This window comes from Monodelphis domestica, chromosome 4, assembly GCF_027887165.1.
Source record: "Monodelphis domestica isolate mMonDom1 chromosome 4, mMonDom1.pri, whole genome shotgun sequence".
Taxonomy (NCBI): Eukaryota; Metazoa; Chordata; class Mammalia; order Didelphimorphia; family Didelphidae; genus Monodelphis; species Monodelphis domestica.
Window position 1 is genome coordinate 261,946,278 of NC_077230.1, and position 72,089 is coordinate 262,018,366.

Consider the following 72,089-nt stretch of genomic DNA (forward strand, 5'->3'; position numbering starts at 1 on the left):
TAGCACATGGATTGAGTCCATAAAAAAAGAAAAGTTTTAATACTAGGGAAAACAGATGGTTACAAGCTACTTCTTTGGATTCATGTAGGCATACGTGAGACAACCAGAAGAAAACCTAATTTTCTATAAATTGCAATGTTTAGGGCAAGAAAGTAAATGTTCATAAGGGCAAAGATATTGTTTCATCATTGCTATCCAGCTAATACTTGGGACATAAGAAAAACTAGATTTGAGAAGCAAATGGTCAGTTAGGAAGAAAGTATAAAATGATGGAGTTTGAATTTCTAGCCTATCTCTAAAAATATATAAATGACAGGAGCCTAAATAGGGATAGAGTGCACTGAAAGGGGCTAAGAATCCATTTTCCTGGTGGTTTTCAAATGTAATCAAAAGGAATTTAAACTGTGAAGCAAGGGGAGAGAAAAATAAACTGTCTATGTATATAGTTAGCTACTATGAAGTATTTATGGTATAGGAAGAATAGCAAGTGAATATCTAGAAATTCACAAAAATAAAAATCCAAGAAAAAGTAGCTCAATATAAGCCATCGTGCCTTAAAATGTCCATACACATGAATAAATTATAGGCAAGATGACTAAAGGTCCTAAAGCAAGGAGATAAAATTGACCTCAGAATACCTCACTGCAACTTGGCAGTGTGAAATCTATGGCTGTAATATGATTCTGAGTTTTATATATTATTCAAAAAAAACATAAGTCAGAGTAAGAGAGGGATGGAAGTAGGGGTGATTATATATTAAGATATATTCATGTGTAGAAATTTAAGAACCAAAAGAATAAATAATTTCAGCTAATATTAATAGAGACACAAATAGAAATATTTCAAAACTTATTCTGAATTGACTACAGGACTCTAGTACAGAAAGAAGAAATATATGAGAAGCTCTGGAAAAGAGTTTACAAGAAGGGGCAGAAAAGTAGCAAAATAGATAGAGCATCATGTGTGGAGTGGGAAAGAGCAGTGCTTAAATCTGGCTTCAGACATTTACTAGCTTTGTGACCCTGGGTAAATCACTTAACTCCAATTGCCTAGCCCTTGCCACTTTTCTGTCATAGAATTTATACTAGGACAGAAGATAAAGGTTTAAAAAACAATTTGCACAAATGGCACAAGTGTGTGATATGATAGTGATGTAATATCTCAATTATACAGACATTTCCTAGAGGTTACTCCGTGCCAGAAGGAAATCAGCTAATTACTTCTTGGCCTGTCTTAATAAATTTATCCTTCAAAGAATAGTGAATCAAAAGGGGGAAATATTATTTCAGGTAATTCTCATCTAGAGAAAAAGAAGTGTTGAGTCAAACAAGATAAAATCTTGATAGAATATGATCACTATTACTTCCTCTTTGACTGTTATAGAGGCAGAGAAAAGATAGAAAAGTATGATATTTGCACAATTAGAAAAAGATAGATTTCAAGCCCCATAGAGAAAGAGAGGTAGGAACACCTAGGCTAAAATTTTATGTAGGAAATTAGTTTAGGAGGGAAATGAAATGCTCAAGAACAAGATTATCAAGAAATAAAAAGAAGAGAGTGTAGTAGGTGGCACCAAGATGGTGGAATAGAAGCAGGGAAACTCAAAACCACCATGAGAATTTTTTCCAATCAATCTTAAAATAACACCATGAAATGAATACAGGAGTGAAAGAGCCAGCAAAGAAACAGAGTGAAGCAATTTTCATGAAGAGAAAAAATTGAAAGGTAGGTGGAGAACATCTGGGGCACTAGGGTGAGAAGGTAGCACAACCAGCAGAAGGCTAGAGCAAGGAGTAAGGATCAAGTCAACAGCAAGCCTTCCCTACCCCCATCTACTCTTGCAGGTTCTGAACCTGAACCTTTAAAGTCAGATTTAAACAATTTGAAAAATATTAATTGCTCATGTGTAGGTCAAATTAATATAATAAAAATAACAATTCTCCTTAAATTAATTTAGAGCCAAACTGATCAAAGTAATGATTTTTATATAATTAGAAAAAATAATAACAAAATTCATCCAGGAGGAAAAAATGTCAAGAATATGAAGAAATCTAATGAAAAAAAAAAGGAAGGAGGCATAGCAATAACAGATCTCAAACTGTAATATAAAGCAGCAAATCATCAATGAGGTGATTAGATTCACAATTTAGAGGGGTAAATGACTTTAGCAACCTAGTCTTTGATAATCACAATGATCTCAGCCTTTGAAATAAGAACTCATTATTTAACAAAAACTGATGGGATAATTGGAAAATAATATGGCAGAAGCTAGGTATAGACCAATATCACACACCCTATACAGAAATAATGTCAGAATGTATTTATGACTTAGATATAAGGTGATACCATAACTAAATTAAAGGAACACAGAATAGGTTATGTGGCAGATCTTTGGAGAAGGGGAAACCTTGACCAAAGAAGAGGTAGAGAGTATTATAAGATGAAAAATGAATAGACTGATTATATTAAATTAAAAATCTTTTGTGAAAATACAAATAACCTGACCAAGATTAGAATGGAAACAACAAACTAAAGGAAATCATTTATAACAAATATTTCTGATGACAGTCTAATTTTTCAAATTTATAAAGAATTAAGTCAAATTTATAAGAATATTAGCCATTCCCCAATTTACAAAAGATCAAAGAGAATGAAGAAGTAATTTTCAGATAAAGAAATCAAAATCATAAACAATAATATGAAAAAAAAATTTCTAAATCACTCTTGATTAGATAGATGGAAATTAAAACAATGCTAAGGTACCACCTCATTCCTTATAGCAAAATTGTATTCCATTACAAAAAGGTGCCACATTTTTTTCAGTCATTCCCCAATTGATGGACATGCCCTCAATTTCCCCAATGGGGAATGGCTGAAAAAAAATGTGGCACCTGTTAGTAATGGAATACAATTGTGCTATAAGATAAGCAAGATAATTTCACAAAAAGCTGGAAAGATATGTGAGAACTGATGAAGAGTGAAATGAGCAGACCTGGGAGAACATTATACCCAATAACAGCAATATTAGACAATGATTATCTGTGAAAACTTGGTTACTCTCAGCAATGTAATGAACTGGGGCAATCTTGAACAATTTTTGGCAGGGAATGCTATATTCAACTCCAGAGAAAACTGTTGGAGTTGTCTTTATTATATTTTAGTTTTTATTTGGGAGTTTTGGTTATTATGACTTCATTCTTACACCAATGGCCATATGGAAGCATGTTTTGAATGACAATAAAAGAAAAAAGGAAAAAAAATATTCCAAAAAAAGTATGTGACTTCAAAGTGAGATCATGAATCAACTTTGACTTTTAAAATTCTAGCTACTGTGAAAGGGGATTCTTTGTTGTCTTTTGTCAGTTTATACTTATAATAGGGAATTTTTCATTCCCTTTGTCTATTTTGAGTTATACTTGGTTAAACAATAACTTAAGTACACCTACTTAGTACCTCACTAGATTGTGAGTCCAGGATTAACTTTCCATTGTCCACTTTTGGATTGAACCAACAAAAGTTTGAACTAAATGGAGGAGTTTGCAAGTCACTATAATGGGTAACAACTCCAGAAATTTGTGAATCCTATGATCAGAGTTGAGGCCTTTGATAAGAGTTCATCCCTCCAGAAGGTGAGAATTTGTTCCCACAAGCACTGCCTCTTGGGCAGTGATAGTACCATAAAAGTCATGAATCCTTCAGCTTAAGTCAGTCTTGTGGAGATAGTCTCCTGATTGGAGAGAATCTTCGAGGGAACTTCACTGGAGACTGTGGCTGGGATCGTGGGCTTAGAACTTGCTTGAACTTGAAATCTGACTCCTGAACTACTTCATGGGATGAGTAAAAGGCTAGCTCCTTTCCTGGTTTCTGGATAGACTAGCTTCCATCTTGGAGGTGGCCACATGGTTACTCACTACTGGCCTTTCTGGTTGAAAGCTAATTAATCTCTGCGTGGATTAAGATAGGATAGATAACCTCTCTAACCACCTCACATTTCTCTTCTTTATTGTTTTTTCTCTATTTATATATTTTTATAAATAAATTTCTAACTCAAGATATAATAAATATTTTGGCCACATAATTTCATAAAATTATTGTCCAACCATTAAATTTAACCTTTAGACTACTTATACAGAAGCTAGAAGCAAAGCAGGTAAAGAATGACTCTTTGCTCTCTTGCTTCAAATCTCATCATTCAACTGCTATTACTTTCCTCAATATTAACAATGATGTATTAATTGCCACATCTGATGACCTTTGGTTAATCATTATTCTTCTTGACTTCTCTATGGCTTTGGAGACTGTTGATCACATGATCCACTTAGAAATTTTTCCTTACCTGAATTTTTGTGAAACTTGTATCTCTTGGTTCTCTTCCTACTTATCTGATTGTTTGTTCTTAGTTTTTATTGATCATGATCCTTTTCTTTCATCCTTTATGCATGTATATCCTGGAGCTATGTTTCCTTCTCTAAGAGAGGAAAGACAGGTAGTAGCTTTTTCAAAAGTCTGGTGCAAGACTTTTTGCAGAAGAGGGCCTGACCCATGCACAGAACTAAAAGAGAGATTCCAGAGTGTGAGGAAGATATAAAAGGAAACTCACAGAAACAGTTAAGGACGAGTGTTCCTGTCTCTTCAAGGAGTTTGAAGAGACTACTTCCTGCCCTTGGTCTGACCAAAAGAAAGTTACTTGACTTTTTTTGGAAGCCATTGGTTCCTGTTTTCTGTGATCCAGCCACCCAGTCACCAAGTCATTGAGTGAGACATTCTGTCCATCTTGTCTTCACTGTAGTCATCAATTGAGTTTCTGAGATCTGGTGCCATAAATGATTTTGTACCAACTGAGAAGAGCCCTACCAGAGCCCAGTGACCTGTCTGCGTGAGTGAGGCCGTAGCCATTTTGGCTCAGGCCCAAGAAGGTGAATTCCTCAATTACCTCACCCTATCTGCTACTGATGAACTATAACTTTTCAAATATTGATTTTGAGGACCAGTTAGATCAGGAAGTTAGATAAGGGGATTTTTTTTTAAGTCAGAGAGTATCATTGAGGTAATATCAAGATCAAGAAGAGGACCCCATTAGGGGTCTGTAGATTTTGGGGAGGCAATTTAGAGGGAAAAGATTAGGGTCTCCTTTTCCTGATCCTCCATCCCTTCATGAGTTAAAGAAGGTAAATAAACCAAATTACTGTTTTTATATCATCAAGAAGTAGTCAGATTGCATTTCAAACTATCACACTGCAGTCTAGGCCTACCATTTGGGCCTACAGCCTATTACCGGCTAAAACTGAGTTCAGCACTAATCCAAACATTTTATCACAAACAATTAACCTATTTCAGTTGGCAGAGCCACCATAGGCATGGATCTAGCAAATTTGCACTTTTTTTGGGCCAAAAAGCCAACTTTTAGCTCTCAGACAAATCTAGGCCTATGGGATACTCTGAAGCCTATCTAGGAGTAGATTACTGGAACTCTTAGGTGGTCATTTTTCAAACTACAAAATAGAATGTTGATGAAATCTACCTAGTAACAAGCAGCCATCACCCAGTCACTCAAGCCTGAGGCTTTTTTTAAAGAGACAGTACATAATTTCCAACTTTTGAAAAAAAATTAAAATCTAAAGTTAATACTTTATAAAGAGGAAAAATGGCAATAATACAGAATATATGCACATTCATCATACTGTTTAATAAACAGTTTCTGGTTGAAATACCAGAAAACTGTCATTTTCTTCTAACTATACTTGGGAATGCAAAGCTAATGAATCTCTCCATAAGGAAAACACTATTCTAATCACCAGTAATAGTATTCCTAGGCAGCTCTGTTTACCAAGCCTATTGTTTAGTTCTTAATGTAATACAAATGATAAAGTCAAGTGGAGGTCTAACCTAAAAGGAAAACAAATTGATAACTCTTGTAATGACCTTAAAGGAAGCAGTAGATCAAATACAGAATTGTTTGAAACAACGAAGAAGGGAAACTGAGGCAAATAAAACTTAAATAACATAGATATACATAAATAACAAGATAAATAACAAAGCAAACCAAGAGTAACTCCCAGGCACCAACAAAGTTAGACAAAGAGAACAAAGGACTACATAATGCTGCAGCCTTGCAATTTCCACTCAGGGATGTTAATATTTACAACCTGATGCAGGAATAGTCCATGTGAGAACTCACAAGCCATTCACCACCTGAGATCTTGAGTCAATCAAGAAGAAAACTCCAAAAATTTTTGATGAGCCTCATCTTGCAATCCGAGAGTTCAAAAGGGCAGTGAAGTTATTTGACCCAGATTTTTTGGATGTTGACATTTTGCTTGAAGAATTATTTACCAAAAGAGAAAAGACCCAATTCATTGATGACATGATCCAGAATCTGGATTTAACATCTTTGCTCTCTAGTGTAGAGTGAATTGAATTAAATTCTGCAGAAAATTTCAGGTTTTGTGGGCAAGCCAGATAGCCCCTAATAGAGGCCATGAAAATCCATGCCAAGAGACCAGATATATGGTCCAAATTTAAAAAAAAAACTAAAGCAAGAATTTGGGGGAAATCCAGCAACATTTCTTGATAGAATCATAGAAGCTGGAGAACATCTCCTTGGTATCGAAACATTATCAGAAGAAGATATAGACCAAATGAGGAGGCAATTCATGAAGAACAGCTTTAATGCTGTGAAAAATTATTTTAAGTTACATTGCCCAAGCTGGGAAAGCATGGGTCTAGAAGAGCTTCAAAGAATGGCTTCCTATATATATGATGCAGACAGGGAAAAAAGGACAGAAGAGAAAAATGATTTAGTGGAGGAACTTAGGAACAAATTAAAAGTGGCAAATAGAAAACTAAAGGACAAGGAAATAAATGCAGTTAAAAACTATGACAACATTGAGATCATACTGTCAACTAGAAAAAACACAGAACTATTAAATAGTCAAAATCACTCTTTAATCAAGGGAAAAGGGGTTAGTGCTGCTACTACGACTACAGAGCTGATTTGCAAGACTGCACCGGAGTCAAGACGCTCTGGTCACCAGCCCCTGGGAGTGCCACCGACTCAGGATGGACTCCAAGGAACAAAAGAACTTGGGGAACCTATATACCACTCTAGGTGACCTGGGGGCTTTAGGATTAGAGGGACAGTTGATTGACCTTACAATGGTGAGAAAGGAGAATGAGAAGTTCCAGACAGGAATAATAGTGAGGGGCTGGGGCCCCACAATGGACACAAAAGGGAAAGACTCAGCCTAGGGCTGGGTCACCTTGGTCATGGACTTTAGCCTAGGGGGAAGAAACCATTGGGACAAAAGGGATGTTCAATATTGGATGGGATTAGCTGTTCCCACCCAAACTACCAGGAAGTTCACTGTCTGGTGAAGAGGGACCTTCCCTCAGGGGGAAACCTCTCCTGAGACAAGGTCAAAACCTGGGGTTTCTACACTCAAACTAAATAAACTGGGGATCTCTATATTTCCATGTTGACAATACAAACCTAGGCCAGAATATACACCACAGATATCCAACCTGACCTGGTGCTTTCTCTGTAACAAGCCTGGACATTTTCTTCAGGAATGTTGTTTTAGAACCCAGATTTTCAACCTATACAACAGGAACAGTGGATTTTCCAATAGTGGGTGGAGACAGAACAGATATGGGAACCAAAACACAAATCCAAGATATCCCCAATTCCATAGATGAGAACAGACACAATGTTGCAGTCATTGCTGTTAAGGATTGCATCAAGCCCCAGATTTTTACAGCATGCAGGAATTCATTAAGAATGGTATAAGACCCATGTATTCTCAAATGGCAGGAACTAGTTACCAAAAATCTGAACCCAAAGATGCAACAGCTTTATGAAGGTCTACCCAGAAAAGCAAAGAAACAGGGACCACAAGGCTAATGGAATTAGGAAAGGGGGAAACTGGTAGCAAAATAGAAATTGAAAATGACACTAATGACATTAATACAGACTGTATAGAGGAAAAAGATATAGTAACACCAACAATAGAAACAATAGCAATACCTAGAATAAAGGGGGAAAAAAACCAGAGAGAATAGTGAGCAAGAGAACAATGAATCCAAAGTAATAGCTGAAAGTGTGAACAATATTGCAAACCTAACTGAAGGAAACTGTGGGAAAGATACTAAATCCTGGGAAAACAAAAGCAAAGCAAACTCCTGGAAGTGCAATGAAGTGAAAACAAATGAGGAGATTAGCTTGGACACTCAGGAAATAAACATTGACTTCCCAGATCTAAATACATTAGTCCCAATGCTAGAGACATTCTCACCATCAAAGAGCACTGAACCTCACATATCACTTAAAGTGGGGGATCAGGTGTATGATCAGAAGATCATACGTGATACAGGGGCTAGTAGATCAGTGTTACAAACTTCCTGAGAACTGCCAGGTGATAGAGTCTATGGAAGTGATTGGAGCTACAAGAAGACCACAAAGAATATCAGAGTTACAGCCCAAAATGGTCTCTTTGGGTTTCTTGTCTATAGATCTTGTGTTCCTTCTCATGCTAGATTGCCCAGCAAATTTAATGAGCAGAGACCTTCTATGAAAATAGAGGACAACAATCCACTGCATACCTTCTGGAATTGTTTCTTTACATCTCCCAGAGGAATATTTGAAAGCTTTTCCAGTGCTTATCATAGATTCAGTAAAGGTTGAGGGAGAAAGAGTATATCTTCCCAATACCTGAAAAAATTCCTAAAGGTCTTTGGTCTAGTTTTTCTTCTGATATGGGGTTATTAAAGCCAGCAATCCCAGTCAGGGTGAGAACTAAAAGGGGAACACCGCCATGCATACCACAATATAAACTGAGCAAAGAAGCAGTGGAGGGAATAAGACTTATTGAGGATTAGTAAAGAAGACTGGGAATTTTTACCTGAGCTATGAGGACTCTTAGGGGGTAAAACATGACCATTTATGTTATCTGACCTTGTGTACTTCACTACAACTTAATGGTATGAAACCCATGGCTAGAATATGACTTGGAGTGGTATATCTTATTCAAAAGAAACTGCAATTATGTGTAAGAAGGTTTGGATTTATCTTGCTTTTCCCAAAAGTTAATGAGTAGATACTACAAAGAGGCAGATTTTTGTGGTGAGCAGGACTAATGAAGTTATCCAAAAAATGGAATGAAAAAGAAGAGGTGTCACTTCACTACAACTTAAAACAAAAAACTAGATACCTGTTTATTCAGAATGTTGGAGAGGAGGATCATATTCAAGTAGCAACTGGAATAGTTGACCTCTGAGGTTCCTTCCAATCAAAATTATATGAAATCTAAATTTATCTGAGAATATCTTCTTAATCAATAATGCAATTTTGCATCTCCATCTGCTATATTATTTTGAACAAAGTGTACACTTCCAATATCATATGTCAATAATAGTGCCCAATCCACCAATCTCCATGATTTTAATTATATCTCCACTCAGTAAGATCTCTAATTCACTTTGCTTATATTCCAAATGTTATATACATATACATATGTATGTATATATATATATGCATATGTGTGTGTGTGTGTGTGTGTGTGTGTGTGTGTAAATACCCACCACTGATGGATATTGTTGGCTCTTGTGGAGATTTTCTCCTGTGAGTTTTTGAGCATCTTTGCTACAATGCTACTTCATGATATTGAGCTTGAAATATGTGGGCAGTTTTCTTCTCCCTACTTCTTTGTTTTCAGTTTAAAGCCCTTCTAATCATGTTTGTAAGACTTCAAGTAAGGTCTTTCAGGACAGAAACTATATTGTGTTAAAGAGATTTATCGATTCTTCTTTTTTATCCCCACCAGAGTGTTTCTTGCATAGTATGCACCTAATAAATATTTGTTCAATTGAATTAGATTGAATTTAATCACTGACCCAAGCCAAGAAGAAGAGGAGCTTAAACAAAAATGGCAAACAAATTAAAGCATTATTTATTTGCTACAAATCCCCCATAGCATTTGCCTAGTGTGATGTTATCTAAAACAGAATTAGACTTTCTACCATAACAGCAAATAGTTTGTCATTGACCTTAGAAACAAAGCTTCATTCACTCATTCAAAGTATTGTACATGAAATAAATGAAAAGAAATATGCTTTTCAGAGCAGACAGCCGACAGCATCACATCATTTGCCAAAGGAATACATATGTTGGAAGCTCTTAAATGGATTAAAATTATGTGACATGAGATCAAGCTTGAGCATATAGTTAAATATTTTGCAAAGCATGCCCTCAAAAGAAATTTCACTTCAGAGAAGGATTCATGAGCAACTTTAAAAAATAGAAATTGAATGAGAATTCTTTTTGATAGTTGATTTTTCTTAAATAGCTAAAAAACACAACCCCTTTGAAGACTATTAAAATCCACGGAGTATCTAGATAGAGTTGAAAAGCAGATTCTTCCTTCAAATTGATTTTTATATTTTATTAAAGAAGTTACCTCTCACAACTATCTCCTAAGGTTAACAGTTTACCTGGAGGATTTATTTGTATGCAGATGAACATTTTTTCCTTAATTGGAAAGGTTACTAAGAATATAACTTGAAAATTTTATCCTTTTGTTTTACTTTCTCCAGCTCTGTGAAGACAACCATTAATGTATTGAATATTTTGTGCAAAGAAATGCTAAACCCCATTTTACATATAAAAGGATATGTAAAGCAAGGTCCCTGAAACCAAAGTGTGCACAGTCAAAGATGGGGATTTGGCATGCATATATGAAAAAAGACAACATATATCTTAGGGTCAATAAAAGTATTTAAGAGTTCAACAATGATTATTCTAGAAATTTAAGGATGAGTACACTGTTACAGTTCATAGTAAGTAGGATTAATAAAAATTTAATGAAATAATTAAGTGCAAACTATGATGATCTGGAAAGGTTACATGAAGTTAAAGACATTAAACAAGTCTTAAAGGATGGATGTGGCATAATTACAAATCCTACTTCGACTACTTTTTAATTGATCTTATTGGAATTCAGTTTCCTTTTCCTCAAAAACCAGGTCTTTTAGACTAAATGATCTATAAGGTTTAGTTCCAAATTCATGCTCTCATAAATATGAGAATACAATGAGAAAAGTTTATTTAAGGTAGCAGCAAATAAATTTGTCTAGATAGAACTTTAGGATATATGTAGGAGACAGACATTAGAAAAAATAGTTGAAGCTAAATGCATGTTGAAGGGAGGTATAACAATTAGAATCCTCTCTATTTCAACATTATAAAAACATAGGGTTTTCTTCCGGTCAAGATGGTGGCTTAGAGAAAGCTAAAGTTCAGATCTCCAGAAAACCCTTCCCGACCGATCTCAAACTATAAGCTCCTAAGGCGCCGAAATTCAAGACGATCAACAGCATAGACCCTGGGAACCCTCCTCCTGGATCTGGACCCGGATCAAAAGGTACGGCCCCCCTCAAAAGCCAGAACCCGAGATCAATCGGACCTAAGGGGTAGGAGCTCAGAGTCCAAGGCTCCGGGAAGCCGCAGCCCCGCCCAGCTCAGAGAGCAGGGTCGTCTGAACAACAACCCTCAGGGTCTTCTATCCGAGTCCCAGTGAAAGTCACTGCCCTCGGAGCTCCCACGGAAGAGAGCAGGCTTGTCTGAAACAAAAACAACCCTCAGGGCGGGCAAGACAGCCTCACAGGCTGGATCCTGCTATCCAAGTCTCAGTGAAAGTCACTGCCCTCGGAGCTCCGGGAAGCCGCAGCCCATCCTCCCGCAGGCCAACGAAACAGCCTCACGGCCAGCTATTCTGAAGGCAACTTCCGGAAAGCAACCCGACCCAGAGAGCCGGGGGAGAGTGTGGCCTCCTGGTCCGACCCTTCCACTCCAGTTCCAGTGAGGCATATTCAATTTAACCCAGGGAAACCTCATAGAACCGACAATCTGCCCAGGACTAAAGCCTCTGAACACCAGACAGAGATAAGAAAAGCTAATCCTCCACATTCAGAGATGGCAAACTCCACAGAAGCACAGAAGCCCCAAAATACCAAGAAAAATAAGAAGAAAGGGGCGACTTTGGACACATTCTATGGAGCCAAAATATAAAATACAGAGGAGATAGAAGAAGATATACAAGAAAATGCTCCAAAATCTTCCAAAGGAAATGGAAACTCTCCAAAAACCCATGAAGAATTTGAATCAGAAATGACCAAAAAGATGGAAGCCTTTTGGGAGGAAAAGTGGGAAATAATGCAAAAGAAATTCATGCATCTACAAAACCGGTGTGATGAAACTGAAAAGGAAAACCAGACTCTAAACGCCAGAATCAGGCAGCTGGAAGACAACGATCGTGTAAAAGACCAAGAATTAATAAAGCAAAGCCAAAACACCAAGAAATTAGAAGAGAACATAAAATATCTCACCGACAAGGTGACAGATCTGGAAAATAGAGGGAGAAGAGATAATTTAAGAATAATTGGACTCCCAGAAAAGCCAGAAATAAACACCAAACTCGACATGGTGATACAAGATATAATCAAAGAAAATTGCCCAGAGATTCTAGAACAAGGGGGCATACAGCCACTGACAGAGCTCACAGAACACCTTCTATACTAAACCCCCAAAAGACAACTCCAGGAATGTAATTGCCAAATTCCAAAGCTATCAAACAAAAGAAAAAATCCTACAGGAAGCCAGAAAAAGACAATTTAAATATAAAGGAATGCCAATCAGAGTCACACAAGACCTTGCAAGTTCTACTCTGAATGATCGTAAGGCATGGAATATGATCTTCAGAAAGGCAAGAGAGCTTGGTCTCCAACCAAGAATCAACTACCCAGCAAAACTGACTATATACTTACAAGGGAAAGTATGGGCATTCAACAAAATAGAAGATTTCCAACTTTTTGCAAAGAAAAGACCAGAGCTCTGTGGAAAGTTTGATACTGAAAATCAAAGAGCAAGGAATACCTGAAAAGGTAAATATTAAGGAAAGGGGAAAAATGTTATCTTCTTCTTTTACTCAAACTCTCTTCTATAAGGACTACATTTATATCAATCTATGTATACTAATATGTGGGGGAAATGTAATGTACAAATAGGGGGTAAAGAAAGACAAAATAGAATAATCTTTCTCACACAAAGATTCACATGGGAAGGGGAGGGGAAGAAAACTCCTATAAGAAGGAGAGGAAGAGAGGGTTTTTTTTTTTTTTACTTAAACCTTAATCTCAGGGAAATCAACTCTGAGAGAGAAAAACATCCAGATCCATTGGGATCTTGAATTCTATCTTACCCAACAAGGGTAAGGATAAGGGAAAACCAAGGGGGGGAGGGGGAGAGGGAGAACAAAAAGGGAGGGAAAGAGAGGGGGGAGGGGGAGGGAACAAAAAGGGAGAGACTAAAAAGGGAAACATCAAAGGAGGGGATAAGGGGGACTGATTCAAAGTAAATCACTGGACTAAAAGGTAGAGCTGAAGAAGAAAAGGTTAGAATTAGGGAAGGATATCAAAATGCCAGGGAGTCCACAAATGACAATCATAACTTTGAACATGAATGGGATGAACTCACCCATAAAACATAGACGAATAGCAGAATGGATTAGAATCCAAAACCCTACCATATGTTGTCTTCAAGAAACACACATGAGGTGGGTTCACGCCCACAAGGTCAGAATTAAAGGATGGAGTAAGACCTTCTGGGCCTCAACTGATAGAAAGAAGGCAGGAGTGGTAATCATGATATCTGATAAAGCCAATGCAAAAATAGACCTGATCAAAAGAGACAGGGAAGGCAATTATATTTTGTTAAAAGGGACTCTAGACAATGAGGAAACATCATTAATCAACATGTATGCACCAAATAATATAGCACCCAAATTTCTAATGGAGAAACTAGGCGAATTGAAGGAAGAAATAGACAATAAAACCTTACTAGTGGGAGACTTAAACCAACCATTATCAAATTTAGATAAATCAAATCAAAAAATAAATAAGAAAGAGGTAAAAGAAATGAATGAAATCTTAGAACAATTAGAATTAATAGACATATGGAGAAAAATAAATAGGGATAAAAAGGAATACACCTTTTTCTCAGCACCACATGGCACATTCACAAAGATTGACCATACATTAGGTCACAGAAACATGGCACACAAATGCAGAAAAGCAGAAATAATGAATGCAGCCTTCTCAGATCACAAGGCAATAAAAATAATGATTAGTAATGGTACATGGAAAACCAAATCTAAAACCAATTGAAATTAAACAATATGATACTCCAAAACCGTTTAGTTAAAGAAGAAATCATAGAAACAATTAATAATTTCATCGAGGAAAATGACAATGGCGAAACATCCTTTCAAACCTTTTGGGATGCAGCCAAAGCGGTAATCAGAGGTAAATTCAAATCCCTGAATGCTTATATTAACAAACAAGGGAGAGCAGAGATCAATCAATTGGAAATGCAAATGAAAAAACTCAAAACGATCAAACTAAAACCCCCCAGCAGAAAACCAAAGTAGAAATCCTAAAAATTAAGGGAGAAATTAATAAAATCGAAAGTGATAGAACTATTTATTTAATAAATAAGACAAGAAGCTGGTACTTTGAAAAAACAAACAAAATAGACAAAGTACTGGTCAATCTAATTAAAAAAAGGAAGGAAGAAAAGCAAATTAACAGCATTAAAGATGAAAAGGGGGGCAGCACCTCCGATGAAGAGGAAATTAAGGCAATCATTAGAAATTACTTTGCCCAATTATATGGCAATAAATACACCAATTTAGGAGAAATGAATGAATATATACAAAAATACAAACTGCCTAGACTAACAGAAGAGGAAATAGAATTCTTAAATAATCCCATATCAGAAATTGAAATCCAACAAGCCGTCAAAGAACTTCCTAAGAAAAAATCCCCAGGGCCTGATGGATTCACCAGTGAATTCTATCAAACATTCAGAGAACAGTTAATCCCAATACTATACAAACTATTTGACATAATAAGCAAAGAGGGAGTTCTACCAAACTCCTTTTACGACACAAACATGGTACTGATTCCAAAACCAGGCAGGTCAAAAACAGAGAAAGAAAACTATAGGCCAATCTCCCTAATGAATATAGATGCAAAAATCTTAAATAGGATACTAGCAAAAAGACTCCAGCAAGTCATCACAAGGATCATTCACCATGATCAAGTAGGATTCATACCTGGGATTCAGGGCTGGTTCAACATTAGGAAAACCATCCACATAATTGACCACATCAACAAGCAAACAAGCAAGAACCACATGATTATCTCAATAGATGCAGAAAAAGCATTTGATAAAATACAACACCCATTCCTATTGAAAACACTAGAAAGCATAGTAATAGAAGGGTCATTCCTAAAAATAAAAAACAGTATATATCTAAAACCATCAGCTAATATCTTCTGCAATGGGGATAAACTAGATGCATTCCCAATAAGATCAGGAGTGAAACAAGGATGCCCATTATCACCTCTACTATTTGACATTGTACTAGAAACACTAGTAGTAGCAATTAGAGAAGATAAAGGAATTGAAGGCATCAAAATAGGCAAGGAGGAGACCAAGTTATCACTCTTTGCAGATGACATGATGGTCTACTTAAAGAATCCTAGAGATTCAACCAAAAATCTAATTGAAATAATCAACAACTTTAGCAAAGTTGCAGGATACAAAATAAACCCACATAAATCATCAGCTTTTCTATATATCTCCAACACAGCTCAGCAGCAAGAACTAGAAAGAGAAATCCCATTCAAAATCACCTTAGACAAAATAAAATACCTAGGAATCTACCTCCCAAGACAAACACAGGAACTATATGAACACAACTACAAAACACTCGCCACACAACTAAAACTAGACTTGAGCAAATGGAAAAACATTAACTGCTCATGGATAGAATGAGCCAATATAATAAAAATGACCATCCTACCCAAAATTATTTATCTATTTAGTGCCATACCCATTGAACTACCAAAATACTTCTTCACTGATTTAGAAAAAACCATAACAAAGTTCATTTGGAAGAACAAAAGATCAAGGATATCCAGGGAAATAATGAAAAAAAACATATATGATGGGGGCCTTGCAGTCCCTGACCTTAAACTATATTACAAAGCAGCAGTCATCAAAACAATTTAGTACTGGCTAAGAGACAGAAAGGTGGATCAGAGGAATAGACTTGGGGCAAGGGACCTCAGCAAGACAGTATACGATAAACCCAAAGATCCCAGCTTTGGAGACAAAAAATCTACTATTCAATAAAAACTGCTGGGAAAATTGGAAGACAGTGTGGGAGAGACTAGGAATAGATCAACACCTCACACCCTACACCAAGATAAATTCAAAATGGGTGAGTGACTTAAACATAAAGAAGGAAACCATAAGTAAATTGGTTAAACACAGAATAGTATACATGTCAGACCTTTGGGAGGGGAAAGGCTTTAAAACCAAGCAAGACATAGAAAGAGTCACAAAATGTAAAATAAATAATTTTGACTACATCAAACTAAAAAGCTTTTGTACAAACAAAACCAATGTAACTAAAATCAGAAGGGAAAAAACAAATTGGGAAAAAATCTTCATAGAAACCTCTGACAAAGGTTTAATTACTCATATTTATAAAGAGCTAAATCAATTGTACAAAAAATCAAGCCATTCTCCAATTGATAAATGGGCAAGGGGCATGGATAGGCAGTTCTCAGATAAAGAAATCAAAACTATTAACAAGCACATGAAGAAGTGCTCTAAATCTCTTATAATCAGAGAGATGCAAATTAATACAACTCTGAGGTATCACCTCACACCTAGCAGATTGGCTAACATAACAGCAAAGGAAAGTAATGAATGCTGGAGGGGATGTGGCAAAGTCGGGACATTAATTCATTGCTCTTGGAGTTGTGAACTGATCCAACCATTCTGGAGGGCAATTTGGAACTATGCCCAAAGGGCGACAAAAGAATATCTACCCTTTGACCCAGCCATAGCACTGCTGGGTCTGTACTCCAAAGAGATAATGGACACAAAGACGTGTACAAAAATATTCATAGTTGCGCTCTTTGTGGTGGCCAAATACTGGAAAACGAGGGGATGCCCATCAATTGGGGAATGGCTGAGCAAATTATGGTATATGTTGGTGATGGAATACTATTGTGCTAAAAGGAATAATAAAATGGAGGAGTTCCAGGGAGACTGGAACAACCTCCAGGAAGTGATGCAGAGCGAGAGGAGCAGAACCAGGAGAACATTGTACACAGAGACTAATACACTGGTATAATCGAACGTAATGGACTTCTCCATTAGTGGCGGTGTAATGTCCCTGAACAATTTGCAGGGATCCAGGAGAAAAAAACACCATTCATAAGCAAAGGATAAACTATGGGAGTGGAAACACCGAGGAAAAGCAACTGCCTGAATACAGAGGTTGAGGGGACATGACAGAGGTGAGACTGTAAATGAACACTCTAATGCAAATATTATCAACAAAGCAATGGGTTCAAATCAAGAAAACATCTAATGCCCAGTGGATTTACGCGTCGGCTATGGGGGGTGGGGGGAGGAAAAGAAAATGATCTATGTTTTTAACGAATAATGCTTAGAAATGATCAAATAAAATATATTTTTAAAAAAACATAGGGTTTGACAAGTTAGGGGAAAAAAGATTCAAGAAACATGCAGCTTTTCTTTATCTCAAGGACACAAAAGGCTCTGGTCATCTTGAAAAGAGATCCCTTTTTTCATTTGACTAAGAAACTTGGAGGAAGCCCTGTATTTAACACTCTACCTTTGCTCCTATAAACGTGCTGATTGTGGTTTTTGTTGAGCTTGCAGAATCATAGCTTAAATCTGAGAATGGTACTAAAATGCCATCCAAACCAACTCATCATTGTATATGTGTAAAAAAATAAAATACATATAATTACAAAGAAATAATTATATTGAAATACAAGTAAGAGAAACAAAAAGTTCACCAACCCAGGTTAAAAAGCCCTGATTGATAATTTTTCCAAACTTTGAAAAAAGAAAAGTGTAGTCAGAGAATTGTTTTGAAAATTGCATCCTTAAATCTGAGCTGACCATGCAAATTTAGTTCATGGTTAAGTAGCTGGACTATGTAGCTTTGACGTGGATTATAATATAGTTTCATTCTGAATTTAAATAGACAGCCTTTGGAATCTACGCTTAGAACTGAATGGTATCTCTAAGGCTTTTAGGGTTAGGTTCACATCTAATTGAACTAGAATACCCCATCAATGTACTTAGAGAGTTATCATTCAGCTTTGACTTATAGGCCCCAGGGATGAAGTTCATTCCCTCTCTAGACAGTCCATTCTACTTCTGGATAGATACAATTGTATAAAGTTTATTTCCTCATAATAAGCCTATATATGCCTAAATCTCCCATTTTCCCCATTTTAACTGTTCAGACGAGGAGGGCCAATTATAAAAAAAAATTAGTACTTCTTCCACAATACAACCCAATAAATATCTGAAGACAGTTAGTATGTTCAAACTGTCTTCTTTTCCTGGCAAAAACTTCCCAGTTCCTTCAATGCAGACTTCTGAAGTGGTTTCTCCAGTTCCCTCATTAGCCACATGTATGGGAGAAGAAGCATGGTTAGGTTTCTTGAAATTTAAGAAAAACTAAACTTGTACCTAAAAAACTGTTCAGCTTCTTCCATTAAACCACTTCTCCCTACTTAGTATCCACTAATGCATTTTCATGTTATCCTAGTAAAATGTTTTCTACAAGGCAAAGCCTAAAATAATCAATTTCCCTAGTTATTGATGAGTTCTATATGCTTCAGGTGTACTTTCTGGCCAGAGCGATACTATCTAGATATCTAAAGACTAATGATGTTAAACCCTCTGGTTTTAAGAGAGAGAATAATGCACAAGTATGCAACCTTAGGTTAGGAGATGTCATATATCTGTCAGGCACTATGGCAGTACATAGACCCAGGGGACTATTACAGAGCAAAGGTGATCTAAATGAATGAATGGATGCCCAGAGTTGACAGAACAAGTTATGCCTGAGCTCTAAGTCATTAACTTCAAGAGAAAAGAACTTTCTTCATCAGGTATAAGAAGCAAAAGGATTCAATTCAATGACTAAAGCATGCACTCCAGTGGAGTCTATAGGAAGAGTTCAGATAAAAATTTAAGACAAAGGGTAGATTTGGGTGTTTGCTCCTGCTGGGCAGTTAGACAAAAATGGTCATGAAATGCTTTCCCAGACAACAAAGCCCCATAAAAATTCCATCCCATTAATCATGGGTGATTTTAATTACCCTGATATTGATTAGTATAGCAACTATGCAAAAATCTAAGGCAGGGATTGTGCTTTCCCAAGCTTGCTTTTTCCCCCCCTTTCACAGTTTCTTGAACAGCTGGTTTAGCCAAAACCTATTTTAAGACCTAAAAATTGAGCGAACTTTGTGAATAGAGTATAGATTGTAAAGGGCTGTGAATGGTTGCAGTGGGCAGTTATTTACGACAATGGAATTCTAATTTCTCTTAGGAAACTTTGCTTTTTAAAATAATGCTCAGAAATTGGTTTCATTCCTAAAGAATGAGCTCTCATTCATTTGATTATCTATCAGAAAGGTAGGAAATGTTTGGTTTTATTTCCTGGTTTGCCTGTTTGGAATTAGTTTTCTATTATAATTGGGTAACAAAATCTTTGAGTAAAAATAGAAAATAAATTTAACATAAAATAATCTAATTTAATTGTCCCTGAAGTTGAGAGAAAGTATTTATTGCCATTTTTTTCCTAAATCTATCAAATTTCATGTCTTGGCATTCTGCTTTAATGTGTATAAAACAAAGAAACTTCTCATTCTGACTCTAAGGTCAAAGAAATATGAAAGAACAAATCTAAATCATTCAAAATAAAGACCAAAATTTGAAGTAATCTTGAAAAAGTGACACATTGCTATTAGTGCCAACTGAGTATTTTAACTAGCTGTCTCCCATGCCTGGAATTCTCTACCTCCTTATATCTGCTTCCAGGATTCCTTCAGGGCTCAGATAGATTTGTGTCTCAAAAGTAAAAAAGCACCTAATAAGTGCTTGTTGACTTGATTTGTTAAAATTTGAGTTTTGTAATATGAATTAGATCCCTAACACATAAAAGCCCTTACAAAAGCATTAAATCATGGAACCATTTATATTTTTTTCTAAAAAGAATAATAATTCATTGGCTCAAGTAATACCATATGTTAGTAATACAATTATTAGAATGCAACAAGATTTGGCTGTAGTTCCTTCAAAAATTGTGGAAATTCAAATATTTTATCACTTAATGACAGGAACTCAGGCTCAGCTGGAAGCAAAAGACTAGGGATCTTTTGTGTTACTTAGTTTTGGTTGCCGTTTGCTTCTTTTTATTCTGAAATTAAGAAATTTTAAAAAATTATATATAAAAAGTAGAACATAAGAACAGGATTAAATGTGTAATCACAAATCTTTATTATGTACAACTTGTTTTATAGACTACATAGCAAGTTCAACATTTTGTTTTCCATACTATCCCACTGAAATATATTTCTTCCTAAATTTCCTTTCTTTTGTGAATTTCTAAAAATTCTTCATTGATTCTTTTTATTCTTTTTTCTTACAAGTCTATTACCCCATCTGTCAGGACATGGGTCAGAATTCTCTGGAATCATATTTGGTTGATTGGTCAAGCTATAAATTCTGCTTTTTTAATAATTTAATAAAGGCACAAAATGTTCTACATAGCAATCAATCAATATGAATTTTAAGAACCTATAAGAAAACAGGAATTCTGTTATAGAAAAACAAAGAATGAATGAATTCCACATCAAAAGAATCTCATGCATTCTGCTGTGTAAATACCAACATACAAAGGCATATACACAGTAAATACAAGAAGAGTAAAAATGAATAAATACAAAGTAGTTAAGCAGAAGGTAAAGGAGGGTCCTAGCACTTGAGAAAATTAGGAAAGACTTTTTTGTAGAATGTCTGAGCTGTTTCTTGATGTAAGAGATTGTATAAGAGTTAGAGATGAGGAAGGAATGCTTTCCATAGATGCAGCAGCAGAAGAGTTGGAGGAACAGGGAAGAAAAGTAACTGAAAGGATGGAGACTGCAGAATGTTGTGTTTGTGAAACACAAAGGTCATTTTGACTGGATCTCAGAGCAGAGGAGAAAGCTATTATGTTTAAAATAAATTATATTTGCTCTATCCCAGGATATAAAACTATAAATAATGTATAGAGGTTTTTAAAAGAGAGAATTAGGAGTGAGTAAAGCTTTTCAAAAATTAGAGCTGTCAAAAAAGAAAGCAAAACTTCTTTTTTGGAGGTTATCCTCTCACTAGAGCTGAATGAACTTTCATTAGGAATATCAGAGACAATTCCTACTCAGATTTAAATTCAACTATGAGCCCTTTGAGACTTCTTGAAAGTTTGTATATGAACTTCTATTTCAGTGATCCCACACTTGTCCTGTAATAAATTCTCTTATCCTAAACACTGAATGATCTCCTTGTGATATCTGCAAGTCATGACCTTAGAGAAATCAAAATTATGTGTGCTCTAAAAGGAAATGTTAAAGATGTTCTATGAGACTAAATTTTTGTCATTCAGATATTTGTCATGTCCAAATCTTTGGGGCTCCATTTGGGCTTCCCTGGCTAATATACAGGAGAGGTTTGCCATTTCCTGCTCCAACTGACTTTGAGGAAACTGAGGCAAACAGGGTTAAGTTACTTGCCCAAGGTCACACAGGTAGTAAGTGTCTGAGATTAGATATGAACAGTTTTCCTTAGTCTGGGCCTGGTGCTTTATCCACTGATCCATCTAACTTTTTATGTGAAGATTGGATTTGGCTCTCCCCTGATTTTAACAATGAAGGTACTTAGCTCTTCCTTGATTTTGAAGATTAAATTGTAATTCCCAGGTCTATTTTAGATTTTAATCCCACAAAATGTAAACACAGTACTTAAAGTTGAGTATGGAGATCTACCTATTTTGGATTTTAACCACAAAAAGGTATAAACACCCATTTCATACACAGAGTTTGAGGTCTGCAATCCACTGGGGAAAGAGTGGTCAGACCTGGAGTGGAGCATCGGCTGTGATTGATAGACATAAAAATTTAGGGGAAGTGACACAAGAGAAAAAGGTCTTTAAAAGTAGAAACAGAGACACAGGCACTTGGAGTGAAGACACACTTGGAGTAAAGAGGTTGGAGTGAAGAGACACTTGGATTGAAAAGACACTTGGAGTGGAACCTGCTGGAGTTGATGGCTGATAAGAATCTGCTGATTGAACTGACACATGGTGAGTGTAAATGCTGACTCCCTTCTTTGGCCTTTTAGAGGTGTCAGCTTCCAGGAAAGACCCATCATCTTGAAACTCCTTTCCCCTGGCTGGGGCCTTAGAATTGCTTCCAGGCTCAGAGGAAGCAGGAGCTTGCTCACTCTCTCTCTCTGTCGCTCTCTCTCTCTCTCTCTTTCTCTCTCTCTCTCTCTCTCTCTCTCTCTCTCTCTCTCTCTCTGTCTCTGTCTCTCTCTCTTCTATCTCTTTTTTCTATTCCTTAATATCTTCCCTCTATTGTAAAATAAACTACCACAAATTCCATTTTACTTTAGTATTTCATTTTTGGGGATTTAGAAATTAAATCCCTGGTGAACATTAAATATTCAGTCCAACCACAAAAGTAACAGTGTAAATACAAAGAATATATAACCAATACTCAAAAATAGGAGTTTACATATCAATTTTGGAGTACCCTCCATGATTTAGATCACAACCAAACCACACCTATCCATTCTGTGCAATTCTTATTCATTTTATCCTAAATAACCACAGGAGATCAACCCAGTGTGTTAGAGGCCTCTGCTTTCTCTTCAAATCCCAAATGTATCAATGGACAAAGGTACACTCCAGTTAATCCACTTGCTGTCTCTCACTTGACTTATAATCAGTTCATCGTTTCTTTCTATTCTGTAATTTCTGGATAATGTCCTTTTCTCCTGTTCTTCTGCAGAGTTCCTCATTGATTATATGCTATAGAGGCCTGCTTATATCCACAGTGTTTCTTTCCATTGCCTTCTTTAAATAAATTCAACTGAATAAATCTTTATTAAGTAACTCTGTGCACCAGGGACTATTCTAGGCAATGGAAATGGAAAAAGAAAAAGACAGCCCCTGTCCTCAAGGAGCTTATAAATTATACTCTAATGGGGGAAGACAGCACACAAAAGAAAGGTAGAAATGGAGTAGTGGCATCAGGGGGTACCCAGCATGAGGGCATCTTGTTCCAACCAAACATAATGGCAAATTGAAAGTAGACTTGGCAATACAACAACTTAGTAAAGACATCCAAAGAATATTCAGCGATGAAAATGGAAAGAAGGTTGCCAACAAGAGTAAAATGTTGGAAAATCCAAATGCTTCCATCTACAAGGGAAAGTTATGAGAGGAATTTAGTGCCCCATCTTCCAGCCATCCAGTCTGAGAAGAGAGGAAAGAAGCTGAGAGATGTGGGAAGGAGATGAGTATCCAAAGCTGAGTTAGCAGCATGGTGAGATTTTAAGTGATCACCTTATCTTGGGAAAGGCATCCTGTTTCCATAAAGCAGAACTAAACATGGAAACTCTATGATAGTCATCTTTAGTTCTCCAGAGGCAATTTCTTCCTCATTTCATTGCCATATTGCAAAACCAGCAAAATATTTGTATAGAAAAGATGATTCTTTGCTTTCATGAGAAGCTTGAGAACAGTAAGAGTTTTTCAATTTCCTAAAAGCAATCCATCCAAAAAATAAAATAAAAAGGATGAGCTTTCCTCAGCTTTTCAACTCTTGGTCCGGCTTACTAATTTGTGTGTGTGTGTGTGTGTTTCTAACTTTATTGCATTGACAGATAGATACACACACATGCACCAAAAAAAAAAAAAAAATCACGTTAAAATCTTTTTGATACACTTTTTCTTGTATTTGTTTTTTTTCTTTTTTCCTGAAGATGGAAATACCAAATCCCTTTTAGTGATTATAGACGTCCTCCAGAGGAATTCCCAAAATGTCTGGGGTTTGATGTAATCAACATAATGATCTCTTTAAACAGGAGCATCTAGAGAACCTAATCACTCCTTTGCTTTGACCCCAAATTGACTCCCTCCTATCATAGCATTGAATGTTTTTAAGTATATACCTCCTTTTTATGCTTCTGCTGATCCTTATTAATCAAAATGGTCATTTAACAGAATTATTCTTTTTCATATATTTTCAAAGAAATTCTAAATGATTTAATATTAAAAAGGATAACCTGCTAAGTAGCACTTTTTCTCTGTAACTGAGGCTCTACTGTAATACTATAGTACTATAAACTAAGATTTAGCACAATTAATTCTTGTAGTCTTTGTCATTCAGTTTTAAGATGATATAGATTGTGAGATGATTAAGTTTTACCTAATAATAGGGAAGATGCCTCATTGAAGATGGCCTTAATTTGTATATAAATGACTTTCATAAAGGTTTTGTATGTATTGGAATGTAAGTCAATAGTTGCTAATGTTCTTAATCATCAGTTTTTTATGTCATTAAGGTCAGAATTTTTTAAATGCCATATTTCCTTTTCCTTTAGAGACCTTATAAAGAGGTCCCTTAGTATCTTCACAATTGTGTTGCCTGTAGAATAGAACCTTTTTATTTAATTTATCTTCTTTTCACATGTTTTCCCTTTCATATCATTTATACATCTCTAAAGTACCCACAAGACTATGACTGTATGTCAAAGTATGAAGGTATCCTTGATGAATAAATCATTTTATTATAATGAATTTTGCAAATATTTTCCATTTTTCTCCTATTTTCAGACTTCCCATTTTCATCTTTGAATACCCTTTAGATGACTTTGTTTAGTTGTCTATCTTGCCAAGATTTCTTTAGGCTATTTTAACTTTAACTACTTCTCTCTGCTTTCAGAGGGAATAACAACTTACCATTTTCCATCACCCATCTTTGAGAGATGTCATATAAGAGTTTGTGTTCTAACTTTATGTTGCCTTCTATCCACCCATGCTAGCCAGCTGAACTGTCGGAGCAATAATCCATAATTAATATCTCATTTAGTATATACCAATACTCGTCTTTTATACACCATTTTCATGTGTCCTGAGTATTTCTGGATCATACATGAAACAGCTAAAAATAGGAATACATTCTTATTTACCAATATCTAAGCCTTTGGTTTATATTAAAGGGCTAAGCAAGTACTGAACCCCTATTAGTTACTAAAAATCCAATGACATTGTTGTATTTGTAGCACAGAAAATCCATCTGGTGTCCATTGTCCTTACCCTGCATCCTTCCACTATAGCAGACTTTCATACATAAGCTACTCCATACTTTTTGCAAAAGTGTGTATAAATTCAAGTAATCTTATATAGCGTGCCCTGGCTCTGTGTTCACACTATATCCAATCACAATTTGGTCTAACAAATTATTTTAAAATTCTTACATATGGCATTAGAATGACCTTCAAAGGAAAAGCATTGGTAACGTGTAGAGAGCCTGAGGAAATAATAATGAGGATAAAGGAACTTACAAGAGAATTATTTGGAAGAAATGGAGTTATGTAGAGGGGGAAAAAAGGACATTCAGTGTTGTCTATCTGGAAGAAAGTTTATACAAGTTCCGCTTAGTCTGAGAAGATAGAACTAGGAGTGAACTAGGGGGAAGCTCCAGAGATACAAAGTTTTCCTTAATATAGAGATGGGAGGGACTCCATAATATTAGAGCTTTCTAAAAGTAAAATGGGCTGCCACAGAACATGGATGATTATTTGTCAGTCACAATGTAGGTCTCTTTTAACTCTGAGATCCAATCTAAGTATTAGCTCAAGAAGATGAGATTGTATGATATAATGTGTGATTTCTCCCTATGTGAATTGAATTTTTGTTGAAAAAGAAGAAAATCATTAGTAGATTTGAAATGAACTTGAACTATTACAAAGTTTTAAATCACAATTATAAATGATACCATGAGTTATGAAACTATAACTTTAAAATCCCACTCATAAATTTAATTCTAATGTGTGTTGCTTTTTTTTTTAACCTGAATGGTAAATTGGAGTGAATGAGGTGACACTAAAATAAAATAATTAAGTCACCTAAATAGACACACATTATGGCTAAAGACCTAATTTGGCCTAATGTCTGTAAATAGGTAAGAACCATTAGCAAATTCATCAGGGTCCTGTTAAAAGCTCTAAGTGAAGAATAATCATTTGTTATCTTGTCAGATCTTGAGCCTTAAAATTATAGAATGTTGGAGCTGGAAAGAACCTTAGAGATGATCTAATCTAACCTCCTCCCTTTACAAAGAAGGGACCTAATCACCAGAGGTGGTAAATGATGAACCCAAGGTAGCACAGCTAATTATGGTAGAACTGGGACTAGATTATAGGCCTAATGATCTTTCTATTCCACAGGTAAGTTTTAGATGATACAGTGGACAGTGTTAACCCTGGAGTCAGGAAGACCTGAGTTGGAATCTGTTGTCAGATGCTTCCTAGTGGTATGATCCTGGGAAATTTGTTTAACCTCTGCCTCAGTTTTCCTTATCTTTATTTTATTTTTTAAACCCTTACCTTCCATCTTGGAATAAATACAGGGATTGGCAATGGGGGTTAAGTGACTTGCCCAGGGTCACACAGATGGGAAGTATCTGAGGTCAGATTTGAACCTAGGACCTCCTGTCTCTAGGCCTGGATCTCAATCCTGCTGCTCCCAGTTTTCCTTATCTTTAAAATGGAGACAATAATATGATAAGCCTCCATGATTATTTTTAGGTTAAAAATGAGATGTTTTTAAAGTGCTTTTGTAAATGCAATCTAAAAGATAGATATAAGATTATGATATTAATAACTTGGTGAAATTATTACTCATCACCTTTACAGGAAATCCAAAGTATGCTATTTATATTATACAGTGTACTATGTATATTCATAGCATACATACTTGTGAAATTTATGTAAATTTACATATATTCCTCAAAAATAATCATTGTTAATAACTTAGGAATACAAGTTTGAATAAATTATTAAAATCAAAAATGCTAGCTAGACAGAAGTCTAAATATAACTGAAGTTAATCAATTGACTACTAATCTCTCCTAAATGTATAGAACCTAGCCTAAATTATTTTAATTTATAGCATTTAAATATGTATTGTTTAAAAATAATTACATTGATACATTTTGGATATATCCATTATTTTTCAAATAAAACAAACAACTCTCACTGCCCATGGGGTATTAGTAGTTTTTTAAAACCTAAGCAAAATTAGCTAATACAGTAAATGTGTGTGACAGTAGATGTCACATTCTATTTTTGTAATTCATTTATTAACTGAAAGGATATTCAATTTAGCTATATTATATTGGAATAAACAGTGTTTACTATGCTTAATCTGTGTTTTTCATTATTCTATGACCTTTACATTAAGGAAGCTTTGAAATTTTAAAAGTTGATGAGGTTATAAAATTGTTTATGTGTATTCATCAATCAAAATACCTTAAAACGTAGCTACAAAGAAAATATAATGCCAAAAGGTTGATAGAAAACAAAATCTAGGATAGAATAAACCCTGTGAATACAAATTAAAAAAAAAAAAAGAATAACAGGTCTTGTCTCCAAAGAGTTTATCTTCTAATAGGGGGAAGACAATATATAGATAAAAAGAGAAAGATAAAGAAGAAGTCGTTAGAGAAAGAGAGACAGAGACAGAAAAGACTTATTTTGCTTTCTAAGTATACATATATACATACATGCATGTTCCTATACATGTATACTATATATGCATACTATATACATATGTGTATATAAAATGACATGCAAAATGTTTTAGTCTGATGATTCATTTCAGTGTGGAAGCAAGACAGAGCAAGATCTCAAAGACCTTGACTAACTGTAAAGTCTTCATTAAAGGAATTAGAAGATGCTAATACAAAGAAGGGAAATGAATACCAGAGAAGGTGAATGAATATTACCTATTAGGAGACAAGATTCTTGGGGACAAAGACTGTCACATTTTTTTTTTATTCATAGTAATAAGCACTTTCTTAGATTTTGTTTCCTATCAACTTCTGGCTATTATCTTTTTCTTTTTTGTAGCTATAGTTTATACATTTTGAGTGATGAATATACATAAACAATCTTATCTCTTTGTCATATATTCAAAGTATGTATTTATACATATACATACATTTATATATATTTATGTACATATGCTCACACACACATATATATACACATGCACTGTTTCTATGTATATATATATGTGTGTGTGTGTGCGTGTGCGTGTGTGTGTGTGTCTGTGTGTTTGGTGGTAGCCATGAAGATATATTTTGATCTGTGAAGTCATAGAGTTTGTGAGTAGAGACATAAAGTTTTTGATTGACATGTTTTTTCTAGAAATGATAGTACTGAATTTATTACTAATTCCTAGAGCAAAGGGTAGAAAGCAAGGGAATTGTACTAGAGAAGAAAAAAGAGAAATTCATGTTGACATGACATGAACACAGACATAGTACAGGAAGGTGGCTCTAATTGGGGCTAGATATAGTGAATACTTATCATTCCAGAAGTACTGGGTCCCCAGGACTGGTGCTTGAGGTAGAACTGGGCTGGATCCTGGGCTTGAGGAAGAGTATAGCATCAGAGCAGAAAGATCCCAGAATTTCAGGTAACAAGTAAGGAACTGCAATTCATATTCAGAACACAATGTAACTTCATCATTAAAGTTTGGTGTTAAAAATACTACTTACCTTATTCAAAGGAAATAGAATAAAAGGGAGTGAAGTAGAGTTGAATTTTAGAATAACAAAGGAGATTCTGCTCAAAAATCCAGGAACCAGAGAGAGAAGCATAGAGAAGAGTTTTCAAGCAAAGCAAAGGAAGGAGAAAGAAAAAACTATTGGGATTTTTTGTTAGTTTTTTTGTTTTGTTTTTATTAAGCCATAGTTGATTGTTCCTATTAAATAAGTTTGGAGACCTACTTTTCTAGAAGAGAGACTCTACACTTCAAACATAGTATTAACTAACATTTAGCGAAGCACTTTAAAATTCACAAAGTACTTCATGAATAGTATCTCATTTTATCCTCACAACAGTTTTTGGAAGTATTACTATTATCTCCATTTAACAAATGGTAAAAATTACACATACAGAAGATGTGTCATGCCCAGGATCACAAAACTAAAGTTCTGCTGCTAGATTTGAACTCAGGTATTCCTGACTCCAACTCTATCCTCTTCTCTATCGAGATGAACAGGAAACACTGATCTGTGACAAAACTTCAATAACACACAGAGTGCAAATTACTGCAAAATTTCTACTCCCCTCCATACTGGTCGAGATTCTTATCCTAGTTTTCTAGACTATTACCCTATCTTTATAGAGGACTTTTTAAGCACCTCATTAAGAACTATACGTATCTATATTTGAATAATTTTTAATGAATGTAGCACTTATGAAATTAATTTCCTTTGGATACTATTCATCATAGCACTTGATTTATCCATCACCTGCTAGCTATTATTGTGTATCTCTTCTCCCCTTTCTGACAAGCTCTGAGAATTCTGGTGATAATTGTTATCCTCACTTCTTTTCCTCACACTCCTTTCTTAACCTCATAATTCAACTGAAACTGCTCTCTCAAAAGTTACCAATTATCTCCCAATTGCCAAATCTAATAGCCTTTTCTCAACCCTTATCCTTCTTGACCTCACTGTTACTTTTGACACTGTTGATCTTCTTCCCTTTAGGTTTTTATTATACTGTTCACTTTTGGCTCTCCTACCTGTCCTACCATTTCTTTTCAATCTCTTTGGCTGGATCTTCATCCAGAATACATCACTTAACCATAGGTCGCCCGCCTCAAATCTGTCCCAGATAATTGCCTCTTCTCCCTCTTTACTATGTCACTTGATGATCTCATCAGATCCCATTGATTTAACTGTCATTTTTATGCAGATGATTCTTAGATTTGCCAGTACTAATCTATGTATTGACCTCAATGATTTCTTCTCCAACTCTTATTATATATCTCAAACTGGATATCCCACAGGCATTTTAACTTCAAGATTTAAAAAAAAAAATTCATTTTCTCCCACCCCAAACTGAAATTCCCCATTTCTGTGAAATATACCACCATCCCTCCTAACACCAAAACTCACAGTACAGGTGTTATTTGCAATTCTTCACTCTCATATACTCATATACAATTGCCAAGCTCTTTAAATTCTACCATCTCAGTATTTTTCATATACTCTGTTTTTCTTTCTTCTGACACTGTTACCACTATGGGGAAGGGTCGCATATCATTGCCTCATGCTTGAACTAGTTCAGTGGCCTCCATCTCCCTACCTCAAATCTCTTCCCATTCCAGTGTATCCTTCACTCATATATTAAACTGATCTTCCTAACGTACAGGTCTGACAATATCTTCCCCCTATTCAGTTGATATTAATAGCTTCCTTTGGCTCTAGGATCACATATAAAATCTTCAATTCGGCTCTTATATCCTTTCTTACTCTTCTGTGTGCATGTGCATACACATACACACACACACACACACACACATTCTCTGATCCTGTGCACTTACTTTCTAGACACTATACCTCTTGTTTATGGGTATTTCAATTCTCACCCATGAGTGAAAATCTCTCCCTCCTCATTTGTACCTCTTACTATCCAAAGCTAAAAGCTCAATGTCTGCATAAATCAGTACCACTCCATGCTAGTGCCTTTCCTCCACTGATTATTTCTGATTTACCCTGTCCATATCTTTTTTATCCATAGTAATTTGCATAGTGTCTGTAATTTACTTGAATATAAGGTATGTCTTTTACCTTTCTTTCTATTACTAGTAATTAGCACACAATTCCTGGTATATAGAAGGTACTTCACAAAAGCTTTTCAGATGATTAACTCAACTAAGATTTAATCTAAAGCAGGGAGAAAGAGAGGTGATTTGGTCATTGGAGACCAAATCATACAGACCACCTAGAACAAAGAAGAAATAAATGAGGAGGCCAAAAGCCTGAAACATTCTTGCAACTAATTTTGTGTATCTCTGTGTGAGCGCATGCACATGCATTTGTTTATGCATACATGCACGTATGCATGGTGGAGGGAGTGGGAGGTTCTTTGGGATGGCCAAACAGAACAAAATTTTAAGACCCACCAACCTAGAGTATTATCAATTCCATGCTTTCCCAGTGGCCAATCATGAGAATATGCAAACATAAACTTTATAAAGAAGATGTTTATAGAGCCATAAATCACTAGCTAACCTTTTGGCCATTTCCAATAAAAAATCCATACAATATTTTTGAATGTTTAGCTCACAGTTTGAAACTTCAGTTGCTTCCATTGGAATTAGGCATTAAGAATCCATTTCCAGTACAATGTCTCCCCTTCATCTTTAAATCATTATGCTATTTTCAATGGTACCTTTTTTTTTTCATGTTTTGTTGTCAAGGCTATCCACTGGGAAAAGTAGATGGGATCATATGTAGGAAAATCACAGGACTTTCTATTTATTACCTTCATGCTCATCCTCTGGCCTTTAAAGATGCATTATACCATGTGTCACTAGGAAGTGCTGAGGTATCCAGGTGGCACAGTAGATAGAGCACTGGGTGTGTTCCCCATATAGTGTTCAGATAGGACTAGTGTCTCTGGTGTGAGGGATTCCAAGGTCTTTTCAGTGCTACTCATACACCTTTAGTGTTCACCTGCCACCCAGCTCTTACCTGTGGCCCCAAGAAGATGTAACATGCACAGTGGCCACATCCTGGTAAAACCATCTCAAACAGGTGGCCTAAACTAGGTTTAAGATAACCAACATGCTTCAAACCCATTGCTGAGTCAAGGGGATAGCTACCCTAAACATGTAAAGACTTCCCTGAAAATCAGGCACATGTGAACAGATGTTCCAACAGCCATAAAAGTGGCAGAAGATACTGTGGAGCTCTTAGAACTTGGTTACACAGCAATGAAGCTAAGTTCATTCACTCACTGTATCCTCAGTCATCACCACTTGTCTTGACTTTCATCTTGCCATTGTACTTTGATGACTGAAAGAGAGAATGGTGCTGACAACTTTGAGCATCTCTGCCTCACTTAAATACAATTTACTCATGAGTCAAAAAGTCAACCAAGATCCTACTGCAAATTAAATGGGAGTGAGTTTAAATGAAACTTATATAAAATTTTAATGTCGACAAATGCATAAGTATTCATTTCTAAAACTAGGTTTAAAAACGTATTCAAGAAATCATGGTTGAGTCCTAATCACCTAAATACTTGATTAGCAAAATAATAAGAATAAGAACAAGAGCTCAAATTGACTTTCTCAGGCTTTAGTTTGGTGAGAGAGACTGATTCCCCTTTCAGTGAAGAACACAAAGTGCTACTTGAGATCTTAATGATACCAGTACTGGAGAGGAGAGTGACTCTGAATCCCATCATCATACTAAGTCCTGACAAAACCATGTTTATTTTATTAAACATTGTACTTTCTTTTCATAAGCTTCACCTGCCATTAATTAAAAGACCCTAATTTGTATATCCTGAAATATTATATCATATAAAATATGGCCTCAGGTCATTTTTTCTCTTGTGGAATCAAGAATTCTGATGATACATCTCTTTTGTGGCCAAATCATAGGAGGAAATGAACTTCCTTTAATAAAAAAAGCACTGAACAAAAGTCCATCAAATTATATATTATTTTAAAAAGCAAGTCTTAGCAAATACTTAATTCACTGTGAAAGTATTTCAAGTATAACATACTCAGAGAAAAAATATTTTATTCTTATTTATATATTTAATTTCTACATAAGAATATTTACTTTTAAAAATAAACATTATAGTCTAGGAATACTAAAGTTAAATCATATGACAAGGAAAGAAAACATATTCCTCATGTTCCATAAAGAGCTGCATGAACCAAGGGTCAATAGACTGGATTTCAAATCCAGCTCTCATTCATGTGATATATAAAAATAGATATAACCTCATATGAAAAGTCATCTAAAGTCTGTAGACCTCAGTTTCCTCATCTGCAAAATGAATAGGATAATATTTACATTTCAAACTTCAAACCATTATCTTCCTTCTAGAAATGAGGAAAATGAAGCCCACTCAGATCATTTCTTATGATTGCAGCTAGAAAATGTCAAAAACAGAATTCCTACCAAGGTACCTACTAGCATTCATTCTATTTCAACATACTGCCTCTATTAGTTCCTTCAAATGCTATAAATGTCCTTAGCATTATAGGCTATGGTGACAAGGAAAGAAAAGAAATATGTTTTCTAAGAGGGACTATTACTCCTAAAAAGACGAAGAGTCAGAAAACACATATTTCAGTTTCATCTTTAATTTATGTACCCTATGGGAGGTCAAATAATTTTTTCTCTCTCTCTCTCTCTCTGGGCCTCAATTTTCTAATATGTAAAATGAAAATAACAATACTTAACTATATGAGAAAAGAAGCTTAAAAAACTGAAACAACCTTATGTTAGTACTACTGATACTAGTATTGATAATGATGGTGATGATGCAGATGATAATGATGATGACAGACTAATATTTAGCACTTCAAATGGGTCACAGTATTTTACATAAATTATCTCACTACTCACAACAAGCTGGGAGGTTGGTGTTATTATTATCCTCATTTCACAGATGAGGAAACAAACATTCAGAGGCTAACTGGCTTATTCAGGGTTGAACACCTAGTTAATGTCTGAGGCAGGCTTTCCTGCTCCAAGTTCAGCTCTCTTCACTATGCCCCCAAGCTGCCTATTATTGTCTTTATCCTTGCCATCATTATAGTACTTTACTATATCAAGGAAGTGTTATTCCATCAGGGTGGTCACTTCCTACACCTGTGTAGATGGCAGCCCATCTATCCCTTGGTGGATGGTCTTTGGGAATAGTTATAACTAAAAAATTCATCATTATTGCCAACCTGGTGCTGATCCTCCATGAATGTAGCTAATCTGGTCTTCAGATAATAAATATGCAGGTCATCGTAGGGCTTCAATACAAAAGCTTTATAATTCAGTAAGAGATACCAAAGCTTAGATTCCCCTAGTGTAACCTTTGAGAACCTTGTGTCCACTCCAAAAATGATTTATAATATTAAAGACTATTATTACATTTTAAATGAAGGCACTATACTTATTAATTCATAAATCACATTTATGTAGCATTTTACAATTTACAAAGTGCTTTTCCTTTGACAGCCCAGTGAGTTAGTTATGGTAATAACTAATATTATTCAGGCTTTTAAGTTAGCAAAGTGCTTTACATACATTACTTCATTAGATTCTCACAGTAGTATATGCCATAACTTGGAACATCATTATTCCCACCAACTCTCAGGACAAGTCCCCTAACAGATGACTACTGAAAAAACTTTGTTGACTCTATCTTCTAAAGCTTTATGTCACAAACCATCACTGGGATGTATATGTACTTAATTCTTAGCCAAAAACCTGATTATTTCAAAAGAAAAGAATTTAGAACTATAATATAGTAAGAAAAATAGAGAAGAAAAATGTCCCCCCCCAAAAATATGACACATACACTTCCTGAAAATATATGAGATCAGCTGAATTAAAAAATCAATGAATAAATAAAAATAATCTATTGATGTAGGTGCCAAGCACTGTGCTAACTGCTAGTGATACAACTGCAAATTGGAAATAGTTCCTATCCTTTAGGAGTTTACAGTCTAATTAATGAGACTATATATATATATATATATATATATATATATATATATATATATATATATATATGATATATCATAATATATGAGTGATGACCATGGAAGGGACTTACTGTTTAAGAAGTCAGAAACAAAAGTAATAAACATGAAAGGACACATAGACAACATGTGAAGCCAGGGCATACACATTGAGAGTTTCAAATATAAGGAACGTGTTCAGAATGGACACTTAGAACATCAGAGGCTCACAGATGTTTTCTATTGATGTCATCATGCTGCTTATATTTAGACTATTGGTCTCAAAATTTGCTATATCTTACTTTGCTAGATTCATGGTGTGAGCAAGAAGGTCTTTTATTCACTGTGGATGCTGTGTTTCTAGATCTATAGTCTCAGGTAGACTCTTCTAATATAATCTTAACAACTTCCATATTCTGGCTCAGTTGAATGTCTTGCCTATCTCAATCCCTGGAAAGAATAGATGTCATCATCTTCTCCTAGTTGAAAGCCTATACAGAGAATTTACCAGTCAGTCAATAAGTTAATAAGAATTTACTAGGCATCTCCTATATACCAGTAATTGTCCTAAGTGCTGAGGAGACAAAGATAGGTAAAAAGTAGAAGTTAGTCTCAAGGAGCTTGAAGCATAATGGGTGAGATAAAATTCAAACAACTATCTTAAAACAAGATATATATGTGTAGATATACATATAAGATAAATTGTAGAAAATTAACATAGAGAAGGTACTATCATTAAGGAAGGGTGTCAGAAAAAGCTTCTTGAAGAAGCTGGCATTTTAGCTAAAATTTGAAGGAAATAGAGGAGAAAAAGCTTTCCCAACATGGGGGACAGGCAGAAAAAATGATCAGTCATGAAATTAAGTTTCTCGTTTAACAAAAGCAAGGAGGCTAGAGTCACTGATCACAGAATTTGTTGGGGGTGGAGGAAAGCAATATAAGTAATTAGAAGAATTAAAAGGCAAGAAGTGGTCAGGTTATAGAGGACTTTAAAAGTCAAAGGCTATTTGATCCTGGAGCTAATAAGATGCCACGAGAAAGGATTGAACAGGAAAGAAGGGAGTTGATATGGTCAAACAAGAGTTTTATAAAAATTAATTTATAGGTGAATGGACAGTGCACTGGAGAGAGGAGACTACAGGTAGGAAGACCACCATCACCCCCAACCACACTATTGCCATAATCTTGAAAGGGAGGTGATGAGGACAAGCCTGAGAGTGGTGGCAGTGTCAGAGAAGAAAAGAAGACTTATATGAAGCAGACTGTGAAAGCAAAATCAACAGGATTTATTTGCAAATGATTAAATATGTGATGGAAGGGGAGTGAAAAGGAGAGTGAGGAGTGAAGAATGTGACTCAGGTTGTGAAGTCCAAATGACTTGAAGGATAGTGATACTCTTGACAATATTAAAGATGTAAGGAAGTAGGAAGATTGGGGGAGAGGAGACAATACATTCTAGCTCAATAACACAATGTATAAAATTCCCAAGGTGGAATCAAGAAGGCTCATCTTCCTGAGTTTAATTCTGGCTTCAGACACTTATAAGCTGTGTGACCCTGGGCAAGTCCCTTAACCCTATTTACTTCAATTTCTTCATCTGTAAAATGAGTTGGAAAAGTAAATTTCAAATCATTCTAGCATCTTTGCCAAGAAAACCCCAACTGGGATCATGTAAAGGATACAATTTGAAAACTACTGAATAACAGCATGCTCATTTTGGATATGTTGAAACTAAGATGTTTATTTCATGTTTGTGGTTATTATTTATGCTTCTTCTATTCAGATCTTGGGCAGAAAGATGGAAAAAAAGAAAAAAAAACAGGAAAAATCTTTCCCTAGGACATAAATCTCACCTATATTATTACCTCAGTATTGGCTACTTTTTCATCTGCTTGGCATGAAATTCTCAAACTCTGATGCCAAGGTCAGTCACTCCTCTACTTAATAAACTCATAAATCCCTTTTTGCCTGTAGAATCAAATATAAAATCTGTTTGCTTTTTAAAGCCATTTTCAAGCTGATCTATTCTACCTTTGCCAGCTTCTTACAATTTGGTCTCCTCCCTCTGCTTTATCATCCCATGACATTTGCTTCATGCTATTTCTCACACACAATGTTCCATTTGCCCACTCTGTGTGATTTTCCCCAGCTGACCCATATTAAAAAGAATTATTCACCTTTTCTGTTTTATCCCCTAGATTCACTCTCTTCCTTCAAGATACAGCTACAATCCTATCTTCTAACAGAGGCCATATCTAGTACTCTTCTATGCTAGTACTATCCTCTGAGATTATCTCCAATTTGTCATGCATATATTCAGTATGAACATAGTTGTTCTTATGATCCCTGCCCTGGATTTGGCTTTTCTTTGTATCATTATTCCTTAGCACAAGACCTTGCATTGGAGAAGTGCTCAAATATGCATATTGATATAATTGGACCTATTAACTTTAACAAGACTCAGAAAGAATAAAGATGTCCCCAGGAAGACTATATCATCCACAAAATAAAACAATAAAATTTAGAATAGACAAGAAGGAAGAGAAAATAATAAGGGGCACAAAACAAAGGAAAAGTAGTAAGCAAGAGATGCCCATGAGATACTTTAATAATTTAGACTTACTCTTGATAAGACAGAATTTCACTATGTTTCTGAACAAATAACAGCTCTATGTCCTTCCAATAAAGAAATATAATATGTATTTAGCCCCTTGATAGGTCCAGGGATTCAAAGAAAGAAAGAAAAACACTCCATTCCCATCGGGACCTTGCTTTAGAAACTGTCTAATATAAGAAGTATAAGTCTAAGACTATGTTCTCATTATCTGAAGAATCCATGTAGCAAGATTTATATTTCCCTTCATACATGAGTTTTCCAGTGCTCCTTCTGATATATTTAATGCTTTGATTTTAATCAGTTTACAGTAGCTTTAGCTACTCCAGTGCTCTCCATTAATGATTAATCTATATGCATAGGAAGAGCCATTAGCTATCCCCCAAATTCTAAAACCAAGGACTTAAATAGCACTTGTTAAGGGGAAATGAGTTGAACAACCAAATGATTTTTTCCCATTACAATTTTTTAAATATAGTAATTGGAGGAAGAGGTAATAAGATCCTTTGGGGACCAACATGTTCTTTAAGTCAACTTTTATATTGTTTTTCCTTCAGATATTTAAGACTGCCTAACACAAGAATAAATCCCTGCTTATATTCATATTTGGCAAGATAAAATTCTTATGATAGCATACTAAGGGCAGTTCATCAGGAAAATTACTTAGACCACCAGAGTCACTGAGGCAGAAACAGATAACCAGATTCAGAAAGTTAACTCAGGACTTTACTAGTTACTTTTAGACCAGCCCAAATCATAGACTTGTAGGTTCCACCATATAAGCTAGTCCACCAACATAGTAAGGACTGAAATGGATGTCAAAATTCTTTTTAAAGACAGACACACACACACACACATACACACACACCTGCATGGGGCTAGTAATAGATCGAAGCCAAGTCATACTCATAATCCAAACATAGTTTTTGGTGGGACAACAATGGTTTAGAGAACATAAATATTCTGCAAAGGTCTTACTTTGACATTCATCATACAATGAAAGTAATCCTGAATTTCTGAGGGATTCTGGCATTAGACAAAGGATATGACTATTGGAACACTGGGTATAACCAAGCTGGAAAACTTAGTTTTGGAAAGAGTACGGACCTAGCAACAGATTGTGCCTGCTGCCTCGGGACCAGTCTAGTTAAATATGGTCCTGGCAATGTATGTTACTGGAGAACCAGATGGGTTAAGTTGATTAAATTAAATGCATATAGGAAGATGGAGAAACAGGCTTAATATTACATTGCTAGAGGAGCTATGGTTTGTTTGTTTGTTTTTTTAGAAAACAAGATGGAAATCTGCATTAAAACTGAAAGCTATTCATGCACATTGACTTAGAGATACCATTACTAGGTTTGGGCCACAAGGACATTATTGAAAGGATAAAAGTCTGTTTTTATATGAAAATATTCATGGAAGCTTTATTGGTAATGACAAAAATAACTGGAAATTACAGAAATGCAATGAATGAGAGAAAAGGCTAAATGGATTATGTTATTTGACTATGATAGATTTCATTATGTTATTAAAATTATAAATATTAGAAATATAAAGAAAATAAGGGAAATATATGAAGAGACTAAAATGGAATAAGAATAATATAAGTTATTATATAAGATTATATTTTTTAAAGTCACAAAATTAGGGGGGCAGCTGGGTGGCTCAGTGAATTGAGAGCCAGACCTTGAGACGGGAGGTCCTAGGTTCAAATCTGGACTCAGACACTTCTTAGTTGTGTGACACTGGGCAAGTCACTTAACACCCATTGCCTAGCCCTTACTTGTCTTCTGCCTTGGAATCAATACATAGCATTGATTCTAAGATGAAAGGTATGGGTTTAAAAAAAGTCAGAAAAACAAGAGAGAAAAGTATCAAGGTAAAACAAATCCAAAGAGAACTCAAAGGCAGAAGATGTTTATATTTACCTACATACGTAATTTCTATATTTTCAAACAAATTATAAAGTTTGTAATTTTTGCACATTTGTTAATGCATTTGTTTATTTAAATGTTTTGTGGTGGTGGTGGCAGTAATGATTACTAAGCATATAATAAAAATACTGAATAAAGAAAAACAGACAAAACTTATAGCTCCTTGCTAGCCTTTTCTTCCCTATTATTTAAGCAAAATTTGTTGTAGAAGAATATTATCAAAGATTTTCAGATTTTTCAGGGAAGTCATATAACCTAAACAGAATCCCCTCAACAACATTATTAACAGTAGTCAGTGTTCATCTAATCTTTGCTTGAAAAGCAACAAGATATTGTTAGAAAAAAATTTGGAGAGAAACAGACATGTACCTCTTATAGTTGTGAATAAATGATGTATACTTAATCAAATAAGAGATAGAGGAAATTATATAATATAAAATAGACAACTTTGATTACTTGAAAGTGAAAAGGTTTGCACAAATAAAACTAATTGCACTAAGAAATGAAAGGGAAGTGTTCAAATGGGGAAATGATATTTATATCAAAGTTCCTGATAATGGTATAGTAGCCAAGATACAAAAGTATTATATAAATGTATGCACACATATATAATACATACATATGTGTATGTACATATGTATACATGTACACATAGTACATGTGCACATACAGTACATATATGTTATACTAATATATAAAAGCCATTTCACAAGAAATGTGAACAATTCTTAAAGGAAAACATACATAATACTGAAAAAAACATTAAAATAGGCTTCAAATCACACCTCACAAATTGAATAAAAATAAAAATAATCCCCTTATGCCCTGTAAATCTACATAAATGACCCCAAAATGGCAGCAATAAATGTTTGAGAAATTGTGAAATGTAGGCACACTGATACAGTTGATCAAGCTATGAAATGGTACAACAATTTTGGAAGACAATATTAGAAATTTTGCAAATGAAGTGTTCAAATTGTCTGTGCCCTTTGAACAAGATTTTATTACTTGGTTTATTCTCCAAGAAAGCTATTAATTAAAAAAGTCCCCATGCATTCATATATATACATATATATATATACGTATATATATATGAGCACTTTTGTGACAACTAAAAATTAGAAATAAAATAAATTCCCATCAACTGGAGAGTGGCTAAACAAAATGTGATATATGGCTGTAGGAGATATGGAGTGTTAAGGGAGGACCAGAACCTCTATATTATTTACTGGGATCTTTCAAGTCTACTCATCTAATTTTGATATCCACCATTCACCCAATTCTCACCTGTGGCTCCAAGAAGGAGTAGCATACATATAGGTCAACACCCCAAGAAAACCATCTCAGCAGGCAGGCTAATCCAAGTTGAGGGTAAACAACAGGCTTCAAACCTATTGGTTAGTCAGGGAGATGTTTACTTCAAATATTTTTAATTCAAGTATTCAAGACGTCCTCCAATTGAAATAGATGGATGAGTATAATTTCCTTCAACTGTCATGAAAGCCACTGAAACAGGCTTGGTAGAATGCTTAAACTTGTTCAAACTTTGAATAAATCAAGGTCATCCACTGTATCTTTGGACATTGCCATTCATCTTGACTTTTGTCTTTCTACCGACTTTTATAACTCCGGAAGTGAAAGGCCAACAATTTTGTGTAAAAAATGTGCCTCATTTAAATCTAGTTCATGTACAAGTTAAGACATCATCTCTTGATGTCACTGGTCCTCTCCAAAATGAAGGATAAACAACAACATGAAAGTAATAGAATATTTGTTACTGTGATGAAAGAAAGTGTATATATGATTAATACATAGATGCCTAGAAATATGTATATCAACTGATACAGAGTAAAATAAGCAGGGTCAAATGAAATAGACTTAAAAATTATAATGATGAAAATGGAAATAATAACACACCGAAAAAATAAATGTAACATGATTATGAAGATCAAGTTGTACTCAGATAAAGATATGTGAGAGAGCATAAAAAGATATGTTTAGAGGACACTTACAACCTAACTATTGGTAGTGGTAGGAGGTCCATGGATGTTACACATTGCACATTTTCCCTTATTGATTAGTTGTGCTAATTTTATTTTTTTCTTTTAAAAAATTCCTCTTGTTATAGGAGATGGCTGACTGGGAGAATGAGAGAGGGAGAGGAAATGATACTTGTAGTTACTATTATGAAATAAGAAATAGAAGAAATAAAAAATATATTTTTTTTTATAAAAGAGGAAGAGAAAGCTCAAACTCTGTAGCTTGTGGAATGTGGGCAGTGAAAGAGTCAGGGACATTTTCTAAGGCACACTATGCTACTTTTGAAGAGCTTTAATAAACAGGAAGTTTCTCCTTATATTGAAATAATATTTGACACTTCGAAAATTTGATTTGTTTCTTCAAATTCTATTCATTAGAGCAAAGATGAATGTGAATCTACAGGACAGGTTTTATATATTTCAACTAATCCTTATGTGGCAAGATATGCCATCTTATGTTCTCCAGCTTAGTAATTTCTTTTCAAAAATGTGACTCCCCTCCCTTCCCTATGTCCTATTCACAGATCTCTACCACATTTGGGTGATTAGTCCCTTTTCCACACATATATTTAAAGTTTCTATTCTTCTGAAGGTAAATTCTATTTTCCCACTCCTGAAGCTTAGTGAGAGCATAAGATGAACAGAAAACTGGACTCAGAGTCATGAAGATGTTGGTTCAGATTCCTCCTTTGGAATAGATAGGAGATATGGGCAAGTTCCAATCTCTCAGTGGCCCAGGAAAACTGCTTGAGACTATAAGTTGTAGAGTATGCTCTACTCTGTATTGGTAAATAGAATTTTCTCACTGGCAGTTATAGATACCAAAGAAATCACAAGTCCAGAAAAATTAAAATTAAAAAATTAAAATTTTAATGACATACTTTTGTCCACATCACCTCCATTATACAGCAAGTCTGCTTTTTCTATAACCAGAATGAACATTCTGTCCTTGTATCATATAGTGAATAATTGGTCATTAGTATAGTGAAACAATCATGACCAGAAATGCTGGGGAGAAGAATGGAGAAGAAAAATGAAAAAACAGTCCCAATAGTTTTTCTTAAGCTTTTAATTAAGGTTGAAAAATATCTCAAAAAAATCTCAAAAAATATGGTTGAAAAAAATATTTGTCTTAACACATAACATTTTAAGAAAATATTGATTAGATCAATTTTTATTTTTGCTTTGTCTGAAATCTTTATTTCTATCTGTCCTTTTTTTTTTCTTTAGCTGAGGCTCCAGGCTCTATTACTCTGTGTGTGTGTCCCTGTTTTAAAATGTTTCTTATAAAAAGCATATTGTATATAGGGTTCTGGTTTTTAATTCACTGTGGTATGCTTTTCCATTATATGGGTGAGTTTGTCCCATTCACACTCATAGTTATGATTATTAATTATGTGTTTCAATGTGTCTTATTTTCCCCCTTTTGATTCTCTCTTTTTCCCTTTAATCTTTCCCTGTTCATAGACATTTTATTTTTAGCCACCACAACCATCTTTTTCATCTCCTCCCTTCTTTATTTTCCCCATCATCCTACTTCCCTATAGGGTAAGTTAGGTTTCTTTCATTTAATAAAATCTCGAACAAAAAGAAAATACTATAGCAGCATATTCAAAAAAGTTTCTTTATATGATTAAGTTGAATTTATACCAGATTTACAAGGATAATTCAACACGAGAAAACTAACTTCCATAATTAATTGTATTAAAATAAGAGCATCCAAAACAACAGGATTATGTCAAGAGGTTTATGAAAAGTTTTGGACAAAATAAAACACATTCCTTATTAAAAACACATAAAGCATAGGCATAAAAGGATTATTTTTAATATGGTAAATTTTAACCTTCTAAAACCAAAAGCTATTTAATGCAAAAACATTGGAAGCTTCACAATAAATAAAGGAAAGAAACAAGGATACTCATTTTTCTTCATTTATTTGATACTGTTTAAGAAAAGTTAGTGATAACATTTAGAAAAGAGAAAAAAATTAAAGGTGGAAAATAGACAAAGAAGATATAAAATTTATCATTTTTTGCTGATGACATGATTAGGACAAATGATTGCTTCATCAATGTACCAGGATAACAAATCTGTATACAAATATCAGGAGGAATTCCTTAAGACAATTACAAAATTCAGGTGGAAGTAATAAAAAGGGATACATTAAATATGACTACAAAATTCATAAAACAAGATAATCTATTAAGGCACACTCTCATAATGCCTAAATTATAAGATTGGTTTTAAAAAATAAAGAAAAATATAAATACCTATATTTTATTCAGCAACCCAGATGTTATCATTACTAAATGAATATACAATTTTTCTGATATTACAATCAAACTGAAAAGAGATAGGTGGTAGAACTTTACAAAATAATAATAAAATTCATTGGAAGGAACAAAAACTCTTTAGTCTCACTAAATATTTTTTAAGTTGATCTAAGAAAAGAAATATGACTCCTTATCTTCAAATCATATTACTGATAGTAATCAATGAAAGTATCTGATTCTAGTTAAAAATACAAAAATGGATTAGTAGAATAGACTATACAAAATAATCAAAAAAATTAACTGTATAACTTAAAATTCTCTAAAGACAAAAACTTAAATTAGTTGGAGAACTCACTATTTTTAAAAGAATTGCTGGGAAAAAGAAAGAAATTGGTAGATATTAAATTTAGACTAATCTTAGAATCTTTTAATTCATGTCTATGTGATCTGAATATTAATAAGTTTACCATAGAAATTTGAAAAAGAATAAGATGAAACATCTTTCACAACTATGGCTAATGGGAGAAATCTTAATAGAACAAATTATAGAAGTGAGCAAAAAAGATTCAATATCCATTTTAAAGATAACAAAGTTCAAAAAGTTTTGCACAAACACAACTCATGCAATTTATTTAAGAAAGTTGATTAGAAAAAGAAAATTGTGTGTCAATTATTTCTGATTCAATTCTATTATCCAAGACATATCAAGAATTAATAAATATGTTATACTAAAGGTCAATATATAAATGGTCAAAAGTCATGACCAATAAGTTTTCAGAAGAAAAATTGAACTATTAGCAAAAATATAATTCAAAATGAAACTGAGGTTTCACCTTTCCCCCAGAAAATTTCCAATGATGTCAAAAGATTAGAATAGCCAATATTGGATTCTGGGAAGATAAGTATACTACTAAATTGCAAATAGGGCTATAAAGTAGCCCAAACATTCTGAAAAGTAATTTGGGATTATACCAAAAAATATCAAATGTTCATATTTGCTCATCAATGTATTTCATTTCAAGTCATTTACCCCAAAGAGGTTAATGATAAAAGGGAAGCTCAAATATAGGCTAAAAAATCTTAAGCAGAACTTTTTATAATAGCAAAAATTGGGAATGAAATCACTATTAGTTTTGGACTGGCTAAACAAATATTGTTATAGGAATGTAATGGCATATTATGGTGTTATGGTGAGAAATAAATATGATAACTGGAGAGAAGCAAATGATGATTGACAAACAAATACAAAAAGAAGTAAAAGACAGGAAATTAATTTACAAAATGAAGAAATGAAGTATGCCTTTCCCAGCTCCACATCCTAACTATAATCTCCATCCTTTTATCCTTTTATTCACCACTAATACTACTCCCAGCACTACATTCTACATCTCTTTTACCCTATGTAGGAAAATGACTAACACATAATAAGCAATCACCAAATACTTCTTGAGGTGAAATGAAAGAATGATTTTTTTCTCTCATTTTATATTGCACTATCTTGTTCCCTGGCAATTTCTCTTAGAGTGCTATTCTTAGCAAAATAATGTAATATATATATATACCCCATAATAGTCCAATTATGTGACTTTGACATTGATTGAATGGCCAAACTCAAAGAGTCATTGTTAATGATTTCATGTCTACTTGGAAGAATATCTCCAGAAGTGCTCCCTGAGGTTTGGGCTCAGTTTTCTGCCAATCAATTGTGTCATTGACTTGGAAAAAGTAATTAAATGGGATGCTTATCAAAATTGAAGATGATACAAAGCTAGACTGGTTGCAAACATCCTGAGTAGAAAAGACAAAGCTAAAAAAGGTGTTGATATACTAAAATACACATTTTAATAAGAATAGGGTAAAGTTTTATACATGGTTTCAAAGATCTACTTCACAAATAGATGAGGATAGTGCAATTAAATAACAATTTGTCAGAAAAAAATGTCCAGGTTTTAGGGAAATATAAGTCAAGAATATATACTTGGACAATGATTAATTAGTCACAATTTTGATTGTCCTAAGAAAATTACTAAAATATCCATATCTTTGATTTTATATTGTTTGGCATATACCTCAGGAAGATCCAATATACATCTCAATATTTAAAGTAGCCCTACTTTTGTAGTTGAAAGGAAATGGAAACAAAGTCATTTTTTCTTTTACAAAGAAAGTGACTATATTAATTGTATCCTGTAAATTTAATTAAATGTTGCTAGAATATAATTATGGATATGAAGTATTATTAAAAGTATTAGAATATTTGTATGAACTTGTACAAAGGGAAGCAAATAGAAACAAGAAGGTAATAGACACAACCATTTACATTGAAAGCATGAAATATTGAACCCCAGCTTGTCTCCACCAAAAGATATGAAAAAATTGTACCTTCTCCGAACTTTACAGAAAATTATGGGTGTGGAACATTTCATGTCTTCTGAGATTTATTTGTATATTGGTTAGTTTTGCTAAACTGATTTTTAAAAAATTCTCTGATCTTAGGAATGATGGTGGGATTGGAAACTTTCTGGTAGTTTTTAGTAATTTGGAAGGCTGTCCCAAATAATGAACCAATATTGTTGTTGTTCATCCTTAGTTTTTTTTTTAAAGATAAATATCATGAAGATGATGTCTTGACTTACCTGGGAATTGGATTTAAGTGAGGCAGAGTTGTCTTACTCTCTCTTCCAGAATCATCAAAATCCAGTGGTAGGACAAGAGTCAAGACAATAGGTGAGGGTCCAGGATTCAGTGGGTGTCCTTAGCATCTTCAATGTCTCATCAAGGGCTAAACATTCCACAAAGTCTGCTTCAACCAGCTTCGTGGCTCTTTGAACAAATTATTATCACCTGTTTGTTCTAACTGGGGGAAGTCCTCACATGCTTCAGGTAGACATCTTCCTTACTTACAACAGGGTTTGAGGACTGTTAATTACCCTCAACCTGGTTTAGCCTATCTGCCAAACCAACTTTCCCCAGATGTGAATATTGCACATGCTACAGCTTTTTGGAAGTGAGAGTTGGGTGAAAGGTAGACATGGAGAATGAATGAGGAACCCTGAAAGGGGCTTGACAGAGCCTCTCACCAGAGGTGCTAGTCCTCTCTGAAAACTCCATAAATCCCAGGAGCAATAAATGAAGGCCACAAGAAAGCAAATTAAATCTGATTTAAAGGAAAACATGCTAACAATTAGAGCTCCTCAAAAGTGAAATGGGCTTTCTCTGGAAGCAATTGGTTCCCTTCACTTCAAATATTCAAAAAAAGGCAGCCTAATTTCTTGTCATGCGTGTTAAAGTGGGGATTCTTTGGGGAGTATGGGTTAGACTGCATGATTCCTGTGGTCTTGTGTAACACTCTGTGATCCCATATGACATCACTTCAATGAGGTGAATAAAAAGAAACCATGCCAGAGACAGAGTTCCAAACCAACAAATTCACTGAGCCTTTTATGCAAATGATTGTCTCTTAGGTCAGCCTGTGACATCTACCACTGTATACAATGAGCTCAAATGAGACCCTTAAACTCTGTGGTCTAGGCCTCTTCCTAAGCATCTCATTACTAACCTGAAGAGCTCAGCTAATGGAGTTTAAAGTGACAGAGTCTTTTATAGTGTAATAAAACCTTTTAAGATGTACTTCAGGGGCTTCTAATTCTCTCAGCAACATAGTAAATATAATGAACATAAAAATTATCCTTGCAGCTGTTGTATGTGTCAGGAACAATAACACAATCTCAGCAAGGCAGAAGACCAAAATAGCATCTGGTATTTTGATTCACCCAATTTAATCACATGGAGTTTGAACATTTACCATTTTATACATTTTGTTTATTGATTTACAATATTTTTATAAGATTACAGGGAAAGCCTATCTGAGAACACAAACTTACAACAGGCCCATCCTCCTCATTTCACACACTGCCTCCAGGACTAGAAGAGCACTAATTTGCAACCTTTCAGAGTTCAAGGAGAGACTACAGTCTACAACTCAGCATGAGTCAATCCAACAAAGAGTTCTTCAAGTCAGCAAAGGAATTATGAAGTCTCGGGGACTCTGAATCAAGAGGGTTTTGAGGGGAACCTTTTCAAAAGTGAGAATGTTTACCTACAATCTTGGAATTTAAAAAAAATAAAGAGAAAATGATAAGAAAAGAGAAGATAATTTCCCTACTACTTGACTTTCTAATCACCAGAAACCATGTTATTTGGCAATTATAGAATCTAACTAAAGAAATTTCTAGCACAACCTGTTCTACAGAAACTGTCTTTTTTCAAAGAATCAGAATTTAAGCTGATAAATTTAAATGTAAAAAAGTAAATGCAAATGTTTACTTCTGCTGTAAAAAGAAGAACAGCTTTTCAGCCAATAGGGACAAAATCATATTGGTTTCAGGTGTCATTCATTAGCTGGCTAAGCCCCCTATGGAGAAAAAAAAAAAGCACTTTTTGTAAAATATGGCTTTTGCCTTTGTGTTCTGACCCTTCCTCTACAGAAAGAGTCTTAAGACCCAAAACTGATGATTTTTTATCCTGGACAGACAGGAATAACTGATGTCACAGATTTTGTATCATAATATTCTGTTAAGTGATATGTGTTTTGAGAGTTGACTTCTGGGAACCAAAACCACAAAACAAAGAAGTATTTCAAATTCACCCAAATTCACCTCCATACAACTAAAAAAAACCTCAAAAATATTCTGGAGTAAAAAAGCAACAAATAATGGGGAGAAACAGCTGTTTAGCTCTAGATGATACAGAGACTCCACAGGAAAAACCTTTCTTCCTTGTATAAGAGAGGAGTATAATCAGGTTGGGTGGTGTTTAGTCTGAGAGTTGGGGAAAGGAACAGCAACATAATAAAAGTCACAGTCCTTGAAAAAGATGAATGATGAGAAGTCAGTTCATACAATGGTATATTACTTCCCACTCCTCTGTCTTAGACTGGAGCAACATCTCCTGAGAAATTTGGCAATGAGATATTTCAGGGGACAGCATATTCAACTGGAAATCAGAAAGTCTTGGGTCTAAATCCTTCTTCATGCTCTTACTTAGCTACATGACTCTGGCAAGTCATTTAATTCTGAATCTAAGTTTCCTTATCTATAAAGTGGGGATAATAATAACAATGAGCTCATATAGTAATTGTAATTAAATGAAATGACTTCATTTAAAGTGTTTTATGAACCTTAACACATCATGTAAATCAAAATTTTATTTGTATTATTATTGCTATTATTATTAATTTCCCTCTGCCAAAAAGGCTCTTGGAACTAGTCATTTAATTCAGGTAGACATATAACAACATTGAGAAGGAAAAAATGGTATTACCTCATGATCAAGAGAAGAAACAGTAAAAGGAGAGCTTTAGGAAAAGCCAGTCTGATAGCAGCCATATGAACGATCACTGTCAACTGAGATTGATTACAATAACATTGGAGAGAGCACTGGTGGGAGAAAAGGATTGGTATTTACTGAAACTAGAGAATTAAAGCAAGGGAACAGTGATGAGAAGAGAGACTATCAAAGCAAAGAGCCATCATATGAAGGGGAGAAACAGAGACCCCTGCCCCTCAGAGGGTCCCATCACAGGCAGTACTATAAGCCTTGTGGATTATAATAGCACCCAAGAAAGTGTGGCTAGAAGATAGGAAGAGGGAGAAGATCCTTGACTCTAGTAAACCACAATGTGCAATTTCTTGGGGGAAGTTAGAGACACACCCTGGTGGGTCAGGATGGATGGGAAGAGAGAATTGCCTCCTTCATAAATCTTGGATTCTTTCCCCTAATTGAGAAGTACAGTACTTTGAGTCTAGAGGAACCTAATCTAAAGGAGTCTAAATGTAGTACCCTATGAGTGAGTGGAGGCACACTGGTGTGTCTGATCCTACCTGACTAGAGTCAAAATGAGTGAGTGAAAGACACTAGAAAATCAGGAAGAAGCAAAGGTTGTGTTTTGCTGGTGTGTGTGTGTGTGTGTGTGTGTGTGTGTGTGTGTGTGTGTGTATGTGTGTGTATTTAATGTACTCTTCTCAGCAGAATGAGAATGCCTGAGGGAATTCCTCTCCTAAAGAGAGGAACCCCTTTGATACAGAAATTATCCAGCTTTCATTGTCTGAAAGAGGAAAAGGAGAAAAAATGGGGAAAAAATGTGGCTTGAGGGACTGGGTGTAACAGCAAATTCTTGAGAGTAGCTCCTTGGAGTGACTTGGGATCTAGAGGACACAAGCTGATAATAGTTGTCTGGAAATCTCTAGTCCCTTCTGGTGAGATAATGATCTTAACAGAAAAGGCTCTTAGGATTGGTCTCTGGCCAACCCCAGTTGGTGCAGTTGGTAGGTCCCTGTTTCTCAAGCTTATCTCATAGTAACAAAGGATTATTGTCATGTATCAGAAATCCCTGGAAAACAGAGGCTCCAGGAAATCCAACTAATTATTAGAGTTGGTATTCCTTTCACTTATCAATGGTAAAGGAAACAGGGGGTGATATTTTATTTTCTAGTAAACATTACTTATTCTTAAGAGAGATTCTGCCCAGGAAATCAAGAACCATAAAGGCCCTGGGGAGGAAGGATTGGCCCATATAATGAGGTACTACTTGACATTTTTTAAAAATTCCAAATTATATTTTCCTGTATAGGGAGGTCCACTGATGACAGCATTATAAATCTGGATAGACATTCTTTAAGGCAGGGGTCCCCAAACTATTTACACAGGGGGCCAGTTCACTGTCCCTCAGACAACTGGAGGCCCAGACTATTAAAAAAATATATTATGAACAAATCTGTATACCGCTGTCTGGGATAGTGGAGGCTGCAGCGCTGGCTGGGATGGGCCTGTCACACCTTGCATAGGCCCATCATCGCCAGGACTATAGTGGGCAGCAGCAGTAGTATAAACAGTGCAGAATCCCCTCCTCCAGATCGCTGCTCACCATGCTGACATTTTCCATTGTGCAGCCACATAATCCTTTGCATGGTGCCTCATTCTCATTCAGTTACTCTCAGAACAAGGTGCAGTGCAAAGGATTATGTCACTGGAAGTAGTACTGTACATGAGCAAAGCTGCTCTTTGCTGCACTGCCACATACAGTGCTCCTCTCACTGACCACCAGTGACAGAGGTGCCCCTTCTGGAAGTGCAGTGGGGGCCAGATAAATGGTCTCAGGGGGCTGCATGTGGCCCAAGGGCCATAGTTTGGAGACCCCTGCTTTAAGGCCTGCCAAATACTGACATTCTTAAATTTCAATTAAGTGGGGGCAAATGGGGCAAAGAGATTTGTAAGAATCTCCCCAAGGTATAATAAACTATGTCTAAAAGAGATTCATAGTTCCATATGTAACAGGTAACTTGTTTTAATATCTTTGTATCCCTAGCATCATAGCAGTATCTTAGGTATTTATGAATGGTACTTAATATATTTGTTGAATTAGATTGAATTAAAAAATCACAAGTGTATTGCTTCCATAGGGAGAAAACCCAACTATCTGTGTGATGGATATTCTTTTTCATTCAAAGCAATATTCTAAAAAAAGTAATAGAAAGCAAAACAAAGGAAAAAGAAATTGGAAGGAGAAAAATTCTAATGGCTATGGAAAGGCTGGAGCCCATTTCTCCTAAAAGCACATCTTCCAAAACTCTATCACTACAGTAATCTAATTGTGGTAGGGAGCAGAAGAGGGTAAGAACTACTAAAGAAAGGATTCAGATTTCTTCAAAGGCCCTCTTCTCCTTAATTGATTTTTTTCCAAGATGGAATACAATTCTATTAAGGAAATGAGTTTTCCAGACCCTGAAAATCTTTTGAACATTATGGTAAACACTGCTTCCTTATATGGATTTTAAGACATGAGATAAATTCTAATTTAAGAGTATTGCCATTAGTGATTAAAGACTCAGCATTGACTATGACCTCTATAACATAAGTTAGACCCTTAGGAACTATGATAATAGTTGTTTCTACTAAATTGTGCTATTGTATTATTAGTTAAAGAAGATTCACAGAATATCTCTACAAACATTGAGAAGTATCAGAATCAGAAATGAAGAAACATAGACTCTTATTAAAAGGTTTCTATATTAGAATGTCTCTATGATCTCATAGATGCACATCTTACTTACAATAATGCAGTCTCTAATTCAACTATGGCTTCTCATCATGTATTTATAGAATAGTTAAGTATTAAAAAAACATGAAAAATGATCAACTTACATACTACAGGGTAGTTATTAGAAAGTGGATAACAATGGAAATCAGGATGTTTTAGCACATTCCAGCTGAATTAGGAGCTTTTGTTTACTATCCCCTAATAGTTAAGATACCACTTCATAATGAACTTCTCTTATGGTCCAAAGTTATCCTGGGGCATCTTTCGTGTACCCCAAAGACTGACATTACTTCAGCCTGGGAAGAGTAGAAATTTATGTGAAATTAGCTTTGTTAGACAACAGAGAAAGATAGATTCTAGAACTGGAAAATACTTCAAGGAATAATCCATTTGAGCCCTGTAGGCAGGTACAGTATTATTATTCACATTTTAGAGATGAGAAAAATGAAGCCCAAAAAAGTTTGCCCAAGGCAACAGCTAGTATGTAGTTGAAAAGAAACTGGAACACATGTCTCTGGTGAAGCTTGTCAATTAGCACAACTGCTATACTTAACCTCTGAAGGTATCAGCCTATTCACATAGAAGCAAGAACTAATAAAGGGAGCTCCTTCACTGTTTGCTCCCTACCAGATTTGAACTGAAACAGAAAACATTAAGTATGAAAATGCCTGTCAAGATCTATAACTTTCTTCCTATTCAAAATGAACTAATGTGTGTCTAGACTATCAGAAATATCAGAATCCCTTTTGTTGCTATACTTGGTAAGTGATATGCCATTCCCATGCATCCATTCCTGTCTGTTCCTCCACCTAAAGGAAAGCTCAGTGAAATCTTACAAGTTGTTTGTGTAACTATTGTCTTGTATGTTAATCTATTATTTGGATAATTTACAATTTTGTTCTTTTCTGAAGCTGTGTGTAAGAATTTGTGTGTGTGTATACATACATATATGCACACTTATCAGAAATTAAATCAATTAAAAGTATTTATTAAGTATTAGTGATAGGAATTCTACTTAGGAGATGGAGCCAAAAATACAAAACAGAAATAGAATCTGCTTCCGTGTAACATATAATTGAGTGGAACGACAAGGAACATCATTTTTTAAGAAAAGTAACTAGGAATTAACAATTGATTGAATATGGGAGGATAAAACTTGGGAAACATGATAGCTCTTATCTTATGAATCTTGATGACTAAAAGAATAATTCATTATGCAGAAGTATATCTGTAACAGAAAAGATGATAAATTTGCTTTTGGCCAGGTTGAGTTTGGGATGGACAATAGGGTATCCAAATATAGATGGAAAAGTAGAATTGTAGCTCAACATTGAAATGATGCCTAAATCTGTAGATATTAGGATCCTTATGTAGAGCTAATAACTGAATCATACATTCCTGATAAGATCACTGGAACTGCAGAGAGAGAAGATGAAAGGATAGAGCATAACCTTGGGGTACATCCATATACAATAGGATGATGACAGAGCAAATGAAAATGGGAAGAATCAGTTAAACATGTATAAGAATATCATAAAACTTAGGGAGGGGAACCAAGAACTGTCAGTAATCCAAAAAGTATTCATGAAGTATGTATTACATGCTATATTGTGCTAAGTGCTGAGAACATAAAAAAATACAGAATTGCTAAGAGTTTATATTCTAATGTTGAAGATAGATGTAAAGATAGATAGATAGATAGATAGATACATACATACATACATGCATACATAAATCGATAGATAGATAGATAGATAGATAGATAGATAGATAGATAGATAGATAGATGGATGGATGGATAGATAGATAGATAGATAGATAGATAGATAGATAGATAGATAGATAGATAGATAGATAGATGGATGGATGGATGGATGGATAGATAGATAGATAGATAGATAGATAGATAGATAGATAGATAGATAGATAGATAGATAGATAGATAGATAGATAGATAGATGACACACTGAGGAAGAGGAAGGGACCAGAAGCTAGAGATATAGGAATTGTGTTAGATGATACAAAAAGATCAAACAAGTATGAGGATGCTCTTCAGTTAAGTAAAAATAGTCAATTGTTTTTGAGCAGTTTCAGCTGAGTAATGAAATCACAAGCCAGAATACAATGGGTGAAGAAATAATAAGGAGGTGAAGAAAGAGATTTGTGGAGAATAAACAATTTTCTAGGACTTTGGATATGAAAGGGAGGAGAGACATGAGGCAAAATCTTAAAAGGAAGCTAGGTTCTGGATAGAGAAGATCTGTGTATGTCTGTAGGCAGAAGAGAAAAAAAATGTACAAATAAAGAGAGTTTAAAGATTAGAGAAAAAAGGAGATGATTATAAGGATAATCTGCTGGAGAGACTTGGGGGAATGGGATCAACATATATAATGGAGAAGGCCTTAAGCAAGCAAAACAATCAGCCACTGCTTAGATTAACAATGCAAAAAGAAAAGACACCTAAACAGTAAGTCCAGGGTTATAATCAAGTATTGTGGGCACTCCTTTCATTCAAATTTTCCACCACTTTCTCTTTATTTCTTTTTAGCCAAGTATTCCCCTACTGGAATCAGTACTGGAGAGGCTTACAAATCAGTCACTTGAGGGGAAGGGAAATGAGATTGTACTTACTGGAAATATAGGAGGTAATTATTTTCTGTGGCTTTGCTCTTTATTTAGAAGAAATGTTATACAATCTGTTTCTATACTTAGTAGTGAACTTGGTTTGCTAGCAGGCATTGAATTGAATTCAAGAGTTCCCAGATTTAAATTATAACAAGGGAGTGGAGGTGGGGAGGAGAATGAAGAATATTATTAGAACTTTTTTTTTTGCTTTTAATAAAAATGAATTTCAGTTCCATTCATCTAAAATATTTAACAAATCATGGAATTATTAGAATGAGTATTTATCAACAAAAGGGTTTACCTTTTAAGAAATTAAATTTAGGCTTTTATGCTAATATGAAAGTTCTAAAGTAATATTGTGATCGCCAATTTAAAAATATTACAGCTTAAGTCAAAATGACTTTTAGCAGCCTTATTTACAAAGAGGTGGAAAGAGTGAAAGCGGAAAAATGTAGATAAAGAGATGGATTCTAATAAGCCTATCAGCCCTTCTCTTAAAAAGCCAAGCTGAGCAGCAGCAGGGCTTCCCCAAGACACTGTCTCCACATGGATTTTCCCAGTAATCCTCAGCCAGAAGTCATGGTGGTGTCTTCAGCCAGGGTTCCACCAATGAAACCTTTTCTAAAGCCAAGGCAGGAATCTCAGGAACCATTCTCTCCAAAAGCCAGAAAGGAAGGCCAGCCACTCACCCAGCAAGCTGCCACCGAATCCAGGGAAAGAGTCTCCTCTTTCAGCCCCACTCACCAACACAGAATCTCCAAAGACAAACTCCAAAGGACAAGAAGTTCAAAGAAGAAGTCCCATGGACAGGAAGTCCAGGACTTTTTATATTCCTTTTCACACATCACTTCTGGCTCTTCCCCACTTTACAAGAACCAATCACAGACTTTCAATTTGCCTATCACTGCCCAGGGGTCAGGCAGTGGCCTCTGGAGTTGTCAACCACTCTAGCAAGCGACTTGTGAACTCTCATTCTAAATGATTGGTAAGGTATTAAGTAGGGGTACTTATGTTTTGATTGATTAACTGTGAATGGTAAAACTGCTCAAACTCTACCTTAAAATATTCGGTTAAGGCTATTCTCATTTAAACAATGGAGGTACTTGATCAGGAATGTATTGGGAACTTTAAAATTACTCCACCCCAATTAGGCATACTTTAGGGGAAGATAAAGTTTTAAACTCCTTACTGAACAATGAAAAAGTACTTAACTCATACTTATAGTGAGGCAAAAGCCCTTAAGCTAGGTCTATTTTTAGATCTAATACAAAAGGGTGCTAAGTACCTATGAAGGTCAAATTAATCACTAAAAGGGCAAGCTTAGCAAGAGATGTGAATTACTCAGAAGTTTTAGACTACCCAGAGAAGGTGATAACAAGATGTGAATTAAGAAGTTGATAACAAGATATGAATTAAGAATGGTCAGTCCTTTGGAAAACATCTACTGTGATTGGTAGATGTGAAAATTTAGGGGAGGTGATACAAGAGAAATTTCTCTTTAAAAGGAGCTGTCTGAACCAGTTCACAGTGGTTCGAGTTAGTTCAGCTCTGAAAGGCTGAATTGCTGCTCTTGGTGGCTGAACTTAGTTGAGCTCAGGAGCTGAACTGGAGGGCCTCTCTGAACACTAGAGTTTTGCTTGGAACAACCTTGTGGTGAGTGATTAAAGACTGACTTAGTTTCTCTCTTAAAGAGAAAGGCCTAAGGCCATTTTGTCCTAGGCCTTAGGCTTTTCCTATTTCCTCTTACTCTGTCTCTATCCCTTCTTTAATTCCTTCATTCATATTAATTAAAATCTCCATAAAACCCAGCTCACTTGGGTATTTCATATTTAGGAATTTTTCCCATGGCAACCACTTATTTTTTATTTAAATCAAGACACTAAAAATTATCTTTACAGTTTTGGCAATTCACAGTCTTGAAACCCATATTTTCACGGTCACAGTTTATGGCAACCACACTTTTGTCTGTAACATAACTTAAAAGTTGCTGATTGATAGACAAAGAGAGTTTGATTTACTCTTCACAACCTTAGGTCTTGAGTGACTAGAGAACAGGAACTCCATCTGTCAAATGTATTTCATAAAACACTTGGTGTTGTATTATGGAGATCATATTCCTTAAAAATGCTTGCCCATATTAGTCAAACATAGTTTTAATCTTTTTTTTTTTTGCTTCTGACTCTCTAAACATTGCCACTATGCCTTATCTTTTTTCCAACCCTGGAAGTTTTCTCCACCACCCCTGTGGCTCCTTTCCCCAGTGGTGAATTCATTCTCAAACCTACATTGTGAGGAAAGAGCAAGGCCAACCACTTTTATCCCCATCCTGCCACAGTTTCTCCTTTTTAAAATTTCATTACCATGCCCTTGAGTTGGCCATACACCACACAGCCAAACCCTTCTTATTCCCCCTTTTCAATGTTGTCTTCCATTGGAAATAGGCCCATTGAGGGCAATGACTGTCTTTTTCCCCTTTTATTTATATCTCTAACCTAATAGTGTCCATTACAAATTAAGCAATTTATAAATGTTTGTTGTTTGTTTGTGTGTGTGTATGTGTGTGTGTGTGTATGTGTGTGTGTGTGTATATATATATATATATATATATATATATATATTTATTTATTTATTTATTTTTTTTTTTTTTTGCGAAACTTGTCTCTGCCCTGGACCTATGGAAGAAAATATCCTATTATATTCTCCTGGGAACTAATCTTCTAAACCATCAGGAACAAATGAAGACATCTTCATCTTTTGACCTTCCCAAAATAAATATAGTTCTCCACATTCATAAAATTATATATATATATATATATATATATAATTATGATAATTTCTGTGGTGTTTTTTTAATTATTTAGAATATTTTCCATGGTTACATGATTCATGATCACCCCCCTACCGTCTTCCCTTCATCCTTCTGGAGCTGACAAGCAAATCCACTGGGTTATACATGTATCATTGTTCAAAACCTATTTCCATGTTATTTATATTTGCATTAGAGTGATCTTTTAACATCAAAACCTTAATCATATCCCTAACAAACTATATGATCAACCATATATTTTTCTTCTGCATTTCTCTTCCCACAGTTTTTTCTCTGGATATGGATAGCATTCTTTCTCATAATTTCTCCTGTATTACCCTAAGTCATTGCACTGCTGCTAGTAGAAAAGTCTAATACATTCAATTGTGCCATAATGTATCAGTCTCTATGTACAATGTTCTCCTGGTTCTGCTCCTTTCACTACATCAATTCCTGGAGATCTTTTCAGTTCACATAGGATTCTTCCAATTCACCATTTCTTTTAGCACAATAGTATTCCATCACCATCATATGCCACAATTTGTTCAGCCATTACCAACTGATGGACACCCTGTCATTTTTTTAATTTTTTGCTACCACAAAGAGCATGACTATAAATGTGTGTACATCTTTTTTCCCCCTTATTATCTCTTTGGGGTACCCAGCAATGGTATGGATAGGTCAAAGGGTAGGCATTCTTTTAAAGCCCTTTGCACATAGTCCCAAACTGCCCTCCAGAATGGTTGTACCAATTCACAACTCCACCAGCAGTGTATTAGAGTCCCAATTTTTCCACATCCTCTCAAACATTTATCACTTTCTTTTGCTGCCTAATTGGCCAGTCTGCTACGTATAAGGTGGTACCTCAGAGTTGTTTAACTTTGTTGCATTTCTCTAGTCAGGAAAGATTTCTCTAATCAGAAAGTATTTAAAATACTTTTTTCATGTGCTTATTGATAGTTTCTGCCTATTCATGTCCATTGACCATTTGTTGATGGGGGAATGGCTTAAATTTTGGTAAATCTGACTTAGTCCCTTATATATTTGGGAAATAAAACCTTCATCAGAGAGTTTTGTTATGAAAATGGTCTCCCAGTTTGTTGATTTCCTTATAATTTTGTTTGTATTGGTTTTGTTTGCACAAAAACATTTTAATTTGATATACTCAAAGTATTCATTTTACATTTTGAAATGTTTTCTATTTCTTGCTTGGTCTTAAATTTCTTCCTTTATCATAGATCTGACAGGTATACTATTTTATATTTACTTAATTTATTTATGATTTCCCTCTTTATATTTAAGTCATTTACCCATTTTTAATTTATTTTGGCATAGGGTGTAAGATGTTGATCTAAAACTAATTTTTCCCATACTGTTTTCTAATTTTCCTGGAATTTTTTTTCAAATAATGAGTTCTTGTTCCAAAAGCCGAAGTCCTTGGGTATATCAAACACTAGTTTGCTGTGGTCATTTATTCCATTGATCCACCCTTTTGTCTATTAGCCTGTACCATATTATTTTGATGACCACTGCTTTATAGTACAGTTGAAGATTTGGTACTGCTAGGCCTGCAACCTTCACATTTTTTTTTCATTATTTCCCTTGATGTTCTTTATCTCTTGTTCTTCCAGATGAACTTTGTTATAATTTTTTTCTCATTCTATTAAAAAGTTTTTTGGTACTTTGATAAGTATGGACAGAATAAGTAGATTAATTTGGGGAGGATTATCATTTTTATTGTTATCTCATCCTACCCATGAGTAATTATTGTTTTTTTCCAGTTATTTGCATGTAATTTTAATTGTGTGAAAAGTGTTTTGTAGTTGTATTCATATAACTCCCGTGTTTGTCTTAGTAGATAAATTCCTAAATATTTTATATTGCCTAGAGTGATTTTAAATAGAATTTCTCTTTCTAAGTCCTGCTGTTAAATTTTGTTGAAAATATATAGAAATTGTGATGATTTATGTAGGTTTATCTTGTACCCTGCAACTTTACTAAAGTTGCTAATAATTTCCAATAGCCTCCTAGTTGATTTTATAGGATTCTTTAAGTATTTCATCATATTATCTGCAAAGAGTGATAGTTTAGTTTCTTCATTGCCTACTTTAACCCCTTCATTTTCTTTTTTCTTCTCTAATTGTTACTGCTAGCATTTGTAGTACAATATTAAATAATAGAGGTGATATTGAGCATCCTTGTTTCACTCCTGATCTTATTGGGAAGGCTTCTCACTTATCCCCATTGAAGATGATATTTGCTGATGATTTCAAATATATACTGTTTATTATTTTGAAGAATGGTACTTCTATTGCTATCTTTCTAGTGTTTTCAATAGGAATGGGTGTTATATTTTGTCAAAGGCTTTTTTCTGCATCTATTGAGATAAATCATGTGATTTCTGTTGGTTTGATTATTGATCTGATCAGTTTAGTGGATGGTTTTTCTAATATTAAACAATCCTTGCAATCCTGGTATAAATCCCACCTGATCATAGTAGATAATCCTCATGATCACTTGCTGGAGTCTTTTTGCTAGTATTCTATTTAAGATTTTTGCATCTGTGTTTATTAAGGAGACTAGTCTGTAGTTTTCTTTCTCTGTTTTTCATCTGCCTGGCTTTGGAATCCATAAAATATTTGTGTCAGAAAAAGAATTTGGTAAGACTCCTTCTTTGCTTATTTTGGCAATAATTTCTATAGTATAGGGATTAGTTGTTCTTTAAATTCTTTAAATTCATTTGTGAATCCATCTGGCCCTGGGGATTTTTTCTTAGGAAGTTCTTTGCTGGCTTGTTCCATTACTTTTTCTAAGATGAGATTATTTAAGTATTCTATTTCCTCTCTTGTTAATCTTGGTAATTTATATTTTTGTAAATATTCACCTATTTCACCTAGATTGTCATATTTGTTGCCATATATTTGAGTAAAATAGTTCTTAATAATTACCTTAATTTCCTCTTCATTAGAGGTGAGACCATCCTTTTCATCTTTGATACTGTCAATATGATTCTCTTCTTTTTTTATTAGATTAACCAGTACTTTAATCTATTTTACTGTGTTTTTCAAAGTACCAGATCCTAGTCTGATTTATTAGTTCAATAGCTATTTTGCTTCCAATTTTATTAATTTATCTTTTAATTTTTAGGATTTCCAATTTAGTTTTTATCTAGGGATTTTTAATTTGTTCTTTTTCTCATTTTTTAAGATGCAAGCCCAATTCATTGATCTCCTCCCTCTTGATTTTGTTACTATTGGCACTCAAAGATATACATTTTTCCCTGAGTACTGCTTTAGCTATATTTCATAAGTTTTGATATGATGTCTCCTCATTGTCATTTAATGAATTCTATAATTGTTTCTATGATTTCTTTTTTGACCCACCAGTTTTTAAGAATTATATTATTTAGTTTCCAATTAATTTTAAATTTGCCTTTCATGGACCCTTGTTAAGTATAATTTTATCACATTACAATCTGAAAAATGGCATTTATTATTTCTACTTTTCTGTATTTGTTTGCAATAATTCTATGCCCTACTACATGGTCAATCTTTTTATATATGTACCATGTACTGCTGAGAAAAAGGTATATTCCTTATTATTCCTATTCAGTTTTCTCTAGATATCTATTAATTCTATTTTTTCTACCATTTCATTCACTTCCCTTACTTATTTATTATTTATTTTTCAGTTTGATTTATCTAGGTCTGAAAGGGGAAGGTTGAGATCATCCACTAATATGGTCTTACTATCTATTTCCTCCTTTAGCTCCTTTAATTTTTCCTTTAGAAATATAGATGCTGTTGCTCAGAAGTGGTGAGTCAGTGCTGGCCACCACTGTTCCCATTTCTGCAGTCAGGAGCCAGAGGGACAGTCCCCATCCCCTCCTCCCTCTCCTCCTTTTTCTCAGCCTCCTTTAATCCTAGGTTGCCACCCCATACACAGCAGTCCAGCAAGCAGAGCTAGGCAGAGCTGAGCTGGTGGCCTCCCAAGAAACCTCCAAGCCACTTATGCCAAAGGCCAGAGATGCCCCAAAGGAATCTTCCTCCAACACATCTCTTGGGCCTCAGCTGGGGGGTCACTGGGGAGATAGAGTCTCAGGTGAGAGAGACAGACAGACAGAGAGAGAGAGAGAGAGAGAGAGAGAGAGAGAGAGAGAGAGAGAGAGAGAGAGAGAGAGAAGAGAGCAGCCCCTCCTCACCCAACACCATCTCCTAAGATGGAGAAAAATCTTAACATCTTCATCTAGCCAGAGAACCACAGCCCTTGTTCTGGACTCCACTCTAAGGCCAGCCCTTTCTCACTCACTCCCACCTTGAAAAGATGGATCCCCAGGAGAGCACAGTCCTGTACAGCTGATGGAACAACAGCCAGGATGAGGTCAGCATGAATATGTCAACCCCATAGAGCTCGGGCTGTGAGCAGGTCTACAATAAACTGTGCACCAGGAACTGAGCATTGCTATGAAGGTGGTAGGCAGAATCGTTCTGTTCTGGGTCATCTTCATCATCGGCTATGTCACTGGGTACTACATCCACAAGTACAAGTAGCACTTGTCTGACCCTGCTGGACACCTTTTCTGAGGAGCCCTCCACCCACCCAGAGACCTCTTACTACCTGACCAAGACCATCAGGCCAAGGCTGGCCCTTGGGAGCACATACACCTATAGAGATAGAGACACACAAACACACACACACACACACACACACACACACACACACACACACATATATACACAAAGGGACAAATATAGACACATGGACTCTTTTCAGAGAAAGAGGATATGCTGAAACAAATACCGAGGCAGACACTGGATGAGAGAGCAACACAGATACACCAAGCCAAAAAAATTGTTCTGAGAGAGACTAGAAAGATGAGACAGATACACAGATAGAGATAAACAGAGATGCTAAGAGACAGACATACAATTAGGTACACTCAGAAACAAAGAAATTTTTAGATGGGACAGAGAATGGCAAGACAGCACAGAGACATACAGGCTAATTTACTGAAAGACTGTCACAGAGAAAAAGAGATGTACTAACAGAAACAAATCTCTTCTCTCCTGCCCCAGGATAGAATTCCAGACGAAGACATCCATAACCCAGCCCTCCCCTGACACATTCCAGCCCCAGCACATTTGGTTATTGAAGCCCAGGATGGCAACTCTCATTCCCTCCTTCCTTGGTCACTCCTTTTTCTCCTCGCCAACCAGATAACCTCTCCTTTGGACCTGTGGCTGCTCTCAGACAACCAGAAGTCCAAGAAAGATGAGAGAACCCAGGAGACAGTTTTATCCTTCAGAAACCTCACCAGGGATGGCTTATGTTCATGGCTAGAGTCAGACCCAGAATCCCTATGTAGTCTCTACCACCCCTACCCCATCCTTGGTGAAAATAGGACCTAGAAGGGAGAAAACCATTTGGTTGGTGAATGCCACAGTGAGAACTCATTACCAAACTGGAACTCAGAATGGGAATTAAGGCCACTTCTAGGGTTTAATTTCTTCCCATCCCTGCTCCAATCACAGAATGGGGAAGTTAAATCTGTCTCTTGTTGTGAGAGTATTCCTCCTCCTCCCCTCCCTCATCCCTCCACTAGTTCTACTACTTGATAAATTAGACACATGTTGAGCCCAATTTCTATAGAAATTTGTTGAGGAAGAGGAAGGTAATGTCCACTCATCTCCAGCAAGACTTTTAAAAAGGAAGACAGCATCGTGTGTAGCAAAGAGGGACTTTCACCATCTATAAAATGGGATAGACTAGATGACTTTGAAAGTTCTTTCCATCTATGGGAGTGATTCAACATGGAATTCTAGCAAATTCAAGTCAAAAATTTCCCATTGTTCTCAAAAGTCAATAGGGAAATTCCTAGCCTTACCTCTTAACATCTTGTTCAAGCCCCATGGTCCACCCCTAGGCTAAGAGGCACCTGTAGCTGTGCTAGTGGTCTCTGTGTGTGTATGTGTGTGTAAGGGGAAGGTCTCAGCCTTTCAGCCCTGGGACCATTGTAAGTTAACCCCTCTGGTTATTCTGCCCTTACCTGGATTTGCCCTCAATTGCTGCACATAAGTCCAAGGGAATTTGATTCCCCTGGCCTGCACTGAAGGTAGTAAATCTGAATTGGAGGGCTCTGGTATTTCTGATGGACCCTGGTCACCAGTTCCACAAAGACTTGGAGCCAGGAGAAAGTTGTTTCTATCCTGAGGAGCCTTCCATCCTGATCGCTAATCTAACCTGAGAGGCAGGGGCTGAGCAGTGGAAGACTGGGTGTCTTGGGTATTGAGCCCCAGCTTCCACATTCCCCAACCCCCTTCCACATGCCTGCTATTCTTTTCAGAGAAGCAGAATAATAGAATGGGAAAGAAGAAATAAACACTAGATGGGAAAGATTTTAATAAACAGATACCAACTTGCTATGTGACCTTGGCCAAAAAAAAAAAAGAAATATAGATGCTATACCATTTGATAGATAAATGTTTAGTAATGATATTACTTCATTTTTTATAGTGCGCTTTAGCAAAATGAAATTTCCCTCCTTATCTCTTTTAATGAAATCAATTTCTACTTTGCTTTGTCTGGTATCATGATTGCTACTCCTTTTTCTTTTTACTTTAGATGATGCATAATTAATTCTTCTCCAGCCTTCTGCCTTAAATATGTATGTGTCACCCTGCCTCAACTGTCTATCTTGTAAACAACATATAGTAGGATTTGGGTTTTTAATCCACTTTGCTATATGCTTCCATTTTATGGGTGAGTTCATTCCATTCACATTCAGTGTTATGATGACCTACAGTACTTTCCCCTCCATATTATCTTTTTTTCCTTTTGATCCTGCTCTTTTTCCTTTGATTTTGTCTCTCTTCACCAGTGTTTTACTTTTTGTCATTCTCCTATTTCTGCTTCCCTCCAATTACCTCCTTCTTTCCTTGCCTTAGTTCCCTTCTATTTCTATATGGAGTAAGATAGAATTCTATACCCCACTGAATATATTTGTTTTATCGTCTCTGAGCCCTTATGATGAGAGTAAGGTTTAGTGATTTTTCATGCCTCTTAATGTTACATAATTTACCACATTCTATCTCTCCCTTCTCTTTTCTCTCAGTGCAACTGTCTCTTTCAACCCTTGATTGATTTTATATATAATTCATATGTATACCTATCATATCATACATACAAATCATTCCTTATCATCATATTTACATATATATCAATTCATCATGATCAGCTTACTTAACCCTCTTTCTGAATAAATTCCTTCTATCTTCTCTACTACTAAGGGTAATTTTTGAGAATTACAGAAATCTTCTTTCCATGCAGACATAAACATTTTGACCTTAATGAGTCCCTTAAATTTTCTCTTTCTTTTTCACCATTTTAGGCTTCTCCTGTGTCTCATGTTTGGCCTTCAAATTTTTTGTTTAGGTCTGGCTTATTCCTCAAAAATGCTTGGAAATCATCTATCTTTTTGAATATCCATTTCTTCCACTGAAAGAATATATGCAGTTTTGCTGGATAGGGGACTCTGGGTTGTAAAATTATATCTTTTGCCTTCCTAAATATATTCTAAGCCTTTAAATCCTATAATATTGAAGCTGCTAGGTTCTGCATGATCCTGATTATAGCTCCATGGTATTTGTATGATTTCTTTCTGGTTTCTTGAAGTATTTTTTCCTTGGCTTGGTGACTCTTAAATTTATCTATTATATTCCTGTAAGTTGTCATTTGAAGATTTGTTTCTGGAGGTGATTTTTGAATTGTTTCAATTTCAATTTTATTTCCTTGTTTAAGGATCTCTGGGCAGTTATAGTTGGTTTTCTTGATTCTTGATTATGGCTTTCAAGTAGTAAAATAATTCTCTAATTGTCTCTCCTTGATCTATTTTCTAGGTCAGCTGTTTTTTCCAATAAGTTATTTCACATTTTCCTCTGTTTTTTCATTCCTTTGATTCTGCCTTATTGATTTCTCATGAAATTATTAGTTTTTTGATGGTCAATGCTGATTTTAAGGCCTGTTTTTCCTCTGTCAGTTTTTGGTTCTCCTTTTTCAATTGTCCCTTTTCTTCTTCTATCATTTTCACTTCTCCTTGCATCACTTTCATTTCTTTTTCCCACTTTCCCTCTACCTCTCTTAACTGGTTTTTAAAGTCCTTTTTGAGTTCTTCTAAAATCTGTGTCCAATCCATATTTTTCTTTTGAACTTTGCATGTATTTCCTTTGCTTTCACTGTCTACATTTGTGTCTTTACCTTGTTCTTTGTCTCCATAAAAATTCTTTAGAGTTAGGAACTTTTTTTTTGTTTTTTGTTCATTTTTCCTATCTAACTATAGGTAGGCTTGGGGGTGATCATGTGATGATCTAAGAGCTGAGAATTCTGAGTCCCCCCTCTCCTCCTGCTGACTCAATTGATCCTTGAGATTCTAATAGCTTAAAGACTTGCCTCAGGCTTAGGTATAAACTTTTGATCTAATTCTGACTTTGATTAGGTCAGGGGCTAGTCAAATTCTAGTCTCAGGCTTAGTCTCAAGTTTTTGGTTTTACTGTGTACTTGATCCAAGCAGGCAAACCCTTGTTTGTCCTGTCTTGGATCTCAGCTCTGAGCTTTAGGCAAAACATCAGTACTTAGTACTATCATCCACTCCAAACTGTGAATTAAGTCCTTGTCCCAAGCCCAGACTAGAATTTCCTGGGCTGGAGTTCCTGACTTCTCCACAGGTTTGAAATTTCAAGGGGAATAGGTTGGCTTGTACCTATATTTGCTCAGTTAGGGTCCTAGGATCTAGATGTTGGCTCAGATATAGGTTCCCAAAACTCAGACAGCAGATGTGCAATGGGGAGTTTAGTGGTAGGGGGTGGCTAACTCTTGGTTTGCTCTTCCCTCCTTGCTACAGCTTCTTGCTACCCAGATATTTGTTGCCTACCTCTATGGTCTTTCTTTTCCTGAAACTTTTTTCACTCTGTCTCATTGTTGGTTCTTTTACTCCTGTATTCATTTTGTAGCAATATTTTAATATTGGTCAGAGAGGATTCTCATAGTGGCAGAGGTGCTGAGCATTATTCCCCTATCTTGTCTCCTACTTGTGGATTTCTAAAACCCTTTGTTTTCATATTTTAGAATGGATCAAAACTCAGAGACTGTCTATGTTTTTCTAGTGGACAAAGTTAAGGTCTAATATGGAAATAGTATATATTCAGGGGATATAAGTTTCAATTTCAGATTCCTATAAAGGATTTTTAAATGGTGTTTTTAATTTAAACATTTTCTAAATCCTGCTTGGAACTCTTGGACCCTGAATGCTAGATGACCATGTGTCAAGTGAGTCACTTCCATTTCCACCTTGCCCATGTAGATCTTGTTTGCTTGTTGGTTTGTTTTGTTTATACTTTGGGCCAATAAAAGGAGACTTCAAGAAATCACTATTTTCATTAATGCTTTTTTCTACTTTTTTCTTCTATTTCTTTATAATTAAAGAGTTTGTGCATTGAATTTAATTGAAAACCTTAGCTAGGTAAGGGGGCGGGGGAATCCTCCATGCATTGTCTAGACCTAAGTTACATACACATATACAGATTGTCATTCATTCGATTGGTCAAATCCATCATGTCATTGACCAGCTGGTTATACCTCCACCAAACCTTCAAACCAGTTATACATCTTGCTGCCATGACTAAGGAGAAACCTGTACCAAAATCAGCCTAGTGGAAAGAAATTCACCTTTCAGATATAAACTTTAATTTTCTAGGAGTAAAGCATAAAAAATTAAAAATCTACATTGTTCTTTCTCCTCTTTTCCCTAGCCCCCTTTGATTTGATTTCCAATCCATATATGATCCTTGAGATACCTAAGTTACTAATTCAGGTTAGATCTCAATTATTCTTCTCTCTGGTATTCATTCTTCTTTCTTACTTTCCCTTTTAATCAATAAGTCATTTACATTGAAAAAGCTTCTTTTCAGAAGTGGATGGTCCCAGCAGATTTTAAAACTTTTGCACCAAATTTCATCAACCCATTTTTCTTTCTCTATTTTTCCACCTTTTTAAAAAATTCTTTTGAAATTGAATTCTGAAAGTTATTTAATTCATTTTTGATTCAGCAAATATTTGTGAGGTCTTTTATGAAGGTCAAATGAAGGTATGATAAAGTATTAGTAATAACAATGCTTTAATTATAAGATAGAGAAGGAAGGAGAGAAAGAAGAGGGGGCAAAGATAGATGACAGAAAGACAGAGAGAGTCAGAGAAAGTGTAGAGGGATGGGGTGGGAGGAAGGAAGGGAGGAAAGGAGAGAGAGAGACAGAGTCAGAGAGAGAGACAGACAGACAGAGACAGACAGAGACAGACAACAAGAGAGAGCTAAAATATTTTTTTTAATTCCTTTCTTCATGAGAGCAGTTTGTGTATTATCTTCCCTAGTTTACAGTTGAGAAAACGGACATTCACTAAAGTGAAATAAATCATTCACATGGCTAGCAAGGTATAGAGACAGTATTTATAGCCAGGTTTCCTGACTTCAAGCTCAAGTGTTTTGTGTTATTAGAAAATACATGTCACTACTCTTTTGTAATATTGTCCACCATACTAAAATATAGCTGAGTAGCATATTAGAAACATTGCAGAAGAAAATAAATTTGCACCAATGTTATCAGAATCCTAACAGTCCTCTAACTAGCTATCCCACCTACTCTAGCATCAGCTTATAAAATAATGTAATTTCTAAAAGAGTCTAGGACAAAGTAAGAAACAGTGTGGTATAGTAGAAAGAATTCTTTGGTTCCAGGTCACATGAGCAACAATATGAAAACAAATTTGTTTAACATTTATCATGTGCTACTCACAATAATAAACACTGTGGATACAAATAGAGGAAGAATATAGTGCCTCCAAAGAAGATGGTTCTAAAAAAGCTCACCTTCTAATTGAGAAAGATAAAACATAGAGAAGGATTTAGGAAAGATGGGTATCTTCCCTCACAGGAGGGACCATCACCCCTGAGAAGGAAGAAGTAGTCTTAAGGGTCCAACGAGATTCTTGTTACTATCTTTTTAAAAAACCCTTCATTTATGTCTTAGAGTGGATACTAAATAGTAGTTACAAGGCAAGAGAATTGTAAAGAATAGACAATTGAGGTTCAGTGGCTGGCCCAGGGTCACCTGGCTAGGGTCTCAGAATAGATTTGAATCCAGGACTTTGCATCTTCAGGCCTGGCTCTTTATTCACTGAGCCACCTAGTTTCCTCAGTTTCCATTTTGCAACATATTTGATGATGGTTACTCTATAGTCAAGAGTGGAAAAGAGGAAGAGGTCATTGGCAGGAAGGTTGGGAGGGTCCTATAGGATATGGACTATAAAGTTTGGTCCTAATTTCACTATATTTAGGCAACTTCATGTGATCTGGCTGGCCTTCCTGAGAAATGTGGAAGTCAAATTCTACTTCTACTTCCCTGGCAGGGCAGGACAAAAATCTAGAATTTTATATATATATATAACTTGAGAATTAAGCCTTTTTCTTTCAGTTAAAGTTATAGGTATGTAAGGAGCCCTGATCTTGAAATCAAAAGACTTCGGTTCTAATCCATTGTCTATCATAAGAGATAAAACCTCATCATTTCTTTCCTAGACTTTTGCAATGCCCTTTTTAACAACTCTCCTTTCCTTGTCTTTACCTCTTAGTTTTCCTGATTTCCTTAAAGACTCATTCTCAATGCAGCCTACTCTAGAAGAACTTTCCTACTTCTTTCAGTTACCAATGTTTTCCTCTCTCAATGTTGTTTCCATTTATTTTATATGTATATATTCTCTCTAATTTTATCTATGTTTCATTTATCTATGTTTTCTCCCTTAATCTAATAATGATAAAATTTATACAGCACTTACTTTATGTGCTAAAGCAAGCATTGTGCTAAGTGCTTTATAATTATCTCATTTGATGCTCATAACCCTAGAGGGAATTTATATTATTATACTCACCAAAAGAGGAAACTGAGGCAAATGGAAGTTAAGGGATTTTCCCAAGGGTATACTGTAAGAGTTAGAAGACAAATTTGAACTCAAAACTATTTTTACACCAGGGCTAGTACTGTAACTGCTGAATAAGATTATAAATGTGAACTCCTTGATAGCCTTTCTTTATAGCCCCAGCACTTAGCACAGTGCCTGGCAAATTTTTAGTTTTTCATAAATGTTGCCTGGATAATTGATATTCCCTTCCCAACTCAGTATTCCAATTAAACAATATAAAAAGTTGAAAAATACTCTTTACTATCTCTCTCTCTCTCTCTCTCTCTCTCTCTCTCTCTCTCTCTCTCTATTTCTCTCTCTCTCTCTCTCACACACACACACACACACACACACACACACACAATATGTAGATTCAAGGGCTGACACTAGCATCAGATGCTCCATAGGATGTCTTTGGCACCTAGAAATGTAGGCTATTTGGAGTTCACAATTTTATACGCTTTGAGTGACTATTTCTGGACCTCAGCTACCTAACAATAGAAATTTGAAATTCCTAATTTTTAGAATACAGTTACTTATAGGACATTATTTTAAATTATCTCAATGCTTATTAATTTCTTCATAGGAGCATATATTATTTATCAATAGAATAATTAGCTTTGCCAATATATTTGTCTAGTTGCTGTGTAAAGTTTTTAGTACTTGAGAACAACACCAACAAAGGTAGAGTGACTTGGCCCAGTGTCTTCTCACCCTTACAGGAAGAATTCTTTCATAGTGCTTGCTCCATAGTGACCCAAAAATTTCTGCTGTTGTCATTTCAGCCTATTCCTCCTCCTTTTCATTGTGCAAAGAACAGCTGCTGTCACTCATACTAAATCCCTTTATAGATCTGAAAATTGTAATTAAGTCTCCCTAAGCCTTCTTTCTTCAAGTCTATATAAACCCAATTATTTTAGCCTTTCCTCAGAGGGTCCATTCCCAAACTTTTAATCATTTTTATTGTTCTCCTCTGGACCCTCTCCAAGTTATCCATATCAACTGTGAGACCCCAAATTGAATGCAGTGTTTGGTCAATGACTTAGCTAATGCAACAGGGACCATTCCCTCACTGTCCCACTCAGGCAGCACTCCAGCACCAAGCTGCCTTTATCAGTCTAACCTTAAACCTGTAGGCATTAAGCAACAAGGAGCTCTAGTCTCTTCTAATGTAGATCAGAGTCTCCTACCCTTTTATAGGTCATAGACTCCTTTTTTAGTCAATGAAGTCGATGGAAATCCTCTCAAGATAGCATTTTAATAGAATAAAATAAAATACATAGCTATAAGGAAACCATTTACATTGAAGCAGTCTCCAAATATTTTTAAACAAGTTCAGAGACCCCAATTTAAGAATTTCTACTTTAGACACTCATATTCACAACTAGACAATTGAATCCAGAATGCCCTAAAAGTGCTCTGTGAGATCATTCAATAATAAATCCTTAAGGCCAGAAAAGAACTTAGAAAACGTACCAAGTTCACTCTTCAAACCTTGCCTCCCTCTCTCTACCACACACATAAACAAACTCACACCTCCTTTCCTAGGATTCCTCATAAATGCTAATTCTCCTTGGATATGCTCAGTAATAGAGAACTCACTGCTTAACAAAGCAGTCTGTTGTTGAGTTGGCCAGCTCTAATTCTTAGAAAGTTCTTCCTTATGCAGAGTCAAAATTTACCAGTAACTTCTACCTATTGGGCAGCATTGAGCTATGGGGGGCCAAACAGATTAATTGTATTCTCTCCAATGCTAGCTATTCAATAATCTTAAAGAAGCTATACACATTGCCCCATTCCCACATCATCACTTTCCTACCAAAAAACAACAATAACAACAAAAACAAAGGCATGTCAGTTCCTTTCCATTATCCTTTAATAGCATGGGATAAAGGAGCTTCATCCTCTATCCCAGGGATTAAAGAAAATGCTCTGAGAAAACTGAGGCTGCAGGACATACTTTCAATATGATTTTCATTTTCTTTAATTTCTTGTTTCTCTCTTGGAATTGATACTAAATATCAGTTCAAAGACAAAAGAGCAGAAAAGGCCAGGCCATTGAGATTAAGTGACTTGACCCGTGTCACATAGCTAAGAAATGTCTGAGGCTACATTTCTTCTCATCTCCAGGCCTGGCTCTCTATCCACTGAGCCAGCTTGCTGCCCCTCAAGATGATTTACAAAAGGAGTATAGCTGACAAGGAAGAAAAGAATGCAATTGCATCACTTTCCCCTGCCTGGGAAGTAGGGCAGCTTCCTGGCCTCTCTGAGCAAGCATTCCACAAGCCCAAAGACACCATTCCAAGCTTTTTATAACTCCACACAAATTCCCTTTACCCTGTATAAGTACCCCTTTCCCTACTTCTAGGTACACATAGATGTCTCTCTTCCTGGGGCAGCTGTGCCTTGAGACCAAACCTCTATGGATAACAATGACATTCTTGAACTCATTCTTCCTGTTTAATTCTTCATTCTACATTTCAAATATTTCTTCTCCCCTTATACCCTCTACATTCCATTTGATACTAAACCTCCAGCTACTGTTGTTCAGATCTTGTTCTCTGTCTCTCACTAACCCGTCCCTTATTTCTATCCTTTCAACCTATCACCCCCAAATCTCATAGGAAAACTACCTTTCTCTTGTGCTCTGTAATTCCTACGCCTGACTTTCAACTTACACCTTGTTTCTTTGTCACTTTCTCCCATCTTCTGGCATTCACTGAGACCTGACTCCTCTCTGAGACCCTGCCACTTTGATCATCTTTTCCAGTACTCTTACTCATCCCTCTCTGACACCCACATCGATCAGGGTGGAAAGTCAAAATATTCCTCCTTTCCCATTGCCTCTACCAGTTTCTGCCTCTAACATTATCACATAATAATTTCTCCTCCTTTGAAATTCATTCAACC